We start from the raw sequence: 72,089 nt of genomic DNA, 5'->3' as shown, positions 1-72,089 counted from the left end.
ACTTTTTAGAGGCCAGATCTCAGATATTTTGACAAAAACGTTGTCCGGATCTATCTAGGACTTGTCGTTGGATAGGTAATTAAGAGACCTTTTCAACGAGTTCAAAAGATCGAAGATCTGACAACCCTATCAAAAGTTATAAGCACATAAGAGCCCTGAATTATGAAGATCTGACTACCCAATCTGAGGGTATGAACAATGAATCATAGAACGGGTGTATCCCATTTGGCATAAAGCCATTTGGCATAATGCCGTTTGGCATAACGCCGTTTGGCATAATGCCGTTTGGCATAATGGACGTTTGGCATAACGGTCATTTGGCATAATGGCCATTTGGCATAATGGTCATTTGGCATAATATTATGGATTTTTCAAAATTATTTCAATTCCAGAGATTGGGATCAAACGGGACTACAGTTTGAATGAGGACAGCAGTTTTTAATACATTTTAAAGCTTCGACAAAGTTGTTCCCTGGAACAAGAACTATGAGCTCGTGAGGTTGATGAAAAATTCAAAAGTCATTAAGGGACTCAAAACTCAAAACCAAAACGCACCGATTATACGGGTTTAAATCCCATTTAAATTTCAAAGTCAAAGCGCCAGGTCCTGTCACAACCAATCAAGCCAAAATCAAGCTCATATTTGGATGAGATTTGGGCTAAGTACATCCACGAGATCATGCCCTGAAATGCCCGCAAAATTCACCCTTTTGTTACATTCTACTAACATATACTCATTAATATTACAGGATGAATATTAATTGGGAAAATTTTATCAATAATAGATTTAGAAACTAGTTTTTCTACGATTTTATCAGCAAGTGGCGCTACTTCCATTCAAATATACACAAAAGTGTGATTTTTATTTGAAATGTAAAGCATTCCACTTTGTCATTTACGTAGGAACATATCAAGGCTGCGGGTCATTTTTTCTGAATTCTCAACTGCCGGCTCAAGGTTTATATTTCTTTTAAAGAAAGGGACACTTTCTAGACTTGTGACAACTGCTGAAAAAAGTTGAATTTTCCTTCTAAAGTTGAATTTTATTCATTAAACAGGGGATTGTGCGCTTCAGCTGTGGTAACAACTCAAGCGAGTTTTCCCTTCTTTAAAAAATATTCACCTATATCAGCAGTCAAAGAGTTTTCCCTTCTTAAAAAAAGGGAAAATTCAACTCATGTTAGTAGTTATCTCAAGTCAAAAAAAGTTATCACTTTTTTAAAGAAAAGTAAATTCAACTTGGGTCAGCAGTTATCACAAGTCAAGAGAATTTTCCCTTCTTGATTGGAGAGAAAATTCAAACATATAGGGATAATTCAACTCGTGTTAGTAGTAATCACAAGTAAAGAGAATGTTCCATTATTTAAAGAAGGGAAAATTCAACTTGTGTCAGAAGTCATCACAAGTCAGTGAGTTTTTTTCTCTTCTTTGAATAATGGACTCTTTACTTGTGATAACTACTAACACGAACACGTTGAATTATCCCAATATGTTTGAATTTTCTCTCCATTAACACTTGTATCCCCAACGGGGTCAAAAAAGTTGGAAATTCAAATTCACCGGCTCATACAACCCTTGGAAAAAAAGTTGGAAATGCCTTTTTATTGTAACTTAGAGTAGACGCATCTGTTTTGGATCTACCTTGTTGTAGGTGATTCTTGGCATCCTTCCGGATCAAATCGCCGTTTTCGCCGAGTTACAGTCGGATGTAGTTGCATTTCCAACTTTTTTGACCCCCTTGGTGCTTCGCGTAAGTTTTGACCCCGTTGGTGCTACAAGAGCTAAAGAAGGGAAAATTCTCTTAACTTGTGATAATTGCTGACACAAGTTTCTTTAAAGAAGTGAAAACTTTCTTTGACTTGAGATAACTACTAACATGAGCTGAATTTTCCCTTCTTTAAAGAAGGGAAAACTCTTTGACTGCTGATATAGGTAAATATTTTTAAAAAGAAGGGAAAAAAGAGATAATATTCAACTAACTAAATTTTCAACCTTGAAAAAATCTAACTTTTTTTTCTGTGCAGTTGTCGCAAGTCTAGAAAGTGTCCCTTTCTTTAAAGAAAATATTAACCTTGAATCAGCAGTTGAGAGTTCAGAAAATATGACCCGCTGCTTTTTTGGGCTAGATCCAAAGCCCTTCCTTCTTTGAAGAATGGAAAATACAACATAAAAAAAAGAAATTCTACTTTTAAGACAAAGCTGAAGAGCCTTACAATTCCAGATTAAATTTTCAAAAGGTCTTTACTACATAGGTAACCCATAGCACATAGGTTGTTTTGGATATATACTCTTGAATTCAAATAAGAATCTTACTTTTGAGAAATTTCATAAAATCGTAGAAATACTAGTTTTTAAAAAGAGCACATTTTTTCTCTATTTTTCCATACAATCTTTAATCTGGAATATCGATGGGTAAATGTCGAACATATTTGGCTCAATGGCTTAAAATACACAGAAAAAAATGATGGTAATATTCATCAGGAAAGGGTGACAGATTTTGTTTAAAAAAAATGTGTATTCTTACACATGTGTTGTATCTTAAAGAAAGAAAAAATCAGCTTTCGCCGGCAGTTATCAATCCTTATATGGTCTTCTTAAAGCAATTCCAATATTAACTTTATTTTGAAATTTTAACATCATTATGCCAAATGACCATTATGCCAAATGGCCATTATGCCAAATGACCGTTATGCCAAACGTCCATTATGCCAAACGGCATTATGCCAAACGGCGTTATGCCATACGGCATTATGCCAAATGGCTTTATGCCAAATGGGATACACCCCAACCACCTAAAGGTGGATTAAGTAACGTTTTTTTTAATCATTTTAGCGTATTTTTGGGGGTCATACCTAAGCTCGACGATCAAAAATTAGACATCGAAAAAAAATTCTTTTTCGTGATTCGATTATCCGAAGTGAAATTTTTCCGAGGCCTTCGGATAATCGAGTCTGGACTGTAACAGGCTAATTAAATGGTCAGTTGCACCTAGGCTAGGAACTCATTTTCATAGATTCGAATTCTTTGTGAGGCTGTATCTCAGAAACTAATTGCTCTCTTTTCAGAGTCACAGAGACAAAAATATAGTTTTTTTTTCAAATGTGCTTTTCTTTCAAGATATACTTTTTTAACTCAAAAAACCTAGAAAAAAAATACCTAAAAGTAGCTGTATCTCGAAAACGGTTCATTTTATCAAAAAAATTAAAGTATAGTGCAGACTCGATCATTCTAAGGCCTTGGCAAAATTTTACTTCGAATAATCTAATCAAGAAAAAAAAGTTTTTTCGTTGTCTTATTTTTTATTGTTGAGCTTCAGTTTGACCCCTAAACTACTCTAAAGTGGTTTAAAATTTTAATTTCACAGATGGCGATGATGAAATATTGAAAAAATGCATTTTTTATTTTATAGCCAATACTACCATTCAAATTGGAACAAATTGGGGTCGCAGAACCCGAATTTGATGTTATAAGTATGAAAATGAAAAAAACATGTAAATTTTTTTCCTCATTTTATTATCCGACCTGTGGATAATCGAGTCTAGACTGTACTTTTCGATTGTGAATTTGATTTAATTTTTTTGTCCAGATACTCGATATTTTTCAAAAAAAAAAATATTTAAAAATTCATATCTCCTAAACCAGAGATTGCACCATCGCGCACTATGGCTCAAGCGGCTCAACACAATTCCCATGCTCGAGGAAAAATTGAATTTTCATTTGAAAAAAAGGCCCCTTTTTCTCGAGCTTGTTAGTTTAGGTGTTAAGTCCCCTAAAAAATACCTAATTCAACTTTTAGTCATAAAAAGTTAAATTAAAAAAATTGTATGAAAAAAAACTAATGTCACAAATGACTTCTTTTGAGACAAGGAAATGCATAAACAAAGTTTCATCCAAATCAAAAAATACAAAAGTCAGTTTGCGAAATCGTAGAGAACCACTCTAATTTGAAAATTTGAAAATTATTTTTTTTAAACCGCTGAAACTTTAACACAAAAAAGCTTTAAACCTTTGAAATTCGATCCAGTTCTCTCAGCCCAGTTACCAAACAAACATTGTATCACAAAAAGAAGTAATTTTTGGAAATTCAATCCAATTTTTAAAAATGCGCCTAAATGTGCGCAACCCGCTTCACCGTTCAAGCGCCTACTTCATGCATGCAAGTTTTTCAACGCGTCCCTCTTCCCAATCTACTCACTCTCACCATCACATAAATTACCTTTTAGTGCTCTGCAGCCGTACAAACGAGCTGCAGCAGCTATTTTAGTATGTCTAAGTAGAACGACAGGCAACGATCGTTTCGTGCTCGCGTCTACTAAGCACGTTCTAGAGTCGGTGCAACACCCCCCAGAGAGCGAATGCTGTTTTATGCTAGTTGCAACTCTAATCACTAGACTCCGTGGCGCAACGGTAGCGCGTCTGACTCCAGATCAGAAGGTTGCGTGTTCAAATCACGTCGGGGTCAAAACCAAAATTGTTTTTTTTTACTTGATTGGATTGTTGAGCATTTTTACAGATCGGTTGATGTTTTTGAAGATTGGCGATAACGATTAGGGATGTTTTGAAGAAATAAAAAAGGTTTTTCATGATTTGAATTGTGTATATTTTCATTTTCATACGTTTCCGCCTAGTCTATTTGCTGTGTTTCGATACTTGAATAGTAAAAAAAATGGAGAATACACCTAGGATCGTCTCTATGCGGAATTACAAAAACCACAAATCTTGGAAAGAACAAAGATAGTGTTGGACTGTAAGTGTTGTTTATGTGGGTTATTCCGATTAAATTAACGAACAAAAATCAATAAATGTAGTTTAGACCCCCGGGTTTGCAGAAGCTTGTCCGCGCAAACACAATACTCTTCCCCCTCGAAAACTTCTTTGCTGGTGTTCTACTCTTCCTTTTTGTCGTTTTCCTTATCCTCCCCCTCTTCACCGCTTTCACCGTCCGCGCCGCCCTCTTCCTCTTCGCCCTCCAGCTTGTATGAAATTCCTTCCTCGTCCTCGTCCTCCTCGTCGTCCCCGTCGATCTCGGCGTTCTCCTGCTCGGCCCGTTCCATTTTCCGCGCCAGATCGGCCTCGTCCGTGGCCGTGACCACCTTCGGCGCCATCTGCACTTTGAACACGCCGCCGAGCTTCTCGATCGACTCCTGGATCTTCTCGATGGCTGTTTCTAGCGCCTTCAGCCCGTCGGCCTTTTCCGGTGTTGAGGTTGTCATGACTGGGGGAAGAATTGATAACTTAGCTTGGGAAACATTCAAGAACTAGCCAACTCACCATATAGTGGCGGCGCGATCAGATTGATCTTGATGGGCAGCTCCTCCGTGGACAGTTCCAGCCCGGCCCGGAGTGCCGTCTTGACGGCGTCGATGCCCTCGTACCCGTAGCAGGCGCATTCAATGTCGGCGCGGATCTTCACGGCCTGCGAGGTCAGCTTACGCTTGATGTTGCTCAGCAGCAGCTCCTTCACCTCTGGCTCCAGGCCGCACTCGTCGAGCAGGGCTGGGTCACTGCGGGAACAAGGGGTTTAGATTCAACATTCCACAGGCATTATTTAAGCCGCTCTACTCACATGACGCACTGCTTGAACACGTCGTACGACGCCGCCTTGCTCTTGTACTTCTCCTCAAAGTACCAGGCGGTCTTCTCGTACAGCTCCTCCAGCTGCTCGTTGGTGAACTTCATCATGTCCGCCACATGCCGCAGGATCGAGTTGACCGCCTTGGCCTTCGAGAACCGCTCGGTGCACTTTTCGACGTCCTCGGGCGAGACGCGCCGCTTGGACAGATCGATGTAGCCCTTGAATTTGTCCACACGGATCACGACGACCGGTTCCGTTTTGCCCACCCGGATCAGCTTGTTGATCGAGCGGATGCGCCGCCGGGACAGTTCCGACAGCAGGATCATACCCTCGATGTTGTTGTACTCGAGCAGGTACACGTACGCGCCCATCTCGGCGATCGAGCGCACGTTCACCATCACAACATCCTCCACCTCCGGGTACTTTTCCTTGTAGAATCGACACGTTAACACCATCTTGATTGATTAAAGATCGCTAGAAGAAAACCACAAAAAAACCCATTAAAACCCAAAATCTAGAGTTTTTTTTGAAAAGGTCCTATAAACAAAATTTTCAATTTTTGCTTTTTGGGTGTTTCTAGAACCGCCTTGAGTCAGGGGTATTCAAAAACACCCAAAAAGCAAAAAGTGAAAATTTTGTTTATAGGACCTTTTCAAAAAAAACTCGAGAAATCAACCAAACTCAAACGCCGGTCATCGCGCGAGTGGCCCCACTCTCCCCTAGCAAAACCCATCAACTCCAACAAGCAGAACTGTCAAACTCGCCCCGTTTGGGGTTGGGACAACAGGCCGCACTTTGGAGACGATTTCCACCCAAATTAGTCCCACTTCCGGTCAACATGCACTCGCACCCGATGCCGGCACTCGAGGGGTGCGTTTGGACACCAAAATTACCCGTTTTTACGTGGTTTTTAACACGAAAAGGTTGATTTTAACAATCTGATGTAATATACATGTGGCAGAAAGCCGAACTGACGATGACAGAAAGAAGGGAAAGCGCCAAGGCTGTATATCAAGGTATCAAGGTAGAAAGCCATGGGAAAGCACCTCCTCGCCCGAAAACAATTTTTTTAAGGCAAGAGTGACAGTTGGGAGCAAGGTGGTTGGAGAAGAAGGTGACGTGTGTGCGCGGTAGAGTGTACTAAAACGACGTTTGTACTAAAATTGATAGGGTGATCGAGGAATAGTTCATGAATATTTTTGAATTTCAGTTCAAAATATACATTTTTTTTATTCAAAAGTGGACTTATTTTGCTACAGCGACTTTTTCTACTGTCACAGTAAAATATCTTCTTTTGAGTGAAAAGTAAACCTTTTTCATTAAGAGTAATTTACGTTACGTTAAAGAAAACATTGTTTTTCAGTTTTAATTTTTTTTTTAGACAATCAAGCTTCTCTGAATATTGCCGCCATAACTGCTTCACTAGCTGACTAGCACGACTAGCACTTTATCCGGTCGCATGTTTCTAACTTCTATGATTTGGCCGCCCTGCGAGACCACCTCATTGCGGGGGTTGCTTGGGGGTTTCCTTTCTGTAATTTGTAATTTGTTGTTTTATTGGTTACGATAGCCTGTTAGTATAAACTGTGCACCAGGTCAAGGTCAACGAAAAATTACTTTTGGATCCAAAATAAAACCTTTCTTCAACTTTTGGGGACGAGATGAGCCCTTTGATGTCCCGGTGGCGTTCATCTTCCTCACTGTCTCTTGTCTGTTGTCCTCCGATGATTTTTGACATAGGACTATGTCTTTATTTACTATACTGGGGGGCCAGTTCAAAATTTCGATCCCAAGCGTCACATTTGGCGAACGTTATTTCAAACGGTAATATCTTCATCCAGACACATTGAAATTACATAATTTTTGGACCATTCGATTCGGAAAACCTTCAGCAATTTTCTATAAAATTCTCAGTATTGGCAGAATAGTATAACTTTTCAAACAATTCAATGTTTTAAAATGCTTAGAAATTGCTAACAAAACGAACACTTTTGAGGGGAAAACCGCCGCAGCAGAACTGGTCGTCGACGATCGTGAAAAGAGGGGAAGTAATAGCGAAGTAGAAGTATAAAAATACGTTCTACCCTTTCCACTCCACTTAGTTGCCACCGAGATGCTGAACAAGTCGGGTCGGCTCATAATATCTGAGCCGCAGACGGGTGAAGCAGCAGCAGCAGGGAGAGAGAGAGCCCTAGCAACGCAAATTCTTCCGGAGAAGGATTTCTTCTGCAAAATAAACTTTATTTTCTAGAAAGAGAGAGAATCGGAGAGCAGCACCGAAGAGGGCAAATTGTGTGCGAATGCCGTAGAATGACACACCAAATGCCGTAGGATGGCAGATTCAAGAAAATTGCCAAATGCGCGTTCACAAACACATACACACACACTCTCGTTTCATGGTACACGCTGATTGGGTTCGATGCGTCGAGTTTCCCTTCCACGGATGTTCGATTGATGTATCTAAATTCGTCACCTGAAAAGGCCATCAGAGACTGCGACCAACTACAGATACACCCGGGGACGAGCAAAACCGCCAGCGGAGGCAACTTTTAGGCAGTGGAGTAAAATCGCTTAACCTAGTAGACTGTGTGAAAATTGTTGTAGCCCTGTTGTATGGGTTAGTACAACGAATCTACTACGAGCTCGTGTAATTGGTCACGGCCCCGGGATGCACAGCCGGGTCAGTCAGGAAGCTTCCCCCAATTCGTTCGAAGATTTCGTTTACGCCAGTGTTGGCCAAAACCTGGAGTGGCCGGTGCCCTCAAAGACGGTTCCCCCGGGGCCTGGGGGGACATTCACAGAACCATACGAGTTGTGGCAATATGGGTATCAAAATTCATGGTTTTTGATACTGAACATGAAAATGGCCATTTCGACAGTAGTGGCCACAACCTGGAGTGGCCGGTGATCTCAAAGCAGGTTCCCCCGGGGCCCGGAGGGCCTTTTACTAAACCATACGAGTTGTGGCAATATGGGTATCAAAATTCATGGTTTTTGATACTGAACATGATAATGGCCATTTCGACAGTGTTGGCCAAAACCTGGAGTGGCCGGTGCCCTCAAAGAAGGTTCCCCCGGGGCCTGGGGGGACATTCACAGAACCATACGAGTTGTGGCAATATGGGTATCAAAATTCATGGTTTTTGATACTGAACATGAAAATGGCCATTTCGACAGTGGTGGCCACAACCTGGAGTGGCCGGTGATCTCAAAGCAGGTTCCCCCGGGGCCCGGAGGGCCTTTTACTAAACCATACGAGTTGTGGCAATATGGGTATCAAAATTCATGGTTTTTGATACTGAACATGATAATGGCCATTTCGACAGTGTTGGCCAAAACCTGGAGTGGCCGGTGCCCTCAAAGAAGGTTCCCCCGGGGCCTGGGGGGACATTCACAGAACCATACGAGTTGTGGCAATATGGGTATCAAAATTCATGGTTTTTGATACTGAACATGAAAATGGCCATTTCGACAGTGGTGGCCACAACCTGGAGTGGCCGGTGATCTCAAAGCAGGTTCCCCCGGGGCCCGGGGGCCTTTTACTAAACCATACGAGTTGTGGCAATATGGGTATCAAAATTCATGGTTTTTGATACTGAACATGATAATGGCCATTTCAGCAGTGGTGGCCACAACCTGGAGTGGCCGGTGCCCTCAAAAAAGGTTCCTCCGGGGCCTGGGGGGACATTCACAGAACCATATGAGTTGTGGCAATATGGGTATCAAAATTCATGGTTTTTGATACTGAACATGAAAATGGCCATTTCGACAGTGGTGGCCACAACCTGGAGTGGCCGGTGATCTCAAAGCAGGTTCCCCCGGGGCCCGGAGGGCCTTTTACAGAACCATACGAGTTTTGGCAATATGGGTATCAAAATTCATGGTTTTTGATACTGAACATGAAAATTGACATTTCGACAGTAGTGGCCACAACCTGGAGTGGCCGGTGCCCTCAAAAAAGGTTCCTCCGGGGCCTGGGGGGACATTCACAGAACCATATGAGTTGTGGCAATATGGGTATCAAAATTCATGGTTTTTGATACTGAACATGATAATGGACATTTAGACAGTGTTGGCCAAAACCTGGAGTAGCCGGTGCCCTCAAAGAAGGTTCCCCCGGGGCCTGGGGTGACATTTACAGAACCATACGAGTTTTGGCAATATGGGTATCAAAATTCATGGTTTTTGATACTGAACATGAAAATGGCCATTTCGACAGTAGTGGCCACAACCTGTACTGGCTGGTGCCCTCGAAGCAGGTTCCCCCGGGGCCATACGAGTTTTGGCAATATGGGTATCAAAATTCATGGTTTTTGATACTGAACATGATAATGGCCATTTCGACAGTAGTGGCCAAAACCTGGAGTGGCCGGTGATCTCAAAGCAGGTTCCCCCGGGGCCTGGAGGGCCTTTTACTTAACCATACGAGTTGTGGCAATATGGGTATCAAAATTCATGGTTTTTGATACTGAACATGATAATGGCCATTTCGACAGTGTTGGCCAAAACCTGGAGTGGCCGGTGCCCTCAAAGAAGGTTCCCCCTGGCCTGTACTGGACATTTACAGAACCATACGAGTTGTGGCAATATGGGTATAAAAATTCATGGGTTTTGATACTGAACATGAAAATGGCCATTTAAACAATGGTGGCCAAAACCTGGAGAGGCCGGTGATCTCAGAGAGGTTCCCCATACGAGTTGTGGCAATATGGGTATCAAAATTCATGGTTTTTGATACTGAACATGAAAATGGCCATTTCGACAGTGGTGGCCAAAACCTGGAGTTGCCGGTGCCCTCATGGAAGGTTCACCTTGGGGGAACATTTATGACAATTTTGCCGACAAATCTATGAAACAAAATACAATAATCTTATTCCAGATTTCACTAGCAATCCAAAAACTCATTCAAATTGTTTGGTCCTATGTCTTTCGGTTATGTCTCTGACATACCATCTTGAACTTTTTCTTTCTTTCTTTTTCTCTGTTTGCATTTTTAACTTGTGATTTTTTCTAGGATTTTTTCCTACACGTTTAGCAAAAAGGAATGCACAAAAGTTATTGTACCTTTTCAAGGCTGATACGGAGCTCGGAAAGAACGCAAAACTCCGTATAAAAAACGACCAGGAAACGGCCAAGGAAAGGGTCAGGGGATTTGCTTATTTGAATGCGACTGATAATAATTACAAACGTATCAATTCAATCATTTTGAAAATTCTTCAATTCCAACTCCAAATTTCAAAATGGAGAATCCGGAGTTTCTCTCATTAAATTGTCTGGCAAAAAAATTAAAAACAATCAAAAATCATAAATTTTCAAAATTCTATATTCAATAAATATTCCAAATATATGAAATTTATGAATTCATAGAATTAAAAAATTTCAAGTTTAAAATTGATTTAAGAATTTGAGAATTAAACTAGGATTTATAGAATTTGTAAATTTTTAAATTTAATTCGAGAATTTTAGAATCATAGATTTTTTTTGTAATATAAGAATTTTTGTGTTTCGATTTGTTTTTGTGTTTTTCAAATCTTAAATTTTCATGCTCTTTAATTTTTTTTATTTAGGCATATTGATTTTTTGTATATTTTAATATTTATTTATCCCAAGTACCTAAAGCGCGCGCAACGCCACACGCGCTCAAACCGAACTGCGCAAATAATTAAAAATCAAACATAAAAATCAAAACAATCAAAAAAAGTCCAAAAATCGATAATTTTTGTATTTTTAAAATCAAACATTAAGCCTGATTACAACAGGAAACTAGCAAGATCGCAGATGCAAGCGCAGGTTTTGAACACATGCAAATCAAACTAATCTTCTACAATAACACAATGTTCCGGAGCTGCGACTCTGTATTAAAAACGCAGACCACAGTCTGCGTATTTAAAACGATTTTTTTCTTCACTTCTGTCATCGCGGTGCAGCGCAGGATCGCAGCAGTTTCTCGATGTTGATCAGGCTTTAATCAATTCGATAATTCTAAAAGTACTGAATTATTATTAGCCAACCGAATTCGCTCATTGGAACGGCTGACAACTGTCTAAAGGCTAGTATGCAGATCGGAAGGAAAGGGGTCAAGAAACAGCTTTACGAACTGCGGAACAAAGGAGAGGGAGCGATTTCTTGGGGCTTTTCTTCACCCTCTCTGACTTGCTTGCGCTGCCGCTGCTGCCCATTTGATTTTTTTCTTGACCGGTTCCTTCCGAAGTGCGTATACCGCTTAAAGGCTAGTAAGCAGATCGGAAGGAATGGGGTCAAGAAACAGCTTTACGAACAGCAGAACAAAGGAGAGGGAACGTTTTCTTGGGGCTTTTCACCACCCTCTCTGGCTTGCTTTCGCTGCCGCTGCTGCTCATTTGAAATTTTTCGTGACCGGTTCCTTCCGAAGTGCGTATACCGCTTAAAGCACGAAACCACGTGCTCAGAAATCGACGAACAGAGGAGTCGAAATGTAAATATTAGTTTGACAACTCCGTTTAACGTTTGAGTGATTTTTAATTCGAATACGTCATTTGATGTAGCGAAATTCGAATTAATGAGTCTGCTCCTATGTCTGCTCTGTATTTTATGATTCAAATTCTCATTTAGTTTTGTTTAATTCTAAAATTCAAACAATCAACAAAATAAAAATATAAATTTCTAAAATTCTTGGAATTCTAAAATTTCAAAATATTTAAATTATAAATTTTGATCTTTGTGCACTGTAACTTGGATTTGGCCCGCAGTTTTCTTTTGCACCTTTGGTTAACAAGAATTTGGAAAACTAGGCAACCAGCTGTTATTTATTTACATTTCCAACTTTCTCGGCCCGCTTTGATCATTTTTCAGGAAATTTTAAATTAGGTACTACACCCTATGTCACTTTTTATGTACAACGGTAAAAAACACGATTAAAAACCATTTCTTTTCCCTTTTTTTATTTAATGGAAAAAAAAATATTGAGAGGACAACATTTTTTCGATGGATCAACTATGGTCCCCTTGGAACGAGCTGTCAAGTAGGAGCTTTTCTGTCATGAAGGACCGCGAGGTTAATTTTTCAAAATTGATTTAAAAATCCATTTTAAACTCTTTGTGGTCGTACAAAGGGTCATTGTACTCCGAAAATAAGCTTCTCAAGCCAGTTTGACAACTCGCAATAGTGCGATCGATAGCAATAAATTAGTGCGAAGTCCAAGTTAGTGGGAATTGCGCAATAAATTCGTAAATTTTTAAATTCAGTTTCGTAGGTATTAGTCCTAACATTAAAACTTAAAAAAAATCCCCCCTTTCAAAAAAAATCCAGAAATGTTTTAATTTTTTTGTTTTTTTTTTGCATGATTGAATATTTTTGAAATTTTTAGTACAAATCCACAGCTTTTTTTCCACGGTCCAAAACATGCTCACCTTCTCCCGTCACTCCCCTTGACACTTGTGTACAGTCGAGGCCGCGCTGTTGTCATTTCTCGCGTCAAACCTCTCTCAACCGTCAGCCCATGCAGCAAAAGCACAGCCATCGGAGCAAAGTGATTATTTCCCCGTGAAATCGCGTCGAGGTCCGCACAAAATTCGCGAAACTCGCCCCAAACTGGCCGCGATATGTAGTGGAAGTGGCGTTCCCGTGTAGCGCCGGTGCCCAGCTCGCGATTGCGGATATTTGTGACGCGCGGGCGGTCCGATCGTGGCCGGAAAAGTGAATTTTAGGACGGGCCCAGCTCGGGAGTGAAAAAATCCGAAAATCAACAATGGCGGCCAGCAGCAACTTCTTGGTTTTGTTCTTCTTGGTGGCGGCAACGACGACGACGACGAATTCGGCGTTTGTGGTGCTCTTCCAAGGGGGCCCTTGGCTAGCTGGCCTCGGTGGCAGAAGCAGTGTGGCCGTTGGCGGTGGCGGAACCACTTCCGGCGCTTGAAACAAGCGGGTTTTGTGTGTGAGTGTGGAAAACGGACCAGTCAGCTTCCGGCCGCGGAAGTTGCGTGAAGAGAAAAACTTGAAAGTGAAACTAATTTTAAGCGAAAAAGTTGTGTTTTATTTACATTTCGTGTGTGGGTTCTGTTTCGTTACGCAAAAAGTGAGGGAGGGAAAGTTTGAAAAACTTTGAAGCAAAGGAGAAAACAAATCGCGTATGGATCCGGAACAAATCATACTGGATGAAGATTTTGACGACGGGTCCACCGACGGAGGCTACGGCGAGTACGATTATTTGCAGCAGGACAAGGACGCACTTCCGGTGACGCCGTTAGGTGAGTTCCCGCAAACAACCACCATAGCTAACCCATCTTCCGGCTTACTCTAACGCAATCCACCCTCTTCTGAAGGTTTCTCCCCCCGCGTTAAAAGATTAGGCACCCCTCCCCCCAAATAGCAGCAATTTCCGTCGGTGTTATCGGTGTTTCCTTGAGGAATTCCCTGATAAAATCCAATAAAAATCAATCAACCTGGTCGCAACCTTGGCGTCGGTCGAGCATTTAACTGGCGAACAAACTTTGGGGCATAAATAGAAGAAGCATAGCTAAAAGCGTTGTGGATGCTGCTGCTGGTGGAGAGCGGCACAAGTTCAAGGTCGACTTTGGATGGAGAGGTAATTGATGCGATCTTCCTGATGCGAAACCGCGCATCGTTCGTGTTGGTTTGTTGATTTGAGCGGGCGAAGTTGGTTTTGACTGGCTAGAAGCTTGGTTAGTTAATCAAACGAAAGTGAATGCTTATGACTCTGTTTGGAAATATTCTATTGTTTTCTGAATCACAGACCTATTTAAAAGAATATTGAAATACTTGATTGACCAAAAGAATTTACATAATTGAACTTGAGAACCATTCCTAACCAACCAACAGGTCCGTAGCCGATTCCTACCCAGACTTTGGTTTCTCAAGAAAACGAAGTTGACTTTATAGCTGTCGGCCACCATTGCTAGTACCAACCACTAGTGTCTTCCTTTTTATCTACAAGGACTTCGCCGCCCTGGGCTCCTAAGTGTATGAAAGTATGGCACGGAGCGACGGCGCCGAATACCCATATTTACACAAAGAATTTTAGAGCGCCCGCCGCGGGATTCGAACCTGCGACCTCTGAATTGTGAGTCCAGTGCGCGGTCCGATTGATCCACACGGGCGGTTTCTCAAGATATGTTGACTTCAAATGCGACTCCAGGTCCTCAAAAAATACATGTAAAACATATAATCAAAATTGAAAGCGGCCATACGTTAAAATTTAGAGCTTTGATGTCTTCGGGACAAATAATTATGGTCAATAGAGGCATCTTGTAATATGGTGGACATGGGAGGTGGTCTACAATTTAGAGTGGTTCAGAATTTTTACTTTGGCGTAATGACGAGATAGCGCTTCGGTGTCTTAAAAAAGTTGTAGAGGGCGCTATTCTGAGTAACTTTACTGAAGGGCACAAAGCTCTATCTTCAAACGGGATGTTTTAAAAGCCATTTTTGTAATTTATAATAAGGTGATTACGAAAAAATAGTTTTTTTTTTTAAATTTATATGTATTTTGCTAAAAAGCTTATACACTTAGTTAACTAAATATAAACATTGATTTTTTTTTTCTTAAAAACTATATCAGCTCACGGTGTATTTTTTAGAACAAACTAATGATAAAAAATTCGGTATGTCTGATATTTGGCACCGTGAAAGAAGGGCTCTTTCCCGACATTTTGCGGTATATACCGAAATATTTCGTCGGGGGGTCTAGTGCAACTTTTTTATTTTGAAGATTATTTTTCAATTTTATGGGATATTTGTTCAAAAAAGTCACAGAAAATCGGTGCATTCATGTTGATATCATTCAAACTTCTTATGAATATGGCTTGGGGATTCTAACCAACTATATTTGACTAATATTTGACCTCCAATGAAAAAAATTCGAGCCAAATTTCTAGCTTTCTTTGAAATAACCTCAAAATCCAAGCTGGGAACCCCGATACGACCGAAAGTAAATCTTTTCTTTGTACAATTTGTCATGAAATAACAGCAACACATTGCTCGGATAGAAATTTGAGCATTAAACAATGCAAAACATAGATTATTTATTTAATAAGCTGTTTATTACCCAATAGAGAATTTGCAGCAAAGCTAAAAGACACATGTCGCCACCGAGTCTCCTACGTTTGGCGAAGACTCGAAAGGCGAAATCACAAAAGGCGAAAATTCATTAGGCGAAATGTTTCAAAAGGCGAAAATCACATAAGGCGAAAAGCACATAAGGCGAAAAGCACATAAGGCGAAAAGCACAAAGCCGCGGCCTCGGTGCACACGGCCACCTGGCGCGTAGTTTGGGTATTTTTTCGCCAAACGTATTTTTTAAAATTATTTGCTTAATTTTTCCGTTCTTTTTTGAATTATGTAGTTACAGATTTTTCTATATAATCCATGCAGCTTTTTCAGCATCACACTTTTAACACAAGTCACCCCTTGTTTGACACATTTTATTGTGACAATTGTGCTGCTCATTGGAATTATTTGTCGAGCTTGTGCAGAAGATTAAAAAACTTGTTGTTGTGTCGTAATTATTGTTAATTGTTTAAGATTTCAGTTTATAAGGTAGAATCATCTCTTATTCATTGGTTCTAGTATCTTTAGAACAATTCTAGATTAAATTTTCAAAACAACCTATCCCTCATGGGTTTCCTATGCAGATAGGGCCTTTTGAAAATTTAATCGAGAATTATCATCTTTTAAATTTACAGTTATGTCAACATGAGCTCGGAGGAGTCAGATTTTTATGGATTTTCAGAAGACGAGAATGCACGCCTTACCGCAAAGATTGTTTACTCACAAAAAAACAAGCAAATGCTATCTATTGACGGTCACTTGTTCAATTTCCATATGAGAGTAAGGTTTTTTTGTTTATAACTTGACAATAATTGATTAGAATTGAAAAGAACAATCATCACATCAAATCCACCCAATGTAATTAGCCGATTTGATCTGTATGCAACATTCCCATCGAAATGGGAACAGTTAATCTTAATCCAGCTATATAAAGCTCGCTGGAATTGGGTCCTAAAATTAGGGTTAGGGTGCTGATTTTATTACACATAACCACAAAGCACTTTTTTTAGCACAATGACACTTTTTACGTGAACATAACGTTTTAAAAAGATGTTAAAATTGTTTTTGAAAATTTTGGTTGACCGAATGTTTGACAACTCGTTTCAAGGGGTCACAGTATGATGCATGCATTAGGACCCAATTCTTATCAAAACAGTACAAATAGCACACACGCATTGAATCAGGATTTTTTAATTGCAAACACACATACACTTCAATCGAATAATATTGTTCCGATGTTATAGATGATTATAGAGAAATTATATGTTTGACTAATGAAATTTTTTTCATTATGCCAGTATGAAGATCGATTCTATTGGGATTGTGCTCGACGAAAACATGGAAAACAAACTGCTGCTAGCTGCAAAGCTCGAGCAACTACCGAGTTGCGTAGCGGTAATCATCACGTGCTATCTACTGGAGATCACACCCATGGACCTAACCCAATTGATCAACTTGAAAGACAATATCGGACGGAACTAAAGCGCAGAGCAATTGATTCAAGTGAGGTACCATCAAAAATAATTAGGGAGACTAGTATTAATAGCGACCCTATTGTTCAAACACGAGCCAGCAAATCTGCCCAGAAAATGATAATTTTGAGATCCCGGCAGGCCCTAAATAACCTTAATGTTCACATGGAAAACGGAGAGTTTGTTGTTCCCGATGGATGAAAGTGTACAATCTCCGGTCAGGCGTTCTTGCAGAAAGATGATCAGTTGGGGGATGCACGCATAATGATGTTTTGTACAGGAGAAAACGTTAATTTGTTGAAAGCGGCCAATTTTTGGATATGTGATGGAACTTTTTCTTCTGCTCCATCTGATTTTAGCCAGTTATTTAGCATTTATGCTCCAGTAGGCACCGGTGAATGTCGTAGAGTTTTGCCACTTGTATATTTTTTACTAACGTGTAAATCACAAGAAATTTACACCCTAGCATTTGAAACTTTACTTGACTTTGCCGCCGCAAGAAATGTGCAGTTGAAACCAAAGTTTGTGCTTTCTGATTTTGAGAAGGCCGTTATAAATACGGTTAAAGAATTGTTTCCCGAATCGCTCTCTTTTGGTTGTTTTTTTCATTACTCCCAGAATATTATGAAGCACATCAGTTCTAAGGGTTTAAAACCAGCATATTGTAATGAAAAAGAGGTGTTCATGGCGGTTAAAAAGCTACAAGGGCTTTCATTCTTGCCTTCAGCAAGAATTGTAGAAGCCTATGAGGAGTTGAGGCCAAAGTTTCCGACAAAAATGAAAACTTTTTTGGATTATTTGAGGCTACGTACATGTTTGGAATCAATCGTAACGGTAGGCCAATGTTCCATCCAAAAATATGGAATAATTTCAGAGCAGTGATGGAAAATATTCCTCGTTCATCCAATGATCAAGAAGCTTGGCACAACCGGTGGAGAGTTCTGGTAGGAAGCAGTCATTTAAGCATTGGCAAAATGATTAACGAACTTAGAAAAGAACAACACGAAACTGAAGGGCAGATACTTAGGGTGATTCAAGGTTTCCCTAATAACCAAGGTTCAGAAGACAGCCGCAAGCGCACAAAGGAAATTGCAGAAAAATGTGCAGAAGTTGACAGAATGAAAAATGTAGAATTTGTTACTAAGATTTCACTCTGTTTGGCCTCCAAAAAGCGAAGAACCTGATCATGACGTGTTGATTTGTATTTAGACAAGCTTTTTTTTTTATTTTTTTCGGTACTTTTGTACTAAATGTTTATTTGTTTTAAGGGACTGCTTAATTTTCTTTAAGTTTTTTTGTTACCATGATTATATGATGGTTTGTTGGAAATATACACATATAAACTGATGTTTACTCAAAAATATAAAACGAAATTTACCTACGAAATTTTCAAAAACAAAACTCATCGCATTTTTTTTTTTTTTTTTTTTGAGGGAGATAAAAATCCAAATCAAATAAAACTTTTTCGCCAGTTGAGCCATTTCGCCTTTTGTGCTTTTTCGCCTTACGTGGTGGGTCTACTTTTTCGCCTTTTGAATTTTCGCCTTTCGAGATCTCGCCTATTGAGTTGTCGCCTTTTGTGGCAATCCCGTCGCCACCTATGAACAAATAGCGTAAACCTATGATTTTTTGAAAAAATGTGTTTTTTCCTTCATAATCAACATTTTTATAAAACTTATGCCGGATTCGGATGAGAAAAATTATTTCCAACAATTTGGTTTATAACTTCCCAATATTTGATTGATTTTTCTATGAGAAAACTGTAAATTTAGAAAAAGATAGTAATTTGGACTATTTGGCAAGAAAGTCTGTCAAAAATCAATAAAAATTGTTGAATATACGTTAACACATCTGTTATCAACTATATAACTGTTTATTTCCTTTATATATATAGGGAAACTATTTTTTTAAATTAAGAAATTTTAGAGAAAGGCACTATTTATTTCAGGGAATTGGGCATATCTCTGCTTATATTGAACCAAAAGTGATACTTTTTTATGTAACTTGTTCAGAAAACTGTTTTCTACAATGTGATTGATTCTAAAATGTTTTAAAATGTAATGGTGTAATGTGGCAGAGGATTGAAAAAATAATATTCGGAACCTATTGGGTAATAAACAGTTTATTAAATAAATAATCTATGTTTTGCATTGTTTAATGCTCAAATTTCTATCCGGGCAATGTGTTGCTGTTATTTCATGACAAATTGTACAAAGGAAAGATTTACTTTTTTTTATTGGAGGTCAAATATTGGTCAAATATAGTTGGATAGAGTCCCCATGGCATATTTATAAGAAGTTTGAGGGATATCAACATGAATGCACCGATTTCCTGTGACTTTTTTGAACAAATATCCCATAATATCGAAAAATAATCTTCAAAATAAAAAAGTTGCACTAGACCCCCCGACGAAATATTTCGGTATATACCGCAAAATGTCGGGAAAGAGCCCTTCTTTCACGGTGCCAAATATCAGACATACCGAATTTTTTATCATTGAGGTCTCGAAAAAATACACCGTGAGCTACTTTAGTGATAGTGCATTTCACGTACAAATAAAGTTTGAACATCTTAAATATGATTTTAACAAGAAAAACTATGACTTTGATAGTCACCCCGGAATTAAAACTAAGAATTTTTAACGTAACTATTTTTCTAAACATTATAGAAAAAACTTTTTTTCCGAAATAGTGCATGGACTTTGTGTAGTCTACCCCAGTACTAACATGTTTTAAAAATAATAATCTTGAGAAAAACCTTACCTGTTGGAAAATATTCCAAAAACAAATTGAAATCCTATCAAAGTCACCCCGGTTTACGGTACACATTCTAGAGTACATTTGCTGAAAATATCTTGAAGGTCTTTTTTGTTTAACTCATTTTATCTTAAATTGAAAATTAACATTTTGTAATCGTTTTTTGTCCGCAACTTTTGATAGAAACAATGTACAAAAAAGGCTAGTGGCGGTAAAATAAGAAACAAGTTTTAATTGATTTTTTTCAGGAATGAATTTTATTTGTTCAAGAAACACACGGATACTACGGATAATACGGGACAAATTCGTTTAAAAATATTTGTACCAGCCTTAAAAACTATAAAAACTAAAACTAGCTTATTAAATTTGACAAATTCAAAGCTCAAAATGTGTTTGGAGGAATGTTCCTTTTCCAAAAAAGTTTTCCTAATTCTGTTTCTGTTAAAAATTGAATTAATCTGGCAAAGTACAGATAAAAATCACGCAGACGAAAATCATCTTACAATCAGTAATGGAAGAATCATCATCAAAAGAAAATCTTTTGACGCTCATCAAGAGAAAAAATCGGAAGGGAACATGGCTCTATCCTCTCGCGCACGGAAGATCGGTGAGAGAAATCTCAAAAAATCATCAACTTGACTATTTGGCGGATCATCTATTTCAATAATCGTTTCTCGGATTAGTTTTCAAAAAGCCATAAGAACCATTGGTAAACTAAGTCCTTTTTGCATCGGTATTCGACCTACTTACGAAAAACCAATATCAAAAATGCTTGAGATTGTTCATCTACACGTCCTTCAAGTGCCCCAAACTAAAAATAAATGAAATTTTGTTTCATTTTGAAAAACGAAAATTAGTGTCAGCAGAGGTCACGATGGCTTTTACGGCTTTTTGAAAACTCACCCGAGATTTGCAGGTGTTACGTCACGTGTCCAAAAATTACCTCTCACTTTTTCTAGATGGGCAATGTGTGTAAACAAAGAGAAAAAAAAATATTTTTTTACAAGGAAACTCACAAACAATCTTCAACTGATTTTCTTCGAGAAGTTCGGGAGCGATTTTCTTTTGCGTGTTTTGCCTCCTCTCTCTTTCTCGGGGGAAGAAAGTTCATAAGCGAAAAGATTTGTTTTTGTGATTATTCCATTGCCGTTCTACGCATAATTGTCCCATGTAATTTTTTGACGATTTTGACTTTATGACATTTTGTGGCAAATGGGCAGTATTCATGATTGCTGAGAGTCGCAGGACTCTCGCCCTTTGCTATTAGTAAGTATCCAGCAAAGCAAAGTGTATAGCATGCATTTGATACTGTCAACTCCCATTCGGCTGTGTTCTCGTCGCTGTCATGTTGTAAACTGGAGCCGAGTGGTCCGAAGATCATTGAAGAAGGTAGAATTCGCCATCACCCAAGACACGAAGGCACGAAGGATAGACCATGTCTTGGGGGGTGAAAGGATGATAGGATTTAGTGATAATACCACAATCTTAATATTTGTCTTTCTCTCTTATTTCAGACAAAATGTCTGGTCCGAATCCAAGGTGTTGCAGAAATCTTCCACTATACAGAAGGGGTCTTCCTTCTATCATTTCATGTATTTTGAAAAAAGGTGGTGCCCCGAATGTGGACATATAGCTTATCACATTTACTCCATACGGTGTGAACGTGACATGCTGTATGTTTGCAATTGGTGCATTGGCTATTTTCAAAACAAGATAGATGTTTACTATTCTTTTAAGATACAATTTAGTAAAATCTAAAATCTATCCATCTATTTATTTTGCTATTGCTATAACTTGTCCCTTACCTCACAAACTTTAACTACTCTATTCTTCAAACTTGGAATCGCAATACATTATTGTAGAAATGTAACTGCTGAAAAAAATTGGTAAGAAATTTGGGCATAACTGTTATTAATATGATTAAAGGTACGTTCAATCTGTTTTATTATATATATTAACTATTCTAGTTTGCTTGTCTTGTCCCATATTTCACAACTTCAGTTGTTTTCTTGTAAACTTCTCGTTACAAGTTGGTATTTCTGTCTAGTTGCAAAATAAGGTTTCTTTATTCTTTCTTTCTGTGTTAGTCTGTTCCAATGTTCGATTTTATTTTACATTGTACTTATCCCATTTTTTCTCTTTTTCTCTTTCATGTACCTTGCGAGCATACGATGACCGAAAAAGTCATTGTATCAGCCAACACACGTGTATTTTTCACAAAGCCGCGAAACAGAACAAGTATTTTTATAAGTGCGTGAATAACAATCGGTCGTTGAAGCTCAAAAAATGTGAGAACAATATCGCGCCGTGGTTCAGTGATAATAAGGCGAAGAAATTAGACGAAGATTCCGCATGAAGAATATAGCGGAAATTATGTGTTAATTGCACAATGAGTGAAGGTTTGAAGTTGACACTATCAAAAGGGAATGGTAAGATGCAATAGTAATATTGCTAGGTTTGATAGTGTCAAAAGGTAAGATTAAGGAATAAGGATTATATGAAACTATATTGTCATAATTATTGTATTCACTGAAATATCTATCCGCTTTCTACCCCCAATGTGTCCTGCACTGGGGGTGCCTGGGGTAACTTCGAGTTGACCTGGGCCGCCCGAGGAATTATGTCGTAGGTGGTTCGTGTACTTCTCACTCACCTCTCCTCGCGGCAAGGTTTTCCGTAGGTCTACACTCGAACATGCAACATGGGACAGCATGAATCTTCAGCTGAAGCCGGACGAATGTATTCCGAAATTACAGAATTACAGAATTACAGATTTTGACTTTATGACATTTTAAAGTTTAGTTTGACGTATACTTTAAGAAAAACACATAAAATCTGGTAATTTGTTCGGGAACTCATTAAAAACAACACCAAGTCTGTTTGTCCCATCGTTAAACTTCTACGCATAATTGTCCCACCAAGTATTTTCTTACACGGAATCATCAGTTTTACGAAGCATTATGTCTTGTTTACCTGACGTATATCAAAGAATCACAAATGAGGGTGATAAACTGTTAACGGGGGCGATTAGGGACAAATTGAGCGAATAGACGGGACAATTATGCGTAGAAACACAGAAATCAGTCGAAAAATTTCAATCGCGTTTTTCTCAGTTGCACTTTTTCGAACATGGGACAATTATGCGTAGAACGGCAGTCCATCCCTGCTTAAGTGCTTACAATTTCATAATTATGAGTAGGGGAGGAAAGGCAGGATATAATCAATGCTCAATTTTGTTACATTTTTCAACCTCCGAAAGGTTGAATTTATGTTTTCAATGAAATAAGTCTTTACACTTTATTTTCGATTTTTAATTAAAATCGTTCATTATAATCAAAAAGTTGGCCAAAATTGGCAGAAAGTAAAAAAATATGTCAAAATCTGATAAATCTTTATTCTGGCTGACACTTGAAAAATCGGGCATTCCCAGATTTATCTGGCAACCGGGGGACCATCCCTAAACCACGTGGACACTTTTTTGAAATCTCAAAAAATCAAATCAAATTTTTCGCTCTACAGCATTGCCTTGGCGTTCTCGATTGCGAGATTCCTACTCGAAACTAGGTGTTCGAAGGCTTGCTTGTTGAGGCAATTGCAAACCTCTTTTTACACCTTAGCTTCCCCATCCATCTCGGGATTCAAACTGACGACCTTTGGATTGTTAGTCCAACTGCCAACCAGCGACTCCACCGAGACAGGACCCAGGGAGACGACACCTACACCTGGACTGAGCTAACGACCTAACCTTTTGAGGTTAGTCCGGGCCAACATTTACTTCCCGTCCGACGGAAGGCGTGATCAGACCAATCTCGTCTCGAAAAATGCCACCGGGACCGTCTGGGATCGAACCCAGGGCGACTGGGTGAAAGGCAATCACGCCTACCCCTACACCACGGCTCCCGGCTTTTTAAAATCTCAGAACCACAAAAATGTCTAAGGAAAAGCAAAAAATCAAAATTCCGCCAAAAGGTGGCGTTAAATGTGTTTGATCATTGTCAAGTGTTAGATTCTTGAGCTAATTCTTACGACATACAACTTTGTCGAAGACCACAAAACGATCTGAGTTAACCCTGACGAGTTATTAGCGATTTAAAAAAGACGTTCTTGCATGAAAAGGTTTTTTTTCTCCAACTTTAACGATCTATACTGCCCATGTTCGCATAAATGTCCCATATGCAAAAATAGCAAGCTGAGAAAAACGCATTTGAAGTTTGTCCCACCACGGGTCCCCCACAGACCGTTATTATGCAGAAAAAATTTCCACCCAAACCAATGATTGGACATGGTTTCTGGGACTATTCTGCACCTCTGGGCCAAGTTTCAAAATATTTGCCGGCAGAAATTTCGAATACGGTCAGTTTTAGTATTTTTAGTTGAAATTAAGGGGAAATCGCATGTAAAATGCATAGGAAAATTTCAAAGTTTTAATGTTTTAACTCTAAAACGTACTGGTCATGGTTTTAAATTGTACTTACATGTAGTAGAATGATATAAAACGATTTACAGAACTGACTTAGCCGGATTAAGCCTTAGTTAAGTGACTTAAGTACATTATTTACAAGTTTATATCTAAATATTTAAAAAAAAAACTCCTTCATTAGGCAATTTTAAGTCTAGGAGATTGCATAAAAATAACTAAAATGGGGTAACTTTGAGCCAAGGGGTGACAATGTACAAAAGATTGTTTTGATAAGCATTAAGTTTATGTCAATATTTTTTTTGTAGACTGCTTAATTTGGTCTATTTATGTTCCCAACCCCAACAATAATTTGATGATATTGCTTCGCAAATCGCAAATTAATATGTTTAAAAAGATTTTAAATCACCTATAAGTGACAAATTTAAAAATGATGCGCACATGTTCCAGTTCTTAATCGATTCCTTCTGAATACAAATAAAAGAAAAACAATTATGTGACGTGGCAAGTTTGTAGCATTGCATTAATAATAAAATTGTTTTTTTTTGTTTTAAAACGTTTAGAAACTTGAACCATACGAACGAAACGTAGTGAGTATTTCAGCTATCATTTAGCTCAAACATTTTTGTTGCCCTGTGTAATGATTATAATTAGCAAAAGTTTAATGGCACAACTTCCCACAGGATTAATATTTCAAACCAAAACCTACTCCAGAGACGAAAACATATTATGTAAAGCCTCTTTAATCTTCAATAAAAACTTGTGAAAACACAACCACTTATCTACTATTTTAACAAGCCTGGCATATCTTAAGAAAATGTGAAAAAAGTTTAGTCTAATATGTATAGGTTATTAATCTTATAAATATTTACATATGAACGACGATGTAAGTTCTAATGTAGTTTGTGTCCTAAAACTCTTGTCAGGGTACAACAATAAGGCTAATAATCCTTTGTAGATTTTTTTCGTTCTTATTTAACTTTTTATGAAATTTTTCAAAATTGTGGGAGAAGACAACAATATTTGCAACGAGTAATCCTTACAATTCAAGCTTATCGAGCTTATTGTTAAGCTAATTAGTTATTAAACAAACGTAAAATTTGGTACAATGTCACCCCTTGGCTCAAAGTTACCCCATTTTAATTTTTTTATGCAATCTAGTCTTCCTAGACTTAAAATTGCCTAATGAAGGAGTTTTTTTTTTAATATTTAGATATAAACTTGTAAATAATGTACTTAAGTCACTTAACTAAGGCTTAATCCGGCTAAGTCAGTTCTGTAAATCGTTTTATATCATTCTACTACATGTAAGTACAATTTAAAACCATGACCAGTACGTTTTAGAGTTAAAACATTAAAACTTTGAAATTTTCCTATGCATTTTACATGCGATTTCCCCTTAATTTCAACTAAAAATACTAAAACTGACCGTATTCGAAATTTCTGCCGGCAAATATTTTGAAACTTGGCCCAGAGGTGCAGAATAGTCCCAGAAACCATGTCCAATCATTGGTTTGGGTGGAAATTTTTTCTTCATAATAACGGTCTGTGGGGGACCCGTGCCCACACATAAGGCTACGTGTTAAGTTTTCGCTAAAAAAATGGATTTCTTTTTGACTTCTAGAAAAAAGTACTGGATGTTGTAGGCTTTCCTGAAAGAGCACACGATTTTGAACCAAACTGCATCCATAACTCAAAAACGTTTAAAATGCATATGGGACATTTATGCGATCAGGGGCAGTATAGCGACCCTTAAATCTAAACCGATTTCGCTCAAAATTTTCACAGATGATTTTTTTTGCTTAAAGAGTCGAATCAGTGGGTATCCCTGAGGTCGATTTGTTTTATTGTCACCCTTTTGTTTATCTAGAAATTAATTTTGAAATTTTATGTGACAATATTCACATTTTTCAAATATCTCCGGTACCCGATTTTGTACCATCCTAAATGTGTGACTATGTTTAAAAAAGCAATAGTTGAAAAAAATCAAATTGGAAAAACTGAAGCGATTTTTTTTTGTGTGCTTTTTAAAAGTCCAGTTTTACAATGTTGTCCCGTCACGCTACATTTCCATTTCAGGGGAAGCACATGTAAAATATTGTTCATTCTGCATGACATTTCTATGTAAGAAAATCAATTATTTTTCCAAATACGTATAAACATTTTGGGGTTTCTTCAATCATTGTGCCACTAAAGCCAAAACGCTGAAGAAAACTTGGGATTTTTTTGAAAAGGAGCCGAAGAATCGGTCATTACTTTTAGGGAACCATGCCCTGAAATGTCCACAAAATTTCGATTTTTTAAATCATGCTTAGTATCCTGTCTTCGGAATGAGTTGATTGTGAGTGATTTCATATAACAATGTTTTAAAAGTAAAAGTTCTTTTTTTTAAATTTATATTTATTTTGATTTTCTCTTCCATGTACATTCATTCAGTTAAAATATTATTGAGTGTCCAATCACAATTGATGACCTCAATTTTAAAGTAAAAGTTCTCGAATTTCATTTGTTAAATCAACATCAGAGCCAAGAAGAATTGCTCAGTTCTTTCGACTAGAAATGTTTAATTTATTCATGTGAATAAAAAAAGGTTACTTCTCGGGGCACTTCGGGGGGAATTCCCACCTCGTCGCGTATCGCTATCACTAATAGATTGACACCGACCCGACCCCGCGACCTTCGCTTGGATATTCCCATCGATGGGAAGTTACAAACGCCGTTTTAGACGGTTTAATGTTTTAGTTTAGGTTTCGGTGCCTTTTCTCGGGAGAAACTTTCAATATTTATTTGCTTCATATCACTCCTTTACCTTCTCGCTTTTATTTCAACCTTTCATTTCTTTTCTCTGTACGTTTAAGTTGCCTGTTTATTAATTTTGCACCCTTGCTTTATTTGCTGTTACACATTTTGCAGAACTCTTGAAGAAACACAATCGGAACGCGCGACCCTAACGTGTTCTGCAACCGATCGCTTTAACCTCTCCAACACTCTACCTACCTAATCTACAAAACCAACAACAACAACACCAAAAACCTCTGTATTGCTCTATACCCTCTAACCCCCCCTGAACCCGTGCCCCGTGTAGATGAGATTCTAGACCCTAGCACAACCCCCAACTCCTGCCGGCAGTCTTCACCGATCGAAGAACTGCCGCTGGAGCTGTCACCACTGCAGCAGGTCACCCCACGGCAGACAGTCGCACCAACGGTACGACCCGTGACCATCCTCCCGCTGGTGGTGGGACAGCATCGGTTTGGCATCGGCAGCGGAAAACCTTCGGCCGCGGCACTCCGACGTGGCCCGGGCAGACCCAAGAAGGACTTTCTACCGTCGGTGCTGCTGAAGATGGCGTCGACCAACCCGAGTTCATCACCAAGTGCCGCCGCGGGTGGCCCCGCCGGACCGACGCTCAAGTTCAGCGGCGGTGTCCTCACCGGCAGTGGCCAGACCGTGGTCTCGGACGCGAAACTCATGAAAAGGTAACTGCGCTAGTGCGTTTCGTCCGCTCCGGCCAACGCGGTTCTCTGGAGAAGTAGATTAATTTTTATTTTAGGATAGTACGGAGCTCGGAAGGAACGTAAAACCCTATTAAAAAAACGTATAATTTTTCAATACAAGTACAAAAAAATAAGAAATTTTGGAAATTATAAAAAATCAGGAATTAATAAATCCAAATTTCAAATTAAAAACAAATAATCCCTTGACCTAAATGGACCTAAAAGTTTAAAAACTTAAGATTTAACAAAAAAAAATCTCGGTAAAAAAATCTGAAATAAATAAATCCGAAAAAAAAATATCCAAAAAACACTAAAAACTTTCAAAAATTAAAATAAAAAAAAAATAATAATTAAAATCAAAGAAATCTTGTTTACAAAAATTTAAAAATTGAAGAATTCAAAAATTTTAAATTGTAGACATTATATTTAAGATTATGTTAATTTGATAAACCAAGAAATCAAGAATTTAAGAACTTAAGCATTTGAGCATTTTAGAATTTAAGAATTTAAGAATTTAAGAATTTAAGAATTTAAGAATTTAAGAATTTAAGAATTTAAGAATTTAAGAATTTAAGAATTCAAAAATTTAAGAATTTAAGAATTCAAAAATTTAAAAATTTAAGAATTTAAGAATTTAAGAATTTAAGAATTTAAGAATTTAAGAATTTAAGAATTTAAGAATTTAAGAATTTAAGAATTTAAGAATTTAAGAATTTAAGAATTTAAGAATTTAAGAATTTAAGAATTTAAGAATTTAAGAATTTAAGAATTTAAGAATTTAAGAATTTAAGAATTTAAGAATTTAAGAATTTAAGAATTTAAGAATTTAAGAATTTAAGAATTTAAGAATTTAAGAATTTAAGAATTTAAGAATTTAAGAATTTGAGAATTTAAGAATTTAAGAATTTAAGAATTTAAGAATTTAAGAATTTAAGAATCTAAGAATTTAAGAATTTAAAAATTTAAGAATTTAAGAATTTAGGAATTTAGGAATTTAAGAATTTAAGACTTTTCTTGACCGCGTTTCTTCCGAGCTTTATACTTAAGGAGCTATTAGACTATGGCAACAAAAAAAAACAAACCAACTCGCATTTTTTTTGTGTTTGACAGTTTGCCAAACTCGCAAACTTGTTTGTGGCAAACTCGCAAAAAAAAAACCCATGCATTTTGCTTTGTTGGATGAGGATGACGTTTCTGCAAACAAACAAAACAGGCAAACTGTCAAATAGTTTGTTTGTTTGCCATAGTCTTGTAGCTCCTTTAGCTTAGCACTGTCTATAATTTGGTAAGAAGAAATTTAGTTCATAGAAAAATACTCAAATTAGCCCAGAGAACTGCCCGCGTTGGTTTACTGTTTAGTGTTTCCCCCTTAATTAGTCGAGCCTCCTCCCTCCCCTCAACGTTTTTAGATTTAAGCAAACTAATGTTGTTCGTGGTAGTATTCCTAAAAGGAAATCGGACAGTCTGGGCGAATCGTTGGCCCTGGTGCTTCCCTCACCGGACGAATCCATCGGCGGCGGTCCGAGTACGGCCAGCAGTTCCGTCGCGACGACCCCGACGACGGCCGAAATGATGGAAACCGACCCGGCCCTGTTGATGCCCGCGCCGGAAGAATCTCCCTACTTTCCGGAAAAGTACCCCGGCAAAGTGTGCGCCCTGTGCGCGCTCGGCGAACGCAGCCAGCTCGGTCAGGGCGAAATGCTACGGATCGAGGTGAAGGACAGTGTCGAGGCGACGGTGGCGGCCGCGCTGTCGTCCCAGGAAGATGGCAAGGGCTCGTCCGGGAGCAGTCCCAGCTCGGGCGACAAAAGTCCCAAAACGGGTGGCATTACGCTTGGGATACCGCCGCTGTTGAGCAGCAACAAGCGGCAGAAAGGATTGAACAAGTGCAAGTACGTACTCCGAACTTTTGACCGGGGCGATTGAACTCAACGATGATTTCTCTCTCCTTCGTAGAAACCCAGTCATCACCGCCGAGTACGTGGACGAGCTGGAGAAGATCGGCCACACCGAGCCGGTGGAGTTCGCCTCGATCAAGGACGGCGGATACTTTTACATTCACCGGTCGTGTGCCAGCTGGTCGTTTGGCGTGGGCCGGGACGCGGCCACGGGGACGCTCAGCAACCTGGAGGTGGTCGTGGCGCAGGCGCTGAGCAAAAAGTGCTACTTTTGCTCGCGCTACGGGGCTAGCTTGGTGTGCAAGGTGAGTTCTCAAGAAAGCTTCATCGAGGTCAACATTTAACACTCTTTTTTCCTCAGATGTCCTGCCCCAAGTCGTTCCACTATCCGTGCATTGCCGCGGCCGGTGGCTTCCAGGTGATCCAGTCGTACAACTGCTTCTGCAAGGAGCACCTCGGACAAGTGCCTTTAGTGTGTACGGACGACATCAACTGCCGGCAGTGTTCGGCGCTCGGGGACGTCGGCAACCTGATGATGTGTTCGATCTGCGGTGACCACTACCACGGAACGTGCGTCGGGTTGGCCCAGCTGCCGGGCGTTCGCTCGGGGTGGCAGTGCGGGTCGTGTAAAAAGTGCCAGATTTGCCGGGTGCCGGACTCGAGCGAAGGTCGCACTGTTGGGTGCGAGCAGTGCGATAAGATCTACCACGCGAGTTGTTTGAGGCCGATCATGACGTCGATTCCGAAGTACGGCTGGAAGTGCCGGTGCTGTCGGATTTGTTCGGATTGTGGGTCGCGAACGCCGGGAGCTGGCGCCTCGTCTAGGTGGCACGCGCATTTTTCTGTCTGTGACTCCTGCTACCAGCAGCGGAACAAGGGCTTCTCGTGTCCGATTTGTCATCGAGCTTACCGGGCGGCGGCCCACCGGGAGATGGTCAAGTGCAGTGGGTGTAACAAGTTTGTGCACAGTACGTGTGACGCGGAGGCGGATTTGAGTGTTTATCACGCGAAGAAAGAGACGAATCCGGACTATGAGTATTTGTGTAGTCCGTGCAAGACGGCGATTCACAGTGGTCGGATGGCGGCGATGCGCCGGAATAGTAGCGTTGACGACGATAGTATGTCTGCGTCGCAGGAAAGTTTGAACGACGAATCGATGGACGTTGATGTGGAACCGCGGGAGCGAATCATGTCCGGAGATATTGGATTGGGCAAGGGAAAACCATACGTGGCGAGTAAGATAGCCAAGAAGAGACTCGGTCTGTCGTTGAGTGGGACCAACAGACCCAAAGGTACGGGTAAAGGATTTCAGAAAAAGTCGCGACTTGCGGATTTCAGCAGGAAGCGTGGACCAAAGGCGAAGATGCGAGGGATCTTCGGAGTTCCGGGGTTGGGCCTGCAAAGACCAACGGCTGATTCTTCTTCGTCGAAGGCTTCCGAAGAGGAACCGGGTGGCGATAACCGGCTCGTGCTCTGCTCCGCCAAAGACAAGTTTGTGTTGACGCAGGACATTTGTGTGATGTGTGGAGCTATCGGGACCGACCAGGAGGGTTGTCTGATAGCGTGCACCCAGTGTGGCCAGTGTTACCACCCTTACTGTACGAACGTGAAAGTGACCAAAGTGATACTGCAAAAGGGCTGGCGTTGTTTGGACTGTACAATCTGTGAGGGCTGCGGCCAGCGTAACGACGAAGGTCGGTTGATACTGTGCGACGATTGTGACATCTCGTACCACACGTACTGCATGGACCCACCGCTGGAGCAGGTTCCGCAGGGCAACTGGAAGTGCAAGTGGTGTGCCATCTGTTTAAAGTGTGGCACAAACGACCCAGGTTACAACTGTGCCTGGCTCAACAACTACTCCGAGTGTGGTCCGTGTGCTAGTCAGGTGAGCTGTCCGTGCTGTGGCGAAGGCTACGCCGACGGCGAGTTGATCATCCAGTGCAATCAGTGCGAACGATGGCTTCACTGCGGTTGCGATCAAATCAAATCGGAAAACGAAGCGGAACGCTGCGCCGAAGATGGGTACAACTGTCTCCTGTGCCGACCGCACGATCAACCACCCCCTCACCTAGTGCCGAAAAAGAAACTAACCCAAACACCAATTTCCACGCCAAAGTCCACCCCCAAACCGGAGGAAAAAATCATTCCACTCGCGCTGGAAGGCAATCACTACGTGGACGGAGTTTGCCTCAGCGAGCACGGCCTGCACCAGATCAAATCGCTGCAGGCCGAGTTTGGCAAGCGCGGCAAGCGGAAACCCAAGCTGCAACTACAACCACCCCCACCGTTGGACAAGGACGACGGAATTCTGGCCGCGATCGAATCGGTCGTGGCCGGGAGCAGCCTGGACAACTCGTTTGACGACGTCAAGCTGGAGCCGCTGGACCCGCGCGAGGAAGCGGAAATCTACAAGGACGGCATGGTGTGGAACGATCCGGTTCCGCCGGAAGGGTTCGCACTGGTCACGAACGAGCAGGGAGTGGTTGTGTTGCGCAAGAAACGGCAGCGCAATCTGCAGAAGCTTGGCATCGGTGGGTTCTTTGTGCGGAATCGTGCCGTGCGGACCAAGGACGGAAAGGAGGAGGACGAGATTGCGGACGGAGTTGTGCCGCAAATCAGCGAGGAGTCTGCGAGCTCGGAGGTTAAGCCGAAGAAGAAGCCAATTCGAAGAAAGCAGAAGAATAAGCTGATTGAGATCTATCCGACGATTCTGCAGGATGCGTTTTTCGGCAGGCCACTGCTGAACTCGAGCGCGCCAACAAAGTTCGAGACGCAGGAAAGCGACGACGACGCGAAGAGTGACGTTTCGGATGATAAGACGATCAAGCTTACAGCCGATGAGCTGAAGTACGTCGAGGAGATGCGAATTAAGCAGGAGGAGAAACAGGCACAGGAACAGAAAGCCCTGCAGCAGAGTATGGAGCAGGAGCAAGCTGCGGCGGCCAAGTCGGCACAACCTGCGACGGCGACAACGCAGCAAACTGCTGATGAAGCGATAAAAGCCGAAGAAGACGACAACAGTGATACGGAAGCGTTGAAAGATGTGCTTGGTCTACCGAACGATTTAATCGAGGAGGACTTTGTCAATCGAATCATGAACGATGACGAGGAGCTCACGAAGACGTCGGCGGCGTTTGACGAACTGACCGCGGACGGTGAACTCGGTGATGGCCTCGTCAAGGCGACCAAGAACGAGCTGGATATTTTGAGTCCGGACTTTAACTTGGACAACCTCGGCAACATGGACAGCAAAGAAGTCGAGGAGATATTCAAGAACGTCATGACTGACGAGTCGCAAGAATCTCAAGAGTCAATGTTTGCAAACTCGATGACGCCGTACACGTCCAACACTTCGACTCCGTCGCACAGCATTGACGTGACCAAGAAGGCACTGCCTCAGCGTTACCTCAACACGATGGCAATGCAGCAACACTCGCCACAGATTCAACAGCCTCAGCAACAACCTCCAACACCAACAAGCGGTCCTCCCTCCATGATGGGCGACCCGTCGATGCAGCAGCAGGTCAACCTGGGTATGCAATCCCCACAGACACCTCAACAACAGCAGATGATGAACCCCATGGGCATGCCTTCGCCCCACATCCACCAATCCCCCCAACACCAACCGATGGGCGGACCTGGACCAACGATGATGATTCAGTCGCCGCTCCAGCAGCAACCGACCACGCCCGGTACACCGATCCATACGATGCAAACGACACCAACGACCCCTCAACCGCAGCATATGCAGATGATGCCGACGCCACCCCAGCAACAGCAAATGCAACCAAACATGGGCATGCTTCAGCAACCGCTGCAGCAACAACAACAGATGGTTATGAACCAGCAGCAACAGCAGCTCAACAGAGGGTATTACTCTAATAACTTCCTCCCACAAAGGTAGGAATGGAGCGTGTGTGCTAATCGAACCCCCTTTGTTTTGCACTGACCTTGTTTGCGCACTACCCCTAACTAGATTTTTTTCAGTTTTACCGCCCTATCATATTCTTACTATACTAACTGCACTTTCCTAAGCAATGCGCGCGCGTTCAGCTAACAGCAAGCTTTTTCCCCTCAACTCCTTAAGATTTAACTTTCATCCGATTCGCACCGAACCCAACAAGGAAATCAAACCCGAAATCATGCCTGCTGAAGATATGACATCACATTCACCTCCATTCCTGCCCTAGCCACTTAGATTTATTGTTTTTTTTTTCACTGCTAGTATGAAAGTTGCAACTTGTAAAGAATGCAGGGTGGCCACTCGAGTCGTAAAATTGGGAGGACCGGGAATAAGTCTTCTTCAAAGAGTCGGGAAAACTGTGACAACCAACAGGGCCACAAGGATGACCTAATTAGCGGTCAATGTTTCCTCCCTGATCCCCGGCTTTGATTTCAACTACCTACAAAAAAAGAAAACAATGGATGAGAAAAGGTCAATGCGGATGAAGAGCAAATCGAGCTCAGTACCCGCAAAGATAATGAAAAATACGACGAAGACAAGAAGAAAAATGAAAAGATATTTTGTCAATGAGGATGGATCGATGATCCCCTCACAAGGACATAAAAGAGACAGATGGTAGGGAGAGCAAAAAAAGAACAGAAAATCAGGAATAAGAAATAGTCAATGCGGATGAAGAGAAACCAAAGACATCAATATAGAATAATACCTCAAGATTTTTCGGACCCAGTGCTTACCATTGGTGTGTCAAATACGGTCACTGCTCGCCGAATCACAATGTCCAGCCACGTTCTAGAATCGCCCTGAAAAGTGGACCTGGGAGAGAAGTTAAACTCGCGTATGAAGTGCGCCAATTGTAGAGGCAATCATACCAGTAACTATTGTAGATGCTTCGCGCGACAGTCATAAGTCGAAGAGCAGGAGAAGACAGCGTGGTTATATTTGTTTTCGCAGAAGTTTTAGACCTACGCAACAGTGTAGAACAATTACTGGCTCTTGGGGAGCTGATGAATAAGTACGTCTGTACAGGATAAAATTAGCTATGGTATAGTTATTGCATTCTCCTTATCAATTCGTTTGATCTGTTTTATTTTCGGAAAACATATAAAAATCAAGAATTAAAAATGGGATTTGAGTGGCCACTCTGTAATTATTTCATGCTTTTGGTTACAATTCAAACTGAGAAGCATCCCTACTAACTTTTTTGTCCCATTACCCGCAAAACCAGGAACCAGTTCCAGCAACTGGCCGATCCGATGCAGCAGCAGCAATCGCTACCTCCGCATCAACAGCCCCAGCAGCAGCAGATCGTCACCCAGCAAATCATTCCAGGGGTACTTCCCCACCAACAACTCCAGCAGCAACAACAACCTCCACTTCAACCGGGAACGATGCCCGGCCAAATCCCGCAATCGCCCGTGCAAGGCCAGTGGGTTCCCGGTCCCGCTGGTGGTGGCCCAATGGGTCCGATGGGTCAATCGCCTCAACAGCAGCAACTTCCACTTGGTGGCGGGCCCGTTATGGGAATGGGTCCTGCCCCTGCGGGTCAGGTGATCGTTGGGACGAGTGGTGGTACCGCCGTCGGCGGTGGCAGCGCGGGCCCCGGTGACATTTCCGGACCCATCGACGACAGCATGGGACCGATGGCGGGAGCGTCCGCGGCGCAGAAAATGTCCGAGCGAATGCGGCTCGATGAACGTGAGTGACACTTGCTTGGTGGAATGATTTGTAAGGGAAACTAACGAAGATCTTGCTCTCTTACAGCCCTCAACGAGTTGGCGACGATTTCGTCCGTGCTTTACTGCAACACCCAGCATCCGGAGCTCAAACTGGAGTTCCCGAACTGGGCCGACCGGTGCAAGCAGATCTTCAAGCGGTGGCGACTGCTCTCGACCGAGCAGAAGCAACCCTATCTGCAGCAGGCGCGCGATAATCGGTCCGCCATCCGGATGAAGAAGTCCCAACAGGTATGTGCTATCTCACGGGGACAGCAACCTATGTCCCTTCTTGCTTGGGCTTGTCGGGAGCTCCCCTCTATGTTTCTGTTTATTCTGTTCGATCTCCCACCCAAATCGAAAAATATCAAACTCGGTTTCACTCAAAAGTCAGGGACCAAAGCTAAAAACGATAAAACAATGAAAAGCGCCTTCCGGTTGGCGCAGCGACGCAGGGACTCTTGACCAACTTGTGTACTGCTGCAGCTCTCAAATTCTCATCTCATCCATCACAAACAAACACTCACACACACGTTTAGTTTCAGTTTTTCGTTTCGTATGATTGTTTTGGTTAACTTACCCTTAAAAATTCTTTCGCTATCATTGTTTTAATCTTACTACTAGTGCCGTCCCCTCCATTCATTGTTTCGTTACCCTCTCTCTCTCACACACTCATATGTTTTGTGACTAACACAAACACACCCTACCAGATCATTGTTTTGTAACGCGCTCTCACTCTCTTTCTAATTTTGGTAAAATTTCCAAATTTATTTGTACAAACATTGCTCTCTTCACTTTAGTTTCCACACCACGTGTTTTGTTTTTTTTTTTTTTTGTAACTACTAATTATAAACTACCCAGTTTGATCTCCTGTGTTGATGTTTTAGTTGTTTTTTTTTGGGGAAAACTTTTATCGCTCTCTCACATCGATATCCGAAATGGGAGGTATTCCAACAAAAAGAGGGTCTGGCTTATCATTTATGTCATGTGTGTTTATGGTGGGTAAATGTTGATTGCGACAGTGTGCTTTCATTATTGTGATAACAGAGGTATTCTGAACAAATTTAAAATGTTTAATAAAACGTATCTCAAATAAATGTAATATTCAAGTTTAAAAAAATCCTATAAAGACCAAACTAAAGACCCATTTCTTGGTAAATGCATGCAAAAATTAAACTGTTTGTACCACCCTTGAAACATTTTCAAATTGATATTTGTAATATAAAGAACTATTGATTTTTTTTAAATTAAACTAATTTAATTGAAAGAACACAGTTAAGGTGAAACTGGACGTCGGCCATAAAGGGTGCACAGCAACCAAGGAAGTTGTTGTCTTCTTATTCCAAAATTGACAGCAAACTTACGGGTCCAATCCTGAAACAATCTGATTCTTAAAAATAAGCTAATTTTGTTGTAAAAAGCTCTGGTTGATGTGCACCGTTAAAAACCTTCTAAGCGACTTAATCATTTTTTTAACTAGACAGATTTTTTTTAAGGAGTGATCCCAAAATCCCGGAAATGGTATTAATTTTTTGGTTTTTACTTTTTTGGGGCCTTCCCTACGACCAAAGAAGCCATTTTGTGTCATTGGTTCACTCAAACAAGTCTTCATACAATTTTGGCAGCTGTCCATAAAATAGGAACGAAAATATTCTGATCGATTTGGTGTTTTCAGCAAAGTTGTAGATTAAGTTGGGAACTAATTAGAAAATATAGGTTCACAAATTTCTAATAAGTAAAAGTAAAGTAAGGTTCACGCAAAAACTTTTTTATTGGTTTGTTTTGGAGACATGGTCACTTAAGGCTCTGGAAGGCATCATTCCAGATCGGCCATTTGGCGGCCATGTTTGTTTTAGAAAAACATTCAGTTCTTGATTCAGAATGTGTTGTTTCTAGAAGAATTTTACATATCGTTATTATTTTTCCGGGACCGCGGTTGCCTCTCACCCAGTCGGCTTGGGTTCGATCTCAGACGGTCCCGGTGACATGTTTCGAGACGAGATTTTTCTGACCACGCCTTCCGTCGGACAGGGAAGTAAATGTTGGCCCCGGTCTAACCTAGAGGGTTAGGTCGTTAGCTCAATCCAGGTGTAGGAGTCGTCTCCCTGGGTCCTGCCTCGGTGGAGTCGCTGTTAGGCAGTTGGACTAACAATCCAAAGGTCGTCAGTTCAAATACCGGGGTGGATGGAAGCTAAGGTGTAAAAAGAGGTTTGCAATTGCCTCAACAATCAAGCCTTCGGACACCTAGTTAGGAGTAGGAACCTCGCAATCGAGAGGCAATGTTGTAGAGCAAATAATTTGATTTGAATTATTTTTTCATTCCAATTTACTATTTCTGAACCCTGAATTCAGAACCATCATTGACAGTCATTACCCCAAAAGTGAAGGATTCCTTCTGTGACCTTAATATTGGATCTTAACCAAAAAAAAGATGTTTTAAATTTGTTTTAAAATAGTGTTCATGTAGAACCATTTCCAGAAATATGTTTTTCAAAAAAGTTCAAAAAATTTCCTGAAATTTCGTCTAAGAAACATTGAAGATTGCACCTCTGGTTGCTGAGATACAGATGATAATACCCCATTCGTACCTCAACTGTCAAAGTTGTATGAGTTATAATCTTGTTTACATTTTAAAATCGGCTTATAAGGAGCCCGTGCGAATGGGGTAAAAAAGAAAAACAAACAGCAAAATGAGGAGAAGACACCAAATCAGTTCGGAAATTTCCAATATATACAATAGTTACAGAATTTCTAATATTTACGAAACATTTTGGTATAAGGCTTTCTAGGCCCAATGAAAAAAATATAATTTAACTCAAAAATGACGAACTCCTCGTCACAGTGTCCTGATGCAAACAATGATCAAGCTGTAGCTGTCACAGCCCTGCGAAGTATGTTGGCTGACATATCGGGTAGCACATAAAAATTGGATGTAAAAACACCATTTTGATCGATCATAAAATCCTTCCAGAGATACAGATTTTCTACAGCTGCCATAATTCAACAAGCGGAAAACTGTTTTTTGGGTTATTTTAAGCACCTGTGCAAATTTTGATACCCGAGCCTGAAGTTGATGAAAACATGCTTTTCATACAAAAAATACTTTTTTTACATTTCATTTTATAAAATTGCTTTAACAATTACATTGGTGCAGTTGTTATCCTGAGCTGAGATATGGCTAACAGCTGATTTGTTCGAAATGGGGTGAGAGTTTACTGGTACTAAGGAGAACGAATTGGACAGAAAAGGAAAAAAAATGTAAAAATAACCTTCGAATTCGGAGAACAAATCTTTTTAAATCGCTAATAAATTTTCAAGATCGAGTTTTACAGCTTTGGCATGTTCTACAAAGTTGTAGATATTTTTTTTTTAAATTGGTTTTCATACTTTTTGCGATTTTTGTCCATACAAACTTCACTTTCAGGTATCAATGGGTAAATGTTCACCGATTTTGCCAGATTTGGCCCAGAGTCCTGGAATAGATCAAGGAACAATATTCAGCTTGAGAAGTGTTGTTTTGAAAACAAGTCCCATATTCTGGGCACCCAAGTGATCATACAGATTTAGCCTAGTAAAAAAAAAAAAAAAAAGAAAGACAAATGGAATCCATTTCCGGTTTTTGTGGATAATTGCTTTAACGAACAAAATAAAAACTTGGAATTAATCGAGGACATGTGTGCTCATTTTCATGTTACTCCAGAACCTGGTAAGGTTCAGTTTGTGATTTTAAATTGCTCCCGGAATGGAGATGCCCTAACTTTTCTTATTATAAAAAAGTGACGTGACCAAAGTTGATGACTTCTCGATATTCAAACATTCAATTTCGTAATCGTAAGGCAATGCACTCATTCTAATACCATTATTCATATGTCGCATTCACGTTTATCCCGCTAACACACTCATGACACAAATGTATGCTAAATTAAACGTGTTCGTCCACACACGCAGAGTGTAGTTTTAATTCATTGTTTTTCGATGCTCTTAACGAAACAAAATCCGTCCCCTAGTCTCTCCACCGTAAAAAAAAAACAACAACAGCAACAAACGCTAGCTCCCTCACTGTCTCTCTCTCTCTTTAGATGATTATTATTATTGAATTCGGATTTTCGGTTTCATATATTGTTGCCACCACTTCCCGCCCCCTCTCTCTCTTTCCGAACGATTCAGGTACCGCCGCAAATGTCACCCAAAGACGGCAATAGTAATAGCAATTCAGGTCAAGTGAATGTTGTCCCATCACCTTCCTCATCATCTTCATCACAACCACCACAACCATCATCCGTCGCCGTCGTTTCGCAACAGCAGCAGCAGCAACTTCAGCAGCTTCAACAGACGGATCCCAACTCGGTCCTGCTCGGCGTAGCAGCGCCAGGTGTTGGCGGTGGGGACCAGTTGATGACCAATCCCCTGCAGCAGCAGCAGCAGCACCTTCAGATGCAACTTCAGCAGCAAGTTCTGAAACCTCAGCAGCCCCAGCAGCAACAGCAGCAGCAGCTAATTGAGGTGCAAGGAAATTCTTTGGACGATGGAACTGATAGTTTAGACGAGCTAACGTCAGCATCTAACTCTAACGCTATTAGTGCCCTTCTCGATAGTAACACCACACCTTCCCCCTCTAACGATACTAATACCCTCGACTCACTAATCGGTGAAGGTAGCAACAACAAGCTAAGCACTTCGGCGGTCACCACAAGCACCTCCATTACAACTACTAGCATGTCCACTTGTGTCACTACCTCTACTAACCCTTTGGTGCTTTCGGGCACGATGAGCGACAACGCGACGTCGAATGTGATCTCACCGGCGGCGTCGTCGTCGTCGGAATGTGGTCCAGGTGGTAGTAACAGCAAGCCGAACCTGCTGGTGGCGGCAAACATTGCCAATACGTTCATCAATCTGGCAAGCGTTAGCACGAGCGTTAGTTCGAATGAATCCGGTGTTACGCCCGGGGTACCGCTGCAAACGCAGCCGGGTCCGGTTGCAGGTCAACCGGTGACAACTCACGTCATGAAGACGTTCACCATCGGAACCAACCGGGGCAGCATCTTCGTTCCGAACGTGATAGCGACCAACATTTCGCCCCACTTTACGGTGCACCACCACCAGTACGGACTGCGAAACGGGCCGGCACCGAACGTAACCGTCAATCCCAACGGAAACTTTAATACCAATTCTAGCGCCGTTATCAGACCAGGTTTTGCGCACATACGACCGTTTCTGCCGCAGAACGCCAACATTAACTTTAACATTATCGGCAACCAGTCGGCCATTCAATCGCCCATTTTGGCAGCGTCACTGCAAACGATCAATAAAATCGCCCAACAGCAGCAGCAGCACGTGCCGCACCCGCTAATGCCTCATCACCACGCGCGCGGTGCCGCTGTAAACAAAATCATAAACGTTTGTCCGACGGATGGGTCGCAAAAGATCCTTCTAGCAACCACGAGCCCCGTGGTCCAGCAGCATCAACCTCCGGGCACTCCGAGCCCAAGCTACAGCCCGCAGCGATCCCAAACGCCCAACCTAATGACCGCGAGCAACAACCCCGCCGATCAGCAGATCCGCGTGCTAACGCCGTCCGAGATTATGCGAACGCTTCCCTCGCTGGACGCGGCCTCGTACGAGAACGCTAACCAACACAACGAACCAGGCGATAGCACTGGTAGTGGTGCGACGACACTCGAGCACACCGGAAACGCCGAGACACCACCGAGTTGTCCCTCCTCCACTAATACACCTACCATTAGTACCGCTACTACCAACTCCGACACCACAACCACCACCACCACCAACACATGTTTGCCACTAGGTGCTAGTGCGAGTGCAACCTCCACCGCAACCATTAGTTGTTCTTCTTCTTCTGCTACCACTACTACTGTTACTACTACTGTTGTTACTACTACCACTTCTACTACCGCACCAGAAACGGTGAGAACCATGATGAAAACGCTAGCCAAACGTAACCGATTTGAAGTACTATTGTTTTTGGATTTTTTTTTCGTTTTTTGGTTTTCCTACAAGTTTTTGATTGTTTTTTTTTTCAACCTGCTATACTGCCGTTCTACGCATAATTGTCCCATGTTAAAAAAAGTGCAACTGAGAAAAACGCGATTGAAATTTTTCGACCGATTTCTGTGTTTCTACGCATAATTGTCCCGTGGGTTCATATTCGCCCTATGTGTCCCTAGTCGCTCCAGTTAGCAGTTTATCACCCTTATTTGTGATCCACTTGCTATACAACAGACAAACAAGGCATAATGGTTAGTAAAACTAATGATTCCGTGTAAGAAAATACTTGGTGGGACAATTATGCGTAGAAGTTCAACGATGGGACAAACAGACTTGGTGTTGTTTTTAATGAGTTTCCGAACAAAGTACCAGATTTTATGTGTTTTTCTTAAAGTACACATCAGACTAAACTTAAAAATGGCATAAAGTCAAAATCGTCAAAAACTGACATGGGACAATTATGCGTAGAACGGCAGTATATACTTGTTCTATATTTACATCACTTTTTTCCTCTAGTTGTTTGAACGGGTTTATTGGTTTTGAAATTTGCTTAATTGTCTAGTTATTTTTTATTCTTGAGCCATTTTTAAATGTTTTATAAGTGTGTTTTTATGGTCTGTTTTCAATACTTGCAAAAGTCAGAAATTTGCAGAAACCTACCCACGAGCAAAATCGCAGAAGAGAGTTCTGGTAAATCTCAGCTGTTGCGTTGTCACAGGTTTTTTTCAACTTGTCTGGTAAAAACTTAAGTCAGAACAATTTTCTAAAGCTTTACAAAATTCTGTAAATATCCAGGATCCAGGATTCCCTGTGTCAAATGAAGCCATTAGGTTTTCCATACAAGAGTTCACAGAATTTTTTGGTCTGATCATTCAAAGGTCTGTTTATGGAGTTTATGAAAAAAAAAATTGCAAAATGCCTTCTTTTGGGACCATGTGGACAATTCAAAAAACAAATCCCGCATTGGAATACCACCTTGAGCGTATTCTCTTTAGTCTCAAGGAACTATTACACTACGGCAAACAATCAAACAAACTCGCACATTTTGACAGTTTACCTGTTTGGCTACGTTGTTTGTTCGTCAACATTTGTTTGCAGAAACGTCAAGAAGCCATTGCACTATCGCAAACAAACAAACTCGCACTTTTTCGTGTTTGACAGTTTGCCAAACCCGGAAACTTGTTTGCTGCAAACTCGCAAACAAGGCAACATGTATGCAGGCTGACGTTTGTGCAAACAAATCCAAGCAATCAAACAAAGCAAACAAACTGGCGAACTGTCAAACAATGCGATGTTGTTTGTTTGTTTGCGGTAGTGTAATGGCTCCTTCAGCTTGCATACATTTTATCTTGTTTGCGAGTTTGGCAAACTGTCACACGCGAAAAAGTGCGAGTTTGTTTGTTTGTTTGTCATAGTCTAATACCTCCTTCAATTCTTTGTACTCTCTTTCGATCAAAGGAGCTCAAAGACGTACATAAATGAAATTCTGGTAAAGAGAGCACTCCATTTTTTTTGCTAATCTGCAAGTATTGAAAACGACCAACTACAATATTATTTATGCTAATTTTGTGAAAACTTTGGTTAATACTTTTGCACGTGACATCCTCGATCAAAATGTATTGTTCCACGCCGACGCTACGAACTTATTATTCGCCAACGGTTCTGTTGCAGTATGTGTTGGATGTAGCTTGTTTAAAATAGTTGGTTTTCAAAACTTTATTTCGCTAGACTATGGCTTTCTTACCGGTTCCTTGATGCATGTGTTCAATCCCGCTTCCGTTTGCATGAAACATTTCCCTTTTTCCAAAATAGTAAGAATATGCACGATCGTTGTAGACATTGTTTCCCCTTTTTCAATTTTTGTTTCTCATTATTATTCGCATGACACTCTCCATTATATCATTTGTTTCATTGCTCCGATTTGACCTTTGATTTCCACGAAAAACAATGAAACCCTTCATTTGAGTTACTGTTCTAAAGTTGAAGCAGTTTAGTCTTGACGTCCTCTCTTTTTTCTTTAAAATCCGACGCAGTCGTAGTGTTACAAGTTATTTAAAGAAATTTTCATTTGTTGACCCACCACCAGATTCACTCTTTATCTAGAATAGTTGACCAGAAGCTCCCCCCTCTCACTGTAAAAAGTATGTCTCTTATTCAACTTCCATTTCAGTCATGCGTGAATCAAAACGTTGTTCCAGTAAAGTCCCACCCATGTTTGTTGTACATAAACCAGTTTATTTGTAATGTTTCGTCGAGTAGTACAGTTTCCAAAATGCACACAACACCATCGTTTCTTTTCAATAGTTGAAAGATTTCTCGAGACAGTTCAATTTTACATCACTCGGTTTACAGAGGTTCGTCGCGACGCGATTCATGGTGCGGTTATCTTAACTTGTTACTTCCAGAAGCTACTCTTGGCTCGACTCTTCAAATACTAATGAAAATTTCTTTAAACAATAACAATGTTTGCCGATCTTGATTAGTGTTAAACCAAAATTGCGCTTCCATTAACGGTAGATTATGTATTTATTTTTCTAATTATATGAATATATCTCTTACAAAGTGATACCAAATCTATGTGTCAATATTATTCAATGTAATCTCATTGGTGAACTTGTTGAACGAAATAAGAGCAATTCACAGCCGGAATCGTTTTAAAGCATACCCCTTTTCTCTGTATCTTTTCTCGCAATTCCCTCTCACCTGAAACCACCCTCAGGATCAGGACAAGATAAACGCTCAGCAAAAGAGTATGCGAGAAGCGGAACAGGAACGGCAGTGGAAGCAGCTGCAGCAGCAGCGGGCTCGCGAGCAGCAAACCCAGCAGCACCTGATGATGCCAGATCAGCGGATGCAAGGTGGGTTGTTACTTTACCACATCTCGAATTACCGTTTGGTAGCATCATTGCTCGGGTGGCACGGCGTCGGATGGGTTTGTTATCATGATAAGTCATTACAAACGTCGAAGATAAACACTCGAAAAGTCACTACAAGCTACATAAACACTCGCAAGCTGATTTCCAAGGTCGTTTTGACGATTCGACGACGTGCCACGCAAGCGACGATGCTATTGCGCTGACAATGTTGACAAACTGACAACTGACTTCAATAACCCTACTTCCCAGATCCCTCGAACCCGTCGCTCCAGCTGCAGGTATCGACGGACGGCTCGCCGATGGGCCCAACCGCGAGTCCATCGCCAACGCGAACCCAGTTCGTGTCACCGGTCAGCAAGAACCGTATGGTGCCGCTCGGCGGCCAGAACCCGCCGTCCAGTCCCGTGCCGAACTTTCAACATCCGGCAGCGATGGGCGGTGGTGGTCGCCCCGGTTTGCAGATCCCACTGCAGCAGCAGCAACAACAACAACAGCAGCGTCCACTACCGGGCCAGCAGCAACGCCCCAATCAAAGTCCCTTTTCACCTCAGTCTCAACCGCCGCAGTCGCCGCACGAAATGTTGCCTGGCTCGCCGGCTAGTCAAGGCGGGTTGGATCCGTTCGCGAGGCCACCTTCGGAGGGAATGTCCGACCAAAACTACATTCACCACTCGCCGCAGACGCCACGCTCGGTAGGACATCAGAGTCCCATTCAAACGCCGAACCGGAGTCCTGCTTACTCGGGACAGCCGATGCCGAATCCGCAGACGGCGATGCGAATCAACCTGGATGCGGGGTACGCTCAGGCTCCTGGGACACCACGGCCACAGTTTTCGAATCAAGTTCGGCCAACGGTGTACGCCCGACCTGGAGATCTGTTTGGACCCGTCCAAACCTCACCGTTTACATCTCCTCGCTCGGACGGTTTCAATCAACCGCAGCCGCAAGAGGGTAATCGGCAGCTCAGGGATCTACTCCAGCGTCAGCAGGTTCCCGCGTCGGGACCAGGCGTCGTTATGGGTCAACAGCAGCAACAACAACCAACCCAACAATCACCTCAGCCAATGCAACCGCAATCTCCGTACGGCGATGATCAACAACAGCAGGGCATGGTTCAGCTAGGTGGACCGCCTATGCAAACTCAGCAAACGCTTCAGCAACCAAATCAACAGATGATGCAGATGACGGCACCTACCGCCGACAACGGAACCTTCCGGCAACCATTACCACCGAACATGATGAACAGGCCACGACTTCAAATGCCCGGTGGCGTCGGAGGCATTCGTGCCCAAGGTGGTCCCGGTGTAATTCCAGGTGGACCGCGTCTCCAGATTGTACGAACCGGTGGCCAGATGGTCATCACCCAGCAGAACATCCTCCAACAGCAGCAGCTGATGCGTCAAAGGATGCAGCTCCCGGTCGGCGTCAATCGCCCAGACGGACCCTTCATGTCACCTCAAGGACCGCAGCAGATGATGCAGCAACAGCCCCAACTCGGTCAACAAAGTGTATCCCAAACGGATCAACAGAACATTGCCTTGCTCGCGCAGCGACTTGCCGGCGAGGGCGAAGCTCACATTCCAGCCTCAACTGCGCCAGCCCCGATTGCAAGTGGACCAATCGCTCAACCACAACAGGCTGCCGCAGTCCAGGCCCAACCCGGCCAACAACCAGCTCCAGACGGATCTTCAGAAATCCCGGACAGCGTGTCGGCCGAGCTGGAAAAGCTCGAACAGGAAGACAACGCCGGCATCGGGGAGGTCGAGGGAGTCGGAGACATCTTCGGTGGACTCGCCGACGACGACGATGAACTGCTGGACTCGCTGACGGCGGAAATGGGCGCCGACTTCAACATTCTCGAGTACGCCGACCCCGAGTTGGACACTACCGACGGCGAGAAGTCAAACCTGCTGGATAGCTTGGAACTGGACGAACCGGAAGGGGAAAAGGCCGAGGACAAGGCGAAAGCTGGACCCTCCGGTGAGGTGAAAACCGAGATGATGGACACCGGCGAAAAGGTTGAAGAACAGAAAGCTGTGCCAATGGGCGCACCTCAGGAGATGGCGCAACCGCAAGCTCCACAACTCGCCGGACCGATGATGCAAGGCCAAATGCCACTCATGCAACAGCAGCAGCAGCAGCAAATGCAAATGCAACCCATGCAGCAACAGCAGCAAGTGCCGCAAGGACTTAATCCGCAGCAGGCTTCTCAGCTACAGCAGCTCATCGGGGTTGGTCCCGGCCAACAGATGCAGCAACAGCAACAACAACCAATGCAAGGACCTCCTCAGCAGTTGCAGCAACAGCTGCTCGCTGGCCAGATGAAGACGGTGCGGCCGAATATGCTGACGGCGGCTCACTTGCAGCAGATTCAACAACAGATGCAGCAACAGGTAAGAGTTTATTCTTAGGGCGTCTCCACTGTTGTGGGCAACCGCGAGACCCTGAAATTTAAAATGTATTTTTTTCTAAAATGTTAAAAACAATGAAAATTCTAAGATGCTAAGATTTAAAAAACTGTGAATCAACAATTATGTTTTTTGATTCAATAATTTGAAAATTCGAATATTTTATGATTTTCAATTGTTTCAACATTCAGCAATCTTTATTTCTTCAGCATAAAATTTTAAAATATAAAATCTCAATATTCTTAAGATTTTAAAATAATTGGATTATTTTTTTCATCAAATTGAACAAACATAATTCTAAAAGTGAAAATTTTGAATATTTTAAAACTTTTAATTCTTAAAGTTTCATAATTCTTAAACTACTTCAATTTTTTTTTTCAATACTTTAATCCATAAATACCATGGTATACGATTTTCATTGTTTTGCTAGAATTTTTAAGAGCGAGTCCACGAGCTAAGCATACCCATCTCGCATCGACCTCACCAATCTGCCTGAAATTTTTAGGGGTTGTTTGTACATATAAAACTAGCATCTGGCCAAAATATGAGCACTCTAGGTCAACGGGAAGTGGGGCAAATCGGGACACAAAGTTTGAAGGTTCAAAAACGTCAAAAATCTTAAAAAGGCTATAACTTAGGCAAAATTCAATTTAATTTCAAAATTCAAAATGCATCTTGAAGGGCTTCAAAAATGCAACAAAATGCAGGGTAGAGCATCCAAATTGGTTAAATCTAAAGGGAGTTATTGGCATTTTAGTGAAAAAATAGCATAATTTTCAAACTCAAATAAAAAAGTGTTCCATCCAGATATTAACTCGGTTCGACCTGCAGCTTGTAGGGGACATCTGGGACTACCATTTGAGACTGAGAACGCTTTGGGTAAGGCAGTTTAACATATTAAATAGACACTTTTACTTTTAGTGAATTTTTTGGTTGTAAATTTTTGCTTGGGGGACCCCTTAGATCCCATTTTCTGTTGATAATTTTATCATATTCGTGTTCCTGAGACAATTTCACATTGAAAACGTGCATAAAAATGTTTATTTTCATCCATTTTAACCCTTTAAAAAATTAAAGTTAAAAAAATCTTCGATTCACATTTATTGATAATCAAGTTCGTTTCCTAGGATACTAGATGACACCAGAAAAAAGCAGATTCTTATTTTTTTTTAACTTTCATTTTTTAAAGGGTTAAAATGGATAAAAATAAACATTTTTATGCATGTTTCTAATGTGAAATTGTCTCAGGAACACGAATATGATAAAATTATCACCAGAAAATGGGATCTAAGGGGTCCCCCAAGCAAAAAATTACAACCAAAAATTCACTAAAAGTAAAAGTGTCTATTTAATATGTTAAACTGCCTTACCCAAAGCGTTCTCAGTCTCAGATGGTAGTCCCAGATGTCCCCTACAAGCTGCAGGTCGAACCGAGTTGATATCTGGATGGAACACTTTTTTATTTGAGTTTGAAAATTATGCTATTTTTTCACTAAAATGCCAATAACTCCCTTTAGATTTAACCAATTTGGATGCTTCTCCCTGCATTTTGTTGTATTTTTGAAGCTCTTTAAGATGCATTTTGAATTTTGAAATTAAATTGAATTTTGCCTAAGTTATAGCCTTTTTAAGATTTTTGACGTTTTTGAACCTTCAAACTTTGTGTCCCGATTTGCCCCACTTCCCGTTGACCTAGAGTGCTCATATTTTGGCCAGATGCTAGTTTTATATGTACAAACAACCCCTGAAAATTTCAGGCAGATTGGTGAGGTCCAAACGACGTCCCATACAAAGGGGTATGCCCTGTTCGTGGACTCGCTCTTAAGTCCCCGAATTTTCAAGTTATATTTTAATTCTTTTTTTTCAAATCTCAGATTTTTTAATTCTTTTTCTTTCTATTCTTAAATTCTTAATATCCTTCATTTTAAAATTTGTAAATTCATTATTTACTAAATCTCATAAGTCTTGATTTAAGAAATCTTATTCTTTGGTTATTTGTAAATTCTTGAATTCATTAACTCTCAAATTCCTAATTAAATATTTTCTGAAAATTTCGTAAGAAAATGTTATTTTTTTTCTACTCAGCGGTGCGAAAACCGGGGTGTCAAATCTGAAGTTGCTCACCAGGAGTGGAAATGCGCTTAATGTAGTCTTGTTTATACTGAGTGTTTATTGTGTCTTGTAGGTACAACAAGCGGCCGCGATGGGTAAGCCAATGGCTGTCGGAACGCAACTTCTCTCCAAGGAAGGTGCCGTCGGAGTTGTTACCGCGAACAATAACGTATCCGTGACCGTGAGGACTGGGTGAGTTCGATTTGAGACTAGTTCATAAGAAGTGTTGGTAATCTCTTTATCGATTGCAGTTTGGTGAATCCATCCAGAATCCAGCAACTCAAGATGGGCGGCCACCCTGGTGCAATGGTTCAACAGAATATGATGCCAGGTCAGCAACAACAACAACAGCAACGGATCGTTCAGCAGATCCAAGGAAATCGAATCATTCAAACCGTTGCCAACCCAAACCAACCGGGAGGTCCTGTTCCAGGACAGCAACAACAGCAGCAGCAGCTGGTTGGAGTTGGCGGACAATCCGTACTTCACCAACAGCTTCAGCAACCTCCCGCTGTCCCTCAACCGGGAGCGGTACCGGTGCCCGGACAACAACAGCCTCCTCCGCCGCCCTATCCGGAACCGCCACCACCATATCCGGGTAGTCAGCCTGGTGCGCTGGGACCACCACAGCAACAACAGCAACCCAACCAGGTGAGTGATGTCCTAGAGAAGCTGTTTTGTGTTTTATATTTCTGCAAGTTTGTTTCTCTGTTTATTGAATGATTGGTGTGATTGTTCAACTACTTCAATTCGATACATTGTACTTTCACCAAGGCAAATCCTTTCTCGACTGTCTAACCTGAGCAAAAAAGAGTGTGACACAATTCGCCGATTGTTTTGTTTTCTGGTCTGAGTTTTTGTTTCTTTTCTTTTCCATATCTTTTCTGCATGTCTGTACATATATCTCTCTCAACAACCTAATAATGTTCAACTACTCAATCTAACAACATAAACCTAACCCCGCCGGTTAATCGCGTAACGAAGCATTATCAAGTAACGCCTCCACCAATACCGCCACTGCCGCCGCCGCCGCCGCAAACGCAAACCCAGCCTCTACCAACACCACAACCACCACCCCCGCCACTAGCACCACCGCAATCTCTCGTTTCCCCACTTCCCCCGTTGTCTTCGGCCCTGATGAGTTCCGCCGCGTCCGCTCCGTATCTCGAACACCACCGGAGTCCGCATCACCACCATCGACGTCCACTGGACTTACAGCCCGGATTTCTATATCCGGGAAGTTCCGCCCGGGATGCGGCCAGTTCTAGCGCGAGACGGTCGCTGTTGCTTAAGGTGAGCGCTACGTGTCCAGAGTCTGTCTTAGTTGAGCAACTTCTCACCAGAAAAAAAAAACACCCTTCACGGCCTTCACCACAGCCAGGACCAGCCAGGCAATTTAGCGCTGCAAGTGCACCTCCCTTCTCAACAGTGCGACTTAGAAAAGAACATTAGCGCTGCGCGCCTCTCGGAGTATCCCCGGAGAGTTGCGGCCTTCGGATGTAGTTTGAGTTGTTAGTTGATCGATTTAGTGCGCCAATTGCACCGTCTCAAGCTTGTACTAGTGAACAAGGGGTGAGGGTTAGCGTAGGGGTTTGGTCTTATTACGACTTTCAAAGTTCTAAAAAAAACAACTTCTGAATAAAATTTGTGGAACTCTGAACTATCTGGGCATTTGCATAATTTGTAGAATCTTTTGCCATTTGATTTATGTGTCCAAATAAGCAATTTTGCATCATTAGTTTCTCCATACAAGTCTGCATACAAATTTGGGGGCTTTTCATACAAAGGTGCTATGAAAACATTAAAAAAATCTGTAACTCGAGGGATTTTCTAATCCATTATAAAAAACGTTTCTTAATCCACCAGTAGGTGGTTGGTGCCTTCCTTACATTTAAAATGTAATTCAACTCCCTAGTTGTCCTTTTCCAGATTTGCGGTTTCACGGTTTATTGAGCCGATTCGGTCCAAACCAGGTTCCAGCACCGAAGGGACCTGATAAAAATAAGTTTGTTAATAAAAAAAATAAACCTGATACAGACTTTTCCACAAAACATGCAGACTCTCATTTTAAGCAATGTGGCAACCGGACGTTTGAGGTTATGCAAAAAATCACCTTATTTTGTATCTTCAAAAAAAAAACATTTTCATATCATAACTTCTAAAATACCTCACTAAACTTGATAATTTTGAACAGGGTCTTATTGGACCCCAAAGCGGTCATAAAAAGGCAAACCCGGCCAAAATCGATTCAGCCAGTTTTGAGATATGCGTGTGGAAAGAAAATCATGTCTACACACATCCCCACAGACATTTGCTCAGAAAATGATTCTGAGTCGATATGTATACGCGAAGGTATACCTAAGAGGTGTATTAAGGATGTTCAATTTTCGAGTGATTTTATAGCCTTTCCTCAGTAAGGAAGCCAAAAATATGGTTGAAATCTAAAAAAAACGAATAAAACTACGATTTTGACAAACCTTCTTGGATTTTTAAACGAATTATTTCAACATTTAACCAATAATAGTGTATGAAATCTGCAATGAAGCAAATGAAATGGCCGCAAAATGTTCCATTTTGTCCAGCCTTTTCCAAATCCAAAAACAACTGCAAAAAGCCCAGGGTGGCCACCTCGGGAAAAAACCGGGAAAACCGGGAAAAACCCGGGAATTTATTCCACCGGGAGAAAACCGGGAAAAACTCGGGAATTCGACTGACAAACCGGGAAAATATTTTAAGTTTAGTTAAAATTCGACAAATTCCTCTTAAATGACTTCAACGTATACTTTTATCTATTAGAATATTATTCTAGTTATTCTAAATGAAGAATTCGGGAAAATAATGTTTGAATTTGTGTAATAGACTCAAGTTGCTAGGCTTTGGTTGTTTTTTTTTTCTGTTGAGTATTCCATGATATATTTCTTTGGCGAGGGGGGAGAAGCAACTACGATTACCACTATACACCACCGGATCCGGTTTAAAAAACAAATGTTTGATAAGCTGCAATTTTTCCGATCAAGTTCGCGGTTCAATAGAAAATTTACTCAGCGCTATGATTTTTGAAGTCTTATTTCAATAAGTATTGAATTTCATAAGCACAATAAACAATTTATTTTTGTATTATTATTTATGTATTTCAATATCAATTTGAGGGAGCAGCCAAGAAAGTTGTTGTCTTTTTATTCCAAAGTTGTCAAACTTACGGATTTAACCCTTCAACAATATGATTGTAAAAAGAGTCTAAATCTGCTTTTTTTTGTAGACAGTAACTTTAGGGAATAAATAACCGATAGTTCCCATAATTTCGAAGATACTAAAATTTGCGTACCGAAAATCGTGGTGCAAAAAGCTTAGCTTGATGTGCGCCGTTAAAAATAAGAATACAGTTCAGACTCGATTATCCGAAGGCCTCGGAAAAAAATAAAAAATATAAATATTGAAATAAAAAGCCACAGTTTCAACATTTGCATGGAAAAAGTGTTTTAAAATGCATTTTACACTAGTTCAGTTGTTTTGCAATCATTAGATGTCAAATAATGTAAAATTTGACGAAAACAAAAATTTTAGCGAAAAAATAATAATAAACATCGAAAATTTTCAAAACATCAAACGATTTTTAAATCAACCCAAACATGCTAAAAATGATTCTGAACGCAGGTGAATGGATCTAAAATTAATTTCAGTTGATTCCACTTAAATTTTCATTATAATTTTGAAGTTTTTTGAAAAAAAAAATTTGCCACCTGATTTTTCGGACCAAATTTGAAGGGGGGGAGCAGAAACTTTAAATAAAATTTGTACCAGCCTAAACTATTTTAAAATGATTTAGAATTACGAAATCCAAGATGGCGGGCAAAATGGCTGAAATGAAATATTGAAAAAATGCATTTTTAAATTTAACGTGAAGACTTCCATCATTGTCAAGATTTTTCGTTCAAAGATATTAATTTTGCGTCGCTTTCAATATTTTGACAAAATTCCTTCAACAAGTTGTTTAGAATAGTGCCCTACACATGCTGATTCCTTTTGGTAACGATTATCCCATTCCTTGTGAAGTTATGGAATTCGTCATTAATCAATGATTGCCAACTAGGACGTCAATGACTGTGCCACAAAATTGTATAAATTTTGAAGCACAATTGATTTAGATCAAAAATTCTTTCAGTGGCTTCAAGAAGGCAACAACCAGCACACGCTGATTCCTTTTGGTGCTGAAATTCTTTAAATTGAATTTAATACAAAATATTTTATAGTGATGATCAATTTTCTTCGAAAATGATCAACGGCTTCACCTTAATAGGCAATTATCCATTCAACAGTGACTAAAATTAAGTCGCTGAACTCGAATTTGATGTTAAAAGTAAGAAAATAAAAAAAAAATACGAATTGTTTTTTATTGTTCAAACCTTCGGATAATCGAGACGGACTGTTTACAATTTCTACTGTAAAACATTTGGTGGAATTTCAAAAATCAGTTTTCAGTAGTATTTTACAAGATGATTTTTGGCTTTCTCAGTCAAACAAATTATTAAGGACACATTGCTATGAAACTTTGTGCTTGTGTTTTCAAATCAGATTTGAGTACTTTTGTATAATTTTAAAATGTCGGAAATATTTGGTATTTAAGATATTTTTATATAGTTATTTTGGAATCATTCAACAGTTAAATGCCTATCAAATTCGGTAATTCGGTAATTCGGTAATTTCGGAATACACCCTTCCGGCAGCAGCTGAAGATTCATGCAGTCCCACGTCGCATGTTCGGGTGTAGACCTACGGAAGACCTTGCCGCGAGGATAGGTGAGTAAGACTATACGAGCCACCTACGGCATAATTCCTCGGGCTCCCCAGGTCAACCATAAGCTACCCCAGGTTCTCCGTGCAGGACACATTGGGGGTAGAAAGCGGATAGAATTAGCAAAAGATCAAAGCAGGCCACGAGGCATACTTTTAAAGTGGTTTGTATCTGCAAAGGAATTTGTATTAACAAAAGGATCAAACACAAAGAGGCGATACTAATTAGTACTTCCCTGCGACCTTGGAGGTCTCTCGGTTGGACATAGAGCCGTGGACACCAAGCTTGGTAGCAATCCTCGTAAGTCGGTGTGGTATTGATCACAGCTGGTGTTTTTTGCCTCTCCATCGTCTGTTGTATCCTGCGGCTGCGTAGCAAGTCAGATGCTCGCTCATTCAGTTTGAAACGAAAAGAACAAAAGAGAACACAAGAAAACATTAGATTCTGATAGTGAGTTTCAAATCAGCTGTAAAGTGTAATATCATATTAAATATAAATAATAATAATAATATTTTCACTTCATGATTATTTATAGACACATTATTAATTTTGCTTTCACTATCACTTTCACTATTTCTTCGGGTCGTCTAATTTTCGTCGTGTTCCCGTACTTAGAAATTTCCGCATAACTAATGACTGCTGGTTATTAGTGTCATGTCGAACATGTTACAAGCTAACACAACAGTGACACAGAAACAGAACTTCACAAGCACGGGAATTTGCACACGACCTCCCAGTGAATTAATACCGAGCTTTAACTATTTTTATACTACTATTACCTAAAATGTCCAAAGCAGCTCAGTAAAACTCACTGGAAGCGTTCCACAATTTAGCCCCATCCGGGGGGAGCTTATCCCTTTGTACCCTCGTGTTTGTTTCCTTTGAACAGTAGTCTAGGTAGTCAAACAATGTTCAGCACAAGTTTGAATCGAAAGCAATTGCTTCAACAGCTGAACGGATCAAACTGTTGCTTCCCTTGCTGAACTAACTATTCTCCTGTTACTAAGGAAACAAAAGGATAAAACATCATGATTTGATGTTCTAACAGGTACGTTCAACTAGCCAGCTGCGAGACCCATCAGCCCGGCCGGGAACCAGTCCATATCTGTCGAGTATAGCATACGGTGTGGTTCACAAAATATCAAATACAGTGAACACAACACTAATGCCATACATATGGACTAGCGGGATGGAAGCACGTGGACACCTCCCCCCAACAGTTAAATGCCTATCAAATTGTGTTCAAATTCAGAACATTTGAAAAAATATATTTCTTTTAAAATTTATTTTAAAATTGTAATTTACATTTTGAATAAAATTTACATATATTATAAAATAACAATATTTTCAGAGTTCAACTGCATAATAGTCATTTCAATACAAACAGTCACTTTTTATTTTTATTCTAACACACGGTCAATTGATTTTTTACCATTCTGTGTTACTCAAACATTTAGAAACATCCAAACATGTTTTTTTTCTTTTTTTTTCAATAAATTTGGCACGGCTCATACAAAGGATGTATCGAGAATTATGTTTATGTTTGCGCGATCTGGGAGTCGCGATGAGGGGTTGAAGTACAGGCCAACTCAGAGGAGTTTTTTTGGACAGTTACATTTGTTCTAGAAATCATCTCATCAATGCCTAAATCCTTGCCGAAGATACTAAATCGATCAGCAAAAAATGTTTTAAGTTACCGATTGTTTAAATAAATGGCACTTTTTCTCTGGAAGAATCGTTCTTCTTGAATTTACAAAAGCATTTTCAAATAAAACTGAAGAGTATTTGTATAAATATTGTTGTCTTTTGCAAATCTTTTCTTCCCATACTCATGCTATTTCCTGCATTCCAGTAATAATTTATGTAATTCTTAAATTTAATACAAAACGATTTTTAATGATTTTAAGTTAAGAAAAATTGTGGAGCATGGAGAAGAAAAATCACAAGCATTATGGAAATTAAGGATTTGGACTTAAAACTGTTTAAAACGGCTTCTTACTTTTTGTAATGAATTTGAAAGCTTTCTTAAGAAATAAAAATATTGAACCAAATGTTTACGTTGTGTATGCGTTCAGAAAGTATTTTGATACTAACAATAGTCTATAAAAAAAACATTGTAATTTGATTTTAAAACTATATGGAAAAATTCCTTCAGGCCTCGGGAGAAAACCGGGAATTTGAAAATCTAAATCTGGTGGCCACCCTGAAAGCCCCTGCAGACCTTTGTTCACAAAGGTTGCGGAAAGATGTCTTTTTGAAATTATCTATTTTTTTAACGCCGTGGTGATTATTGCACTCGATCGTAATTTTTCTTTCGAGATTTCTCAATAATACGATTTCGAAGAAATAACTATCGAAATTTGTAACATGTAGCAAGTACAAAAAATTCTAAAATCTGGAAAGTTTCAAAACATTCAAAACTTTGGAATCTCTAAGTTGTATTTTTGTAAAAAAAATCAAAAACTCTAAGATTTTTTCAAATTTAGTTTTGTTTTTTTTTTTAATAATATAAAGATGAAAGTCCGTATTAACTAAGAAAATTTAAAATTTAGAAATCTGAAAATTTTAAATATTATACTTTAGAAATTTAAGAATCCTAAATATTGAATTAATATAATTTTGAAATTTTGTTTAGATATTGTTTTAAACATGATTTCAAGTTCTTTCAACTATTTGAAAGATGATTTCTAGAGTTTTATTAAAGGTTCTATTATGTATTGTGTTTGATGTTTATGTATTTAAAAAAACTCTAGATTTTATTTATTTCTGGGAGTTTCTGCATTCTTTTGAACATGACCAGTTTTTTGAAAATGAATTGTGCTCTACAAAAAAAATCTGTAGTTAATATATTTGTTTAAACAAGACCAATTCTTTGGACTACAGTACTTGTTCGGTAACTGGGCTGAGAACATAGCCGAGTCACCGAATGCTGCTCGCTAACTGGGCTGAACGGCTAATAACGAGGAGACCACCGATGCATTATATTTTCTTGATGAAATATAAAAATTAATGTTAATCATATTTATTTACAATGCTTACTTTTCATATTTATTTAATTGTGACTTGAAATTAAACAAAAGTTTGAGAAAAGTTTTTTTTAGTTATTGAACATGATTTTTGCATCCATTTACTCCTCGCTCATTCCGGTTTGTTTTGGTTTTTTGACGTTTGTCTGCTTTTTAACTGGGCTACGGCCCAGTTATCGAGCGCCCAGTTAAACAACGCCCAGTTACCGAACAACTACTGTATTATCAAGATGTTTCATTTATTTCTGTGAGTTTAGCATTCTTTTTAACATTACTACTGCCGTTCCACGCATAATTGTCCCATGTCATTTTTGGACGATTTTGACTTTTTGACATTTTTAAGTTTAGTTTGTCGTATACTTTAAGAAAAACACATAAAATCTAGTACTTTGTTCGGAAACTCATCAAAAACAACACCAAGTCTGTTTGTCCCATCGTTGCACTTCTACGCATAATTGTCCCACCAAGTATTTTCTATCACGAAATTATCAGTTTTACGAAGTATTGTTTACCGATTGTATAGCAAGTAGATTACAAATAAGAGTGATAAACTGCTAACTGGGATGATTAGGGACTTATGGGGTGAATAGGGACCCACGGGACAATTATGCGTAGAAACACAAAAAACGGTCGAAAAATTTCAATCGCGTTTTTCTCAGTTGCACTTTTTTGAACATGGGACAATTATGCGTAGAACGGCAGACTAGCACTGACGAACTGACGTGCCACGAGCAAACCACTTTTGACCGCAGTTGTCTTCTTCTTGTTTGGCGTTTTTGCTTCTAGCGAACTATCTGTCAACCGATTTTTCTCTCTTTCCTTTCGCTTCGCGCCAATGTTTACATGCAATGTATTGTTGAAGTCAGCTTAAATTGGGATGCGCTTTCAGCGAATCGAATAGCGCACTCCAAAAACGTTCTGAGCGCAGATTTTATTGAAACGACGTAGATTACAATTTGAAGCTTAGCCGCAATATCAAAAACACGTGTTGCAGAGAGAATTAGTTCAGCGAACCTGAAGGTAGATGGAGTTGGTGTTCGCTGGAGAATTTGTGGTCAGAATTTTCTGAGAAATATGTATGGGGTTGCACGTCAGTTCGTCAGTGTTGCTAATTTTGACAATCTTGTAAACATTACCACTTTTGAATATTTAAAAGATGATTTTATTAATTTCTGGGAGTTCTTGATGGTCGATGCGAGTTCGCAATGGTTTTAATTTATTTTTTCAACGTCTTTGAACTTTTTTTTTGCATGAGCATTTCAAATAGGGTATTTGTGTGTGTGTGTGTGTGTGTGTGTGTGTGTGTGTGTGTGTGTGTTTGTGTTTGTGTGTGGTCCAATCCAATACCCGCTGACCGGCAGCGAAATTATGGGAAAGTATAGTTTGTATCAGACTAGCATAACGCTGATACAGCTTATCTCAGTCCCGGGTAGAGGTGGGCAAAAAAAGAGCGAGCCGCTCAAAGAGCCGGTTCACTAAAAAGAGCAAACGAACCATGGCTCACAAAAAAAGAACCGCGGTTCTTTTTTAAACTCCGGTCTTTTGAAAGAACCGTTCCAAGATAGAATGATTTTTAAACTTTTTATAAATATAATTTATCGAATTTCGAACAAATTGCATCACAAAATTTGTTTTTAGAATTAAAAAGCAATTCTTAATTGAAAAATAATTGCTTATACAAATTAATCCCAAAATAGCATTGCTGCCAAACACCATTTTACAGTTTTAAACTTATTTTCAGTTTCCTACTTTTCTTTGAAATTCCAAAAGTAAATGATTTTCGAAACAAAATGAAAATGCTTTTCTTTATATAACTGATCGTTCATTAAAGTATTATCCGTATACAATTTGGGCATTTAAAATTGCATAGCTTGTAAAATATTACCAAAAATCTACTAAATTGCTGAGAGATTATGGAAAACAATAATTCTCTTGCCTGCCTCTTGACTTCATGGATTAAAGCAGAATTTCGAAAAGAGTTCGTAAAATCACACAATTCTTAAAAATAATCTTTTCATCCAAATTTTGAAAAAGAGCGAAAGAGCCGTTCAAAAGAGCGGCTCTTTTTAGTGAGCGCCCACCTCTAGTCCCGGGTATTAGGTGGTGTTAGCCCTCGCGCTGCTTCCAGTGACCCATTTCAGAATGACAGAGCTCCTTGCGGTCCAATTCCGAGGTCACTGGGCATTGTCTAGCCCCGCCTAAAGATAAAGCAAGAACCAGACGGGTCCTCGATCTATCTTTAAACTTCCAAACCCATCAGGCAAAACATATTGGTGCGTATTTAGTAAATTGCTAGCAAAAATATGTCAGGTTTCAAAATGTCCAATATGGACTGATCTCACCAAATTCGCGAAGCAGCTGCCTCTAGTTTTCCTTATATGATGATGATGGCCAGGTCCAGTTACGACGTTTTCCATATGCGACGCAGATTCATAATATGCCAAAATACCACAACGACGACGGCGAATTCACGCGAAATGACCGAATTAATCGTCGCGACATTTTACGAAAAAAAATCCGCGGCCCGATACGTCGATTCCGGAATTAATTGATGGATTATGCTCTAGAATATCGTGAAACGACTCTTTCGATTGTTAATTTTTCGAACAAAACTCACAAAATAAATCATTTTTCGTAGTTCCTAGACAACTGTTGACAAAATTCTGGCACTACTGTACCACAACCAAAACAAGCACTCATATTTCCGAAAGAGAGTGAGAGAGGTGTTCGTCATTAGCGTGAGAACCTGTACGTGCCCATGCAGCAAAACTGACGTTTAACCTTAATTTGACAAGCAAAGCATTGCGCTACCCAAAGCCCAGTAACAAAAAAAATATGAAGAAGAAAAAAATCCATAAAAATGATGAAAATCTTGAAATATGACAACTATTTGCACTAGATTTCACTTGATTTCTCTTTTGTATGTCAATTTGAATCGTTACAGCACAAGGAAAACTTTTAAATCCACTAAAAACACGCCAAAAAGTTAAAATTATCGAGGACCGACCGAACACCGAACTTCTTCCTCTCACAGACAAGCGAGCATTTCAAATAGGGTATTTGTCCCTATTTTGGGCCTAGTACCTATTTTGGGCCTACCAAAGTTAATTCTGCCACGGAATGATATGTGCTGTCATTATCTTAATATTGGTGGGCAAAAATAATTAACTTTTTCCTCTTTTTAAAAATAAAGCAATAAATATATCAGTTTTCACTTCTTTCTTGGCAAATTGTCAGTTGTCCATTAGGTCCAAATTTTTTACCAATTTTGCTTACCGCTTGTTGACATTCATCGCTCAATTTGTGAATTTCAAGGACCAGTTTTTCCTCAAAAACTTTAAATTAAACGTTACATTTTGCAGTCGGTCAATACATCATTCGAAAGATCACAGATAAAGCTTTCAAATGGAAGTAAAAGCGAATCAATACGTTCAAGTGTAGATTTTTTTATGATTTTTTGTCATAAGCTGATCTACCAACTTCTACGAATACAAGGGATAACTGTAGATCGACAATTCACAATTGTATATTTTCGATCGAGTGCCATTTTCACCACGTTTATATATCTTTTTATTCCAATATTTTACCAATTCCGGGAACATTATCCACATCGACACCCTTTCTTGCCGTTCCTCAGTAGTGTGATCTGCTTCATGGTCCGAGTCAATTTCTTAGCAGAATCGTTCGTAGAATCGACCAACGCAGCACCACCCACAACAGCAGTCCTGTATTTCAAACTATTCTCGGTAGCAACTTCATTCCTCCTTCACTCTTGGCACGGATTTTTTTTTTGAAATCGTACAAAGAAGTGCGTTAGTTGTACCACCAGCACATCAATGAAACATCGTGTGCTTTCTTCTGTTGATTTTTATTTGTAGTAAAACATGTAGTGTTTTAGACATTTTCTTGTTTCAAGCATGTAGCGGTGTGCAGCTTGGCTACGTTATTCAATTTGCACCCACCAGCAGCACCCTGTTAGTAGTGCAAGGTTTGTTCGTTTATCTCGTTTTGCTCTGCACCTTGAGGAGTTTCGAAGTAAATTCGTCCCTAAAGCGCCACGCCCCCCTCAAACTGAGCAAATTGTGTCCGATTATTGCAGGAGCAAAGACTGCTGCTGGAAGACTTGCTGGAGCAGGAAAAGCGCGAGCAGGCCGGCCAGCTCGCGGTCAACGAGGCGGCAAACGCCGGCTTGCCCCCGAACATGCTAAGCCAACAGGTAAGGTTTTTATTTGCGAGTGTGTATGAATCCTTTGGTGAACTTGATATTGCTTTTCCCCAAGTCGTGTTGACCTGCCCCTTTAGTTTCTGGATTATTGGCTGTGATTTAGGTTACGAAAATGTTTCTAAATTTAAGGTTATTTTTTTTTGTTTGAATGTGTAATTGTTAGTTTAAGAGTGGTAGTGGTCTAGGTATTTGGAAGGGGATCTTAAATCTTCTTATTTTTTCCTTGCAGGACTTTGAAAACTTGCTGGCGAATCAGCAGCAGCAGCAACAACAGCAACAAGGTATGCGCGTGATTCAGCAAAATCTACTCCCAGGTCAGGTCCCCGGACAGCCCGGCCAGATGCAGATGCAACCGCAGCAGTTACCTCCGATGCAGCAACAACAGCCTCAACAACCTGGTCAGTTGCAGTCTCCGATGGGTGGTCAGTATATCATGCAGCAGCAGCGCATCAACCCGCAGTGGCGTCCCCAAACGCCGATTCCTCCGGGTGGAGCCGTTGCAAATTTGATCAATCCGCTGAACAAGGCGGCGGTCGGACCAAGTCAGCAGATCGCGCCACCACCGGCAGAGGTTACCGCGAGGCCCATTGCAGTGTACCAGGCGAACCTGCAGCCCGCGCCTCCGGTTCCGCCGGAGAACATTACCAACGAGCAGGAGCAACAGATTCAGTTGAACTACGAGAACTGGATGAACCAACAGAAGATCTCGTTGGAGAATCAGCTGAAGCACTACGAAACGGAGATCGGCAAGTTGCGGAAGGTCAAGAAGCAGTTGAATACCAAGCAGCGCCAGTTGAAGAAGGCTGGAAACGAGCTTTCCGAGCCGGATATGAAGGAGTTGACGCAGATTACGGCGGACCATGCCGTTGTGCAGAAGCAGTTGGATAACGCGAGAAAGCAACAACGCCAGCACACGGTCCTGATCGGAGAGTACAAGACGAAGCAGAAGGCTAAAATGCAAGCCGCTGGTGGTTCTCCCGCGGCCCAGATCGCTCCTCCTTCTCCGTTGATGTCTCCATCGCCGAGTTCACAGCAGAACATGATCCACCAACCAATGGCGCAATCTCCGTTGAACAATCCGATGCTGCAGCAACCGAGTCAGAGTCCATTGCACTCGCCTGGTCCGCTCATGTCGCAGAGTCCGGGACCTGCGTCGGTAAACTCGGTGATGCAGAGCCCCGGCGGAAACCACACCAACTCGAACAGTGCCATGTCGCCGTACAATACGATGCAGCAATCGCCGCGGATTGGAACTCCGCACTCGCAGGCTGCTGATGAGAATCCGTTCAGTCCAGGACCGTCGCCTTCTCCGTCCCTACCGGGACGGTTGACTTCCCCTGCTCCGCGTATGACATCCCCACAACATCGAATGTCCGGACAACCGATGCCTCCGGGACGAATGGTAACCAGCCCGGGTGGACAGTACGTCCAGCAGAACATTATCGTGCAGCAGAACCAGATGATGGGTCAACAACAACAGGCTCAACTGCAGCAGCAGAACCGCTTCGTACGACCTCAGATCATCCCCAACGATCCGAACGTGAGGATGCGCGTCGCAAACTCGCTCCAGCAACAGCAAATGATGCAGCAGAATGCCAACATTCGCCAGATGCAACCCGGCGGGTACAACTCACCCATTGGAAGTCCCCAACCGATGGTATCTCCCGGGACTCCCCAGCAGCAGCAGCAACAACAGCAAAACATTCAACTGATGCAGCAGCAGCAGCGCATGATCATGATCCAGAACCAGCAACAGCAGATGAACCAAATGCAACAACAACAGCAGCAGCAAATGAATCAAATGCAGCAGCAACAACAACAAAATCAACAACAGCTGTCCCAAATGCAACAACCCAACCAACAACAGATGAACTTTGCCAAGCAAAGTCCAGTTCACCAACCTCCGTCGCCCCTCCTAAGCCAAGGTGGCCCCAGCACTCCATCGCCTTCGCCAATGCCACCGAGTCCAATGTACTACTATCAACAATCTCAACAACAACAGCAACAACAACAACAAATGCAAAATCAACAACAACAGATGATACGTCGTCCACCGAGTGCCGGCTCGCAAGGTCCCGTCCCGAACCAGTACGTCCAGCAGCAACAGCAGCAGCAGCAGCAGCAGCAACAATATCAACAGGACAACTCGTTCAACGGAGGACCAAACAACCAACAACCTAGTGGAGGTGGTGGCGGTGGAGGCGGCATCAACAACCCCTCAAACCCAATCCCAATCATGCCGGGCTTCGGCAAGTACGGCTACATCAAGCTGGGTCTTCGCGGAGGATCTCCAATGTGGGGAAATGCACGAATCACCAAGGGACCGCCCCAGCAGCAGCAACAGCAACAGCAACAACAACCTCAAGCAGGTCCGTCCCAGCAGCAGTCGGAAGCGGCCAAGAAGGCGGCCATGATGCGCAGCAGGATCACGATCGTGCAGAAGGCCGCGGCAAGCCAGGCAACGCCGATTGAAGAGGTGATTGCCGTCGATAGCAGTCCGGACGAGAAGCAGCAGCGCATGCTGGACTATGATGACGAGGTGGACAAGCGACTCGTTACGACGGAGGTTTCGCTGAGTTCGGTGGCGCAGGGTGCCGAGGGGGACGACATTATGGAGTCGTTTGCCCACACGGGGTACGAGATGAGGGCGAGTCCGCTGGGGGCGCAGATCGTGAGCAGTGACTACGAGCTGTTTGCGCAGGACGTGGTGGTTGATTGTGTGGACAACGGGAAGGAGGGTGAGAAGGAGGTCGCTAAGAAAACGACGAAGGACGGGGAGAAGGGGACCAACGAGCGGAACATTGCTACTACGGAGGACTTTGAGGCGATGATCGATAGTCGGCCGAAGGACGCTGATGGGAAACCTGAAGAAGACTTCATCGGAGATGAGCAGGCAAAGACCGGCATGAAGACTCCTACGAAGGACACGACCGTGATCTCCGTTGGGCTTCAGCAGAGTCCGAAACCGATAACCTATCCGGGACGGATCGCCATCCAGCAAACGCTACTCCAGAATCGTCCTCCGATCGTGTCTGCCGTGCACAAGAAGCTCGTGAAGGACGCCACGGAAACGACGGCCAAGTTGTCCATCGGAAATACTACCATTTCGGTGCCCATCCTGAAGAGCTTCCCGATGTCAGCTACCCCACCAAAAGAAGGCGGTCAAAGTCAGCAAAAGCAGCAAATGTCGAACCAAGCCAAGAAGGTGATGAACTCCACCGCCATCTCGCTGAGTAGCATCACCAAGAACCCGTCCGGAACGGTCATCTCCGTAGCCGGCCAGAAGATCAACACGACCAGCATCGTAACGCTTTCCTCGTTGAATCTCAACCAGTCAACTCTCATCACGAAAACGTTCGCCAGAACGAGCGTCAACAACCCGCACCCATCGACCTCTGTTGCTTCGCAGATTAAAATCCAACCAGTTCAAAGCATCAACCCAGGTCAATCGAGTCAGATGGAGATCATCAAGTCGGCGAAGCCAAAAGCCCCCTCGCCAAGTCTCGGCTACGCCAAACTATCCTCCCTAACGGTCACCCAGGACACCTCCCTGCCCACCAAGATCTTCGAGGACGATTCCGTATCGCCGGACAGTTCGATCGGCCAGGAAGACGCCGACCAGCTGGACAAGGTCGACTCGGCAGCGCTGGACGACGCAACGCGTGGAATTGACGGAACGACGGAGGGCGAAACTCCGACAGTGATCGCCACAGCTCATGAGGGCTCCAACGATTCGCACTCGAGCGAGCTTAAGAAGCAGGGTGTCATCCCGGTGCACGTGATTTCCAAGTCGCGTGAGAACTCCAAGAGTCCGATTCTGGGTCCTGCCGGACAGCGAGTTATCTCTTCGGTGCCGCAGCTTTCGCCGCTGTCTCAGCCCAACGAGCTGACCATGAACGCGATGAACGTGTCCCAGCAGGTCCGATCGATCATGTCGTCTGTGAATCCGGCCACGTCTGGAACAAACATCATCCAGGTTGGCACCAGCAAGCAGGAGTTGACGCCGACTTCGTCGGTCAGTACAATATCAACGATCTCGTTCGACACAGTCATCCCGGGGAAGGGAGACAACATGAGCAAACCGGAAACGATCGCCAGCATATTGAAGACCGTTTCGGGGAAGACGATTCTGCCGGCGGCAGCCGTTGCTAACGCTTCCAACAAACCTGAGGTGGGTCAGCAACAGGGAACGATGGCAGGCGGACCGACGAAACTACTCAACCAGCAGCTGCAGATTGGTCGAATATCGCCGGCCGTTTCTTCCGCCGGGAATAACATCCTCGTGGTGAAGCAGGTGCGAGCTCCGCTGCAGAAGCAGCTGAGCCAGAGTCAAGTTCAGAAGCAGCAGCTGGTAGTGTTAGCGGCTCAACAACAACAGCAGCAACAACAACAATTGCAGCAGCAGCAGCAACAACAACAGCAACACATAGTTCAACAGGGTGGAGTAATAATCCAAGGTCAAACACGGATTCAACCGGCGGAGATTCCTAAAAGTAGCGTGGACAATAGCAGCACAAGTAGCATTGCCAGTATTTTGAGTAGCACGTTGCAGCAGCCGCAAACGCGGATCGTGAACTTCAGCGAGGTTTCCACGATCACGAGTCAACCTCCACCCGGACTGATAATGACTTCGCGTCCCGGGGTTATTTCATCCGCAACTTCTTCAACCACCACGACTAGCATCCTAAGCGCAACGCTGTCCCAGCCCATGAAGTCGTCGAGCACGACGTCGGCATCGATGTCTACTCTGCTGCAGAATCAACTGCAAGGACCGGCTGCGTCGTTCCGACGATCCAAATCGACCGACGAAGCCCCGGCAGGTTTTCCTCGGGAGACCCCAGCTCAGGTCATCAGCAAGCGACTCAGCTTGGAGGCATCGAACCCAGTCAAGACGGAACCAGTCGACAACAACGATGATAGCAACGTATCGTCCACTGTGAGTTCAACGACCGGCGGGCAGGGCTGCAAGTTTTCGACCATCTCCTCCAACGTCAAAACCGAATCCGACAGTCAGAACGTTCTGTTGAAGCAGCTGCTTCAAAATACCGGCACTGGAGGTACGACATCGTCTCCAACGCCACCTCCGATGGCTCGACCTCCGACAAATCAACGAGCCCCCAGCTTAGGCGTTGTCAGCTCCCTGGAAGCCCAACTCGCCCGTCCAGTGATCCCACCTTCAGCGAACCCACCCGCGATGCAGATCATCAGCACGCAATCGGCGCCAACGGTCGTAACGACCGCCCCACCCGTCATAACGGAACCACAACAACCCCCGCAAAAGGCACCCACCCCCAAGCTCATCTCGCGCGAAACATCCTTCGTGTCGAAACCGGCCGTGTCCATTTCGGCCAGCCATCCGACGCCGAATCTCGCTGCAAACATGCTCGCGGCCAGTATCAAGAAGGAAGCTGCTATCGCTTCTGCTGCGGCGGCCGCTGCCGGAACCACCGTCCAACCCATCACCGTGCAGAGTACGCTCAAGACCGAGTCGGGTCCGATGACGGTGACGCAGATCACCACGCATCCGGTGCAGCAGTTACCACCTCAGCAGCAACAGCAGCAACAACAACCCCAGCAGCAACAGTTTCAACCGTTTTCGGAACAGCCGAACGTTGCCTTCGTGAAGAGGGAAATGGCACCGATGTCTCTGATGCAAATGCATCAACAGCAGCAACAACAGTCAGTGGGACCAAAACCGCTTGAGTTCCACCAGTATCAACAGCATCAGCAGCTGCCCAAACCTGGCACTCCGGTTGAGATCAAGAAGGAACTGCCGGAAGAGCAACATCAGCAGATGCCGATGGCGTCGATGCCAATGGAGCAAATCAAGCAGGAACCTCCAACTACCCTGTCAGCTGTGCCCAAAGAAGAACCTACAACGATTCAACCAAACCCGGAAGCTGCAGCCAAAACGGCGGCCGAAATTGCGCATGAGCTCAAGAAGAAGAAACGTCGTGAGTACCAGAAAAACCGAAGACAACAGCAGATTCTCTCCAACAAGGAGCAACATCAGACCAACAAGAAGAAGCCCCGCAAATCTACCCGCCAGGAAGAAGACTACGACACGTACATTGACAGTTTGATGCTCCAGCTGAGGCAACTCCCGCCGATGCAGATCCTGGAACCCCTTCTACCGCGCAACTTTGGCGTCTGTCCGCTGTTCGGCACCGGCGATCTGACCAAGTTCACCAACGCGAAGGACTACTCGATCAGCTCGGGTGATCTAACGGGGGTGTTTGGCCACGCCCAAATCCCGAACATTGCAGACTTCTACAACACGAAACCGTTCGGTCTGAAGGAGCCTCCACCGGAACCTCCGGCTCCGGCGTCCACCCAGCGTGGCTTCTACGATCAGGAGTTCCCACCGATCAAGTTCGAAACGGAGGATCGCTATCGGTACGACTTTGTCAAAGATCGCGACCTGGATTCGCCGGACACGATCATCAGCACGTCTAGCCCGGAGTGTGGCATCCGGTGGGAATCGCCGTTGCTTTTCCCGGGTCTGCGCGTCATCAAGGAGGAAGACAGCGAGGACGAGCAAACGATGGTGTACAAGCGGATGTCGCCGATCATTCCGATCGTGGCCCCGATTCCGATTCGCCTCAAGAAGGGCATCTCGCTGTCTGCCGATCGAGGCTTGAGCTGTTTGATCCCCGGAAGCAACAAGGAGAACGAGGGTGCGATTAAGGAATCGCTAGGCGTCAAGTCACGCTTTGGACCGCCGACTCCGTTGAAGGACTCGAGCAATGTAACGGTCACGGTGACGCTGAGTTCGACCGCGGCCGAGGACATCATGGGAGTGCTGAGGGATCTGGCGAACATTTTGGAGATTCCGCCGCCGATGGCATACGAGATCGTTGAACGTACCACGACACCACCCAGTCAGAAGCTGGGTCTGTACAGGACCAAGGGTCGGGACGGCAAGGAAGGAGCGCCGATTGACATCCAGACGATTCTCAATGGCGCAGCTAAGTTTTGTCGCCACTGCGATGTGGTCATTCTTAACACCTTGATCACGGCGAAGCCATCCGAGTTCCCTCTGTTGAGCAGCGATGCAAGCCAGGAGTTGGAGTCGGAGGAACTCTACTTCTGCAGCAAGGCGTGCTACCGACAGTTCCAGTGGCGTCCCACGAACATCCTCGAGGACAAGCTGGTTGGCGGGGACAAGTCCAAATTGGAATTCGATCTGGACGACAATCCAAGTTTGAATGCCGCGGACATCAAGCAGGAACTCAGCGAAGACGCAGACATCAGCATGACCAGCTTCAAGAGCTCGGATAGTCGCGATTCGTCGCTGAACGATCGCAAGAAGAAGCTGGACAGCTCAACGGAGAAGGACCCGGGACCACCGCCAAAGCAGTTGAAGGGAATCAAGTTCAAGACGTTCTCCGCAAACTGTTTCCCCGTGCAGCGGTACAAGAAGCCCACCGAGAAGGAGATCACCGAGACGCTGTTCCGGATGAGTATCACCGTAACGCCGACTCCCCGAATGCCGGACGATACTCGGCGGTGCATTTTCTGCCACACCGTTGGCGACGGAGTCGCGGACGGCCCCTCCAGACTCCTCAACTACGACGTAGACAAGTGGGTCCATCTGAACTGTGCCCTCTGGTCGGACGGTGTGTACGAGACGGTCAACGGAGCGCTGATGAACCTGGAAAACACCCTACAGCTGAGCCTCAGCTCGGTTTGCACGTTCTGCAACAACCTGGGCGCGACGATCAAGTGCTTCAAGACGCGCTGCGCCAGCGTGTACCATCTGAGCTGCGCCATGAAGGACAACTGCGTGTTCTACAAGAACAAGTCGACGATGTGCCAGACGCACGCCCCCAAAACGGAGAAGGACTCGGAGCTGACGACGCTGAGCGTGCAGCGGCGGGTGTACGTCGACCGGGACGAGAGCCGCCAGGTGGCGTCCGTGATGCACCACTCCGAGTCGAACAATCTGCTGCGGGTGGGAAGTTTGATCTTCCTGAGCGTGGGTCAGCTGCTGCCGCACCAGCTGCAGAGCTTCCACACGCCGAACTACATCTACCCGATTGGGTACAAAATTGTGAGTTTTTGAATAGGGTCAATAAGTTCAACGCTAACAACTTTCTTTCTTGCATTACAGATGCGCTTCTACTGGTCTATGCGGCGCCCGAACAAGCGCTGCCGGTACGTGTGCTCCATCGCGGACGTGTGCGGCCGGCCCGAGTTCCGGGTGCTGGTCCAGGAGGCGTCCGAAGAGGACATTGAGCTGCGCGACATCACACCGAAGGCCGTCTGGCAGCGGATACTGGATCCGATGGCCACGCTGCGCAAAGACTGCCAGATTGTACAGCTCTTCCCGCGGTACATTTCCGGCGAGGATCTGTTTGGATTGACGGAACCGGCGGTGGTGAGGATTCTGGAGAGTTTGCCCGGGATTGAGACGTTGACGGACTATCGGTTCAAGTACGGTCGCAATCCACTGCTGGAGCTGCCACTGGCGATAAATCCTTCCGGTGCGGCCCGGACGGAACCAAAGTTGAAGCACACGCTGTCGTGGAAGAAGCCGCACACCCAGCGCACGGGTTCGGTCAGCCAGCGGCCAACGTTTGTTCCTACCAGTTCGCCCGCCGGCGAGGTTGCTTGCCCGTACAGCAAGCAGTTTGTACATTCCAAGAGCTCGCAGTACAAGAAGATGAAGCTCGAGTGGCGCAACAACGTGTTCCTGGCGCGGTCCAAGATCCAGGGACTGGGGTTGTACGCGGCTCGTGACCTGGAGAAGCACACCATGGTGATCGAGTACATCGGCGAGGTCATCCGCGTTGAGGTGTCCGAGCTGCGCGAGAAGCAGTACGAGGCGAGGGTGAGTTCAGGGTTGCGACATGAATTTCTTAGTAGGTTAATAATAACTGATTGTCTTTTCAGAACCGCGGTATCTACATGTTCCGCCTGGATGAGGACCGGGTTGTGGACGCGACGCTGTCCGGTGGTCTCGCCCGCTACATCAACCACTCGTGCAACCCGAACTGCGTGACCGAGATCGTCGAGGTGGAGCGCGAGGTGCGCATCATCATCTTCGCCAAGCGGCGCATCAACCGAGGGGAGGAGCTGTCGTACGACTACAAGTTCGACATCGAGGACGACGCGCACAAGATTTCGTGCATGTGCGGCGCCCCGAACTGCAAGAAGTGGATGAACTAAGACGACGACGACGACGACGACGAAATCTGCTTTGAGCAGACGATACTTGAAGATGTGTGTACTATTATTATGATCATATTTTGCTAGGTTGTATTTTTGATTTAGGTAGAAAGCTCTAATTGTGGAAACGATTTATTTAGTTTTAGAGAGTTGTTACATATTCTTATAATTGCTTTTATTTAGAAGATAGGTTGCAAACAATTAGGCAAACACTCAGCAAAAGATAGTTTATATATCTCACACTCACAGCTATGATATGACAAGCATTGAACACGATTGCGAGCAAAAGCAAAACCACGAGCTAGTCTTAAGTTGAAAGTGAAATATCTAGTTTACAGATGATTCAGTATGTGTGTTTAGTAACGGAAGCAAAGTAGTATCAAGTATTAGGTTTAGTTCACAAGTGTTTATCATGATGATCGGTTACCTTGTAACTGTGTTGTTTATTCACACGCAAGAAAATATTATCAAAACTTCACCCAAATAAAGCGTGTGTCGAGTAGAAAGTCTGTGTGTTGTCTCTTTGGCGACGGCGGTGCTTGAAGCCCGTCTCACCCGAAGAGACAGCTCTGAAATCTCGGGTAGAAAAGATTGAACAAAATTTAGTTGAAAACTAAGCGTAGCAAATGCACACCGCACCGCACCGGGTAAGGTTAAGTAGAGCTGAGTAGTTAGAAAGGGAGAGAGAGTATATTTCCAATTCGAAAGAATAGTGCATACCACACGGATTAAATCTGGGATTAGGTTAACAACACACGCTGCGTTTGTTAGGAGAGCGCAAGCAGAGTAGGAATAATCACACAAAAGTACTTGGAACAATAAGCTTACACAATGGCTAGGAAGAAAACACGATACAAAAAAAGCAAAAAAAAAAAAATTAACAATACCGCAATGGAAATATAACACGACTATATATTTTCAGACGATTATTTTGCAATATATGAAATAAATATATATTTTGTATACCAATAACGAGGGAAGAAACAATGCTTGAAAAAAAAAAAGACCACAGTATAAGCAAAGAGAGAAAACAAAGGCCATTGAATGTCTAGAGTGGAGAATGCAAGTGCACGCGTGTAAGTGTTAGAGTTGAGAGAAAATGTAATGTAGATTAGCGAGCAAGCATGCAACAGAGGTAGATGGCACCGTAAAATGCTAGGGGTAGAGGCAAAACGCGTAAAAAATATTAGCTTATGACACGAAATAAAAAAGGAAAATAATAAAAAAAATGTTCAATGTTTTAATCCGAAATTCTACTGCACCTTGATACTTCTGTGGCTCTTTACGGTAACGAAGCGTGGACGCTAAAGTAAGTCGATCGTTAGTATTCGAAGAATCCTGCGTTCTATCTTTGGCGACAAATTTGCGAATGATCGCTGACGTATTCGCATGAATTTAGAGTTGTACCAAGACTACAAAAACGCTGATATCGTAAAAGTCATCAAGCACGACAGACTGAAGTGGACTAGGCAGAATATCGGACGAGCGGTTGTTTCGGTTGATTTAAAAATCTTTAGAATTTTTTGAAAATTTTCAACGTTAATTATCGCAAAATGTTTTTTTTTCGCTAAAATTTTAGTTTTCTTCAAATCTTTCATTTTTCGAAAACAAATGATTGCAAAACAACTGTACTGCCGTTCTACGCATAATTGTCCCATGACATTTTTGGACGATTTTGACTTTATGACATTTTTAAGTTTAGTTTGATGTGTACTTTAAGAAAAACACATAAAATCTGGTACTTTGTTCGGAAACTCATTAAAAACAACACCAAGTCTGTTTGTCCCATCGTTAAACTTCTACGCATAATTGTCCCACCAAGTATTTTCTTACACGCAATCATTAGTTTTACTAAGCATTATGTCTTGTTTACCTGTTGTATAGCAAGAGCATCACAAATTAGGGTGATAAACTGATAACTGGGGCGATTAGGGACACATAGAGCGAATAAGAACCCACGGGACAATTATGCGTAGAAACACAGAAATCGGTCGAAAATTTTCAATCGCGTTTTTCTCAGTTGCACTTTTTTGAACATGGGACAATTATGCGTAGAACGGCAGTGTACTGGTGTAAAATGCATTATAAAACACTTTTTTTTCGTGCAAATGTTGAATCTATGGATTGTTATT

General features: G+C 42.2%; 2 protein-coding genes and 1 non-coding gene across 9 annotated transcripts; 2 read left to right on the top strand and 1 right to left on the bottom strand.

Annotated features, from left to right (window-relative positions):
- The first annotated feature begins 4,390 nt into the window (after positions 1 to 4,390).
- Trnaw-cca (transfer RNA tryptophan (anticodon CCA)) lies at positions 4,391 to 4,462 on the top strand. The gene has a single exon. It is a non-coding gene; the product is annotated as a tRNA-Trp (tRNA).
- Positions 4,463 to 4,576: 114 nt separating this feature from the next.
- LOC120429860 (eukaryotic translation initiation factor 2 subunit 1) lies at positions 4,577 to 6,610 on the bottom strand. The gene is made up of 4 exons (XM_039594931.2): positions 6,469 to 6,610; positions 5,567 to 6,049; positions 5,272 to 5,504; positions 4,577 to 5,215 (listed from the first exon to the last, which is right to left on the bottom strand). The coding sequence occupies exons 2-4, from the start codon at positions 6,028 to 6,030 to the stop codon at positions 4,887 to 4,889; spliced, it is 1,026 nt and encodes a 341-aa protein (XP_039450865.1). The 5' UTR covers positions 6,031 to 6,049; positions 6,469 to 6,610; the 3' UTR covers positions 4,577 to 4,886.
- Positions 6,611 to 13,056: 6,446 nt separating this feature from the next.
- Positions 13,057 to 70,992, top strand: LOC120429857 (histone-lysine N-methyltransferase 2C-like). 7 transcript variants are annotated; one of them, XM_039594925.2, is made up of 17 exons: positions 13,057 to 13,800; positions 27,350 to 27,743; positions 29,201 to 29,653; positions 29,718 to 29,964; positions 30,021 to 33,562; positions 34,852 to 35,321; positions 35,388 to 35,590; positions 39,506 to 41,266; positions 44,067 to 44,205; positions 44,473 to 46,616; positions 48,817 to 48,935; positions 48,995 to 49,394; positions 49,728 to 50,036; positions 60,661 to 60,777; positions 61,016 to 68,839; positions 68,900 to 69,619; positions 69,682 to 70,992. In XM_039594925.2, the coding sequence occupies exons 1-17, from the start codon at positions 13,683 to 13,685 to the stop codon at positions 69,955 to 69,957; spliced, it is 19,236 nt and encodes a 6,411-aa protein (XP_039450859.1). In that variant the 5' UTR covers positions 13,057 to 13,682; the 3' UTR covers positions 69,958 to 70,992. The 7 variants fall into 7 exon arrangements, with proteins under 7 accessions (XP_039450859.1, XP_039450860.1, XP_039450863.1 ...); XM_039594926.2 differs by having other exon boundaries at positions 29,171 to 29,653; positions 30,021 to 33,532; XM_039594929.2 differs by having other exon boundaries at positions 29,171 to 29,653; positions 39,506 to 39,841.
- The last annotated feature ends 1,097 nt before the right edge of the window (positions 70,993 to 72,089 follow it).

The sequence above is a fragment of the Culex pipiens genome, chromosome 2 (genome assembly GCF_016801865.2).
Source record: "Culex pipiens pallens isolate TS chromosome 2, TS_CPP_V2, whole genome shotgun sequence".
Classification (NCBI taxonomy): domain Eukaryota; kingdom Metazoa; phylum Arthropoda; class Insecta; order Diptera; family Culicidae; genus Culex; species Culex pipiens.
Note: the sequence above shows the minus strand (reverse complement) of the source record. Positions and strands in the feature narration are given on the sequence as shown.

What these genes read in the sequence shown, in the direction of transcription:
- LOC120429857 (XM_039594924.2), top strand. Translation starts at nt 13,683, where the DNA reads ATGGATCCGGAACAAATCATACTGGATGAAGATTTTGACGACGGGTCC. An exon ending in AATAACTTCCTCCCACAAAG is followed by an intron (nt 33,563 to 34,851) that starts GTAGGAATGGAG and finishes CCGCAAAACCAG; the next exon opens with GAACCAGTTCCAGCAACTGG. An exon ending in ACCCGATTGGGTACAAAATT is followed by an intron (nt 68,840 to 68,899) that starts GTGAGTTTTTGA and finishes CTTGCATTACAG; the next exon opens with ATGCGCTTCTACTGGTCTAT.
- LOC120429860 (XM_039594931.2), bottom strand. Translation starts at nt 6,030, where the DNA reads ATGGTGTTAACGTGTCGATTCTACAAGGAAAAGTACCCGGAGGTGGAG. An exon ending in GTGTTCAAGCAGTGCGTCAT is followed by an intron (nt 5,505 to 5,566) that starts GTGAGTAGAGCG and finishes TTGTTCCCGCAG; the next exon opens with TGACCCAGCCCTGCTCGACG. An exon ending in GATCGCGCCGCCACTATATG is followed by an intron (nt 5,216 to 5,271) that starts GTGAGTTGGCTA and finishes TTCTTCCCCCAG; the next exon opens with TCATGACAACCTCAACACCG.